This window comes from Hesperophylax consimilis, chromosome 17, assembly GCF_061612785.1.
Source record: "Hesperophylax consimilis isolate HC1 chromosome 17, BYU_Hcon_1.0, whole genome shotgun sequence".
Taxonomy (NCBI): Eukaryota; Metazoa; Arthropoda; class Insecta; order Trichoptera; family Limnephilidae; genus Hesperophylax; species Hesperophylax consimilis.
This window is the reverse complement of record NC_142852.1, coordinates 742,456-808,409: the sequence shown is the minus strand read 5'-3', so window position 1 is coordinate 808,409 and position 65,954 is coordinate 742,456. Positions and strand designations below refer to the sequence as shown.

The following is a 65,954-nucleotide window of genomic DNA, read 5'->3' as shown; positions in this document are numbered from 1 at the left end:
AATGTACTACGGAATTGTATATCATAAAAAGGCCTACAGAAACATATGTTATGGTGTATGTCTGTCTCTTAAGGTTAACCCCCAGCGACGCTAAACTATTTAATTCTGAGGAGTTGAAAAAACAAGTATGAAATAATAGGTTATTAGATTCCTAATTTGGGTTATTTAAATATTTTATTCGTATTTCCCAACCTTCAAACATCTCAGAACATACAAAACAACAAAAAATGGCCATCTGTCAAACCCGTGAAGTACTTTCTCTTTACTTTTCGAGGGAAATAATTATACCGAGTCAGTGGACATCTTTAATTTATCAACTAACAAATACAAAGGATTGTTACTGAGTTTTATTTAGTTATCAATATAAATAAAAATGTAAAAGTTCGTTTTTTCAAAATCTTTAATCTGCAAAAGTTCTTCACAGATTGCTTTCAAATTTTGACACAACGTTGCTTTCGAATACGCGTGTGTTTTTATATTCCTTTATTATATAGATGTTACCTGTGACAGGTAAAAATATGTTTTTTATTTAATTTAAAACAGCGCCATTGTTTCTCTACAAAACATGTGTTTTTAAAACTTCCACAAACTGCTTTTTTGAAAAATAGCGACTTCTGTTGGATGCTGAAGCAACACGCATTATTGTTTCTCTATCTGCACAGTTAGACTGAGCTACAGCAAAGCGTTGTGAGGTAGAGCTAGTACATTTATATTAATTACTGTATCTATTTATACTGGGTTTTTACAGACGATCTCACTTACGTGAGAACAATCCAGTTATAAAAACTCAGTTATTTAACAAATAGGTACAACAATTACAAAAATCTACTCAGAAATAAAAATAATAATATCTAAATTAGAATATAAAACAAATAAAAATACAAAATTCTAAATTATAAAATATATGAATGTCAAACAGTACAAAAAAGTAAGAGACCAAAGATACATAAATAGAGACACAAGTAAGATACAAAAGATACACAAACAGAGACGCAACTAAGAGACAAAAGATACACAAATAAAGACGCAAGTAAGAGACGAAAGATACAAAAGATCCACAAATAGAGACGCAAGTAATAGACAAAAGATCCACAAATAGAGACGCAAGTAAGAGACGAAAGATACACAAACAGAGACGCAACTAAGAGACAAAAGATACACAAATAAAGACGCAAGTAAGAGACGAAAGATACACAAATAGAGACGCAAGTAATACGTATTATAATCAGGGCAACATATTTTTAGCAGTAGCAGAACATTTTTTCTGAATCCATATAAATTATCGATGAAAATGTCTACTTCACCACACTTATATAGTCGAAAAATTTGGATCAGAGAGTATTTCAGAATATATTCAGGTGAAACATGCTATGGCGTCAAACAATGGAAATTGGGAACTTTTATATCAATATTGCCAAGACATAATGCAGTATCAAGATGGCCGTGAATTATTTTGTGTAAGCATATTAGATCAGTTGCCTTCTAATGTTCACTTCTTCCTCTCCTCAAAAACCCTTCACACAGCATTCCCAAAGACGACATAGGCCCTGAGGGAGTTTTAGCCTATTTATGTGGAGTCAATTAAAAAATAATAATAATACAAAGAATAGATCTTTAGTATTCCTCCGTTGGCCCCAATATACAAAATACATAAATTCAAAGTGATGTCATTTCTTTTTATATAGGAACTAGAATCTATAATTCCCAAAGTAGAAATGTGTCAGCACTTTTAAATAAGAGTTGCATCATTCAATAAGGCCTTGACATTATAGCTTAGGAAACTACAAACACGCATCATACATTTGATAGTTGACAATAAAAGTCTGCCGGAATAAATGAGAACTAACCAAGTTTTAGTATGAAATAGCACGATTAATTTGTTACTCTAAATAATTAAGATTGTAGTTTACATTCTTGCAGAAAGGTTCGCTAGTTTCGGGGCGACAAATACTCGAAAGAAATGATGTCATCCACTTTTAATGCGAGTTACGTAAATTTATATGGCCTTGACATTACAGACACGGAAACTATAAAATATGTTCATTTATTTAATAATGACATTAAAGCCTGCCGGAGAAATAGTGAACTAATTAACTTTAATATGAAATGATATGGAAATAACGCTCTTTGTTAGTTTCTTTGGTAACATTTTTGTAGTTTACATTCTTGTCGACGGTGCGCAAGATTCGTAATAGAAAAATACACGCTAAGGTTGTCACATTTAATTTTGCAGTAGGAGGAATTATTATTGTGCAATATATTGTAGATTTCGTGAGTTTCGCAAATAAGTATTTCGTTTTTCTTTCATCATTTATTGCCTGCGTAGATGTACATGTCAATTTATATTGAATTAGAATTTCCTCGAGTTGATGTTAGAGACATCTATTGTTAATTTTAGAAATTAAAAACTAATGTTTTGATCATTTGCCGCAAGATGTCAGGAATTTTTCATTGATTTATAAAGTAGACATCTTGACATTCATTGTGGAAATGGCCGCCTCAGATGTGCCGAGGCACATAAGGCCGTTCCCGAAACACACAAGGCCGCCCGCAAGAAACACAAGGCCGCACTCGATACATTTTAATGAATTTTTAGGTTGCATTGAAAAAATAACTTACCAACTGATTGTATTACTATGAAAAGAGAAAGTTCCGTGGTTTTTTCTTTATCTTGCCACCACTCCTTCGTCATTGCATCTGCAGTTGTTGATATAAATTTTCAGTTGGCTTTGAATGCGTAGAATTAAAACAATTATGTGAACAATTTTTTCCCTACAAATAAACAATTACAATGAACTTAATACTATATTATTATCGATTCAATCCTTCAAAAATGTTTCTGACAATACTATAGATACTGTATTACAAACTGTACTTCATTTACTATGTGAAATTGATCACTTATTAGCAGATGATGCCAAATAAGTTTTATTTATTTATTTTTTTATTGGACAATTTGTAACAATTTGAAACCTCGGGGGCGCTTTACAGTTTATTTATTTATATATAAAAATTACAAACAATACATAACAAAATGAACCTTTGTCTGTCCAACTGGGAAGGATTCCCGTTTCAGGACAGCCAAATTGTGTATTTATTACATAATATTCTTACAATGGAATGGAGATGCTGTCAAAACAAATTTTGGGAACATTGTTGATTGCATTCGAAGTGAGAAGATGGTTTCTTTATCCTTGAAAGAATCGCAAAGATGTAATTTATTACCAGGGTCAATTTGGATAACATTAGTAATTGCATTCAGAATAGATGATTGTTTTGTTTCGGGACATCACAGATATGATTATTTTCTTTCGGGACATAAGGTATTACAAAAAATATAAATATTACAAAAATAAATTGATTTTAAGTTAAAGTAAATGAAGTACAGGTACAAGTACATCATTCATCTCCATGTAATCTTGTTCCTGGTGATTGCGTTAGTGGTGCAATGTGCCCGCAATAAAGGCGACGCGACGGTCGGGATAATTAATTACCCCGGGCACTTGTTAGGGCCTTCAGAGTTTCCAAGAATTCCAATGAAAACATCTGGCGTACCTACAGTTACCGATTCTCGTCCCAAGTTCAACGTCAGCGAATTTCGAATATTTTTTAGCACAATTTTCGATTATTCATTTTTAACACACTGCACTCTAATCACATTACTATAAAGTTCTGATTACTAATTGGTAAGTTAATTTAAAATGTTGATTGACTGATTTTAAAAATAATTTCAAATGGATGTTGCCTCATTTCCCTTGAAAATACTAAAAAAAACACAAAGCGGTTGGAAAACGGCATGACGCGTCCAACTGCCGCGAAGGGCGCTACAATACCTTAATCTTTTAATAGAACAGTTACAATTATTAAATCGAATATCTGTTGCTTTAATATATTCAGCACGTTTTGTATTCTTCAGTAGCATTATGTACTCTATTTTACTTCAATCATACAAATTCCTACGAGGTTCAGATCATCTGACGTTTCCTCATCCTAGAACTAGAAGAGTTTGCTCCAGTATTCAAACAAACCCACTAACGAAAAGAGTGATAACCATATTTGTCCTATATTGAACATAAATTTAATTTGTAAACGGAGAGTAATTTTAATGAAACATTAATGAAATTCATATAAAGCCATATATAGATTACCGCGGAGGCAGCTTACAATAGCAGGAATAGCTTACAATAGCAGGAATAGCTTACAATATCAGGAATAGCTTACAATAGTGAAAACGCAGCTACTACTGCCCACGTCTTCATGATTCAAAGTTTACTCTCTCGTTATAAAGAAGTAGTCCATATACTCCATGTTAAAACTATGAATGTAGCACAATTGTTTACTATTATGCAAAATATTATAATATGTCTTCAACAGATACGATTTAAGGTTTTGTGTGTAGTTAGCAGAGATGTGCAAAATGGGTACCCAAAACCATTTGAAATGCAAAATGGAAATGGGTCAAAACTTTTCCATTTGAAAATGCAAATTGCAAAATGGTTTTGAGAAAAGCATTTCAAATGCAAAATGCAAAATACCTATTTTAAAAATGCATTAAATGCAAAATGGTATCTCAGGTTGAACAATCAAAATAATTATAGAATTTTTAAACAATTTTGTCATTTAACAATGGACATCAATGTAGAACAAACATATTACATGATGGTAAATCCAAAAACACCACGACTACAGATTATGAAACCACAAAAAATTTGCGCGGGACTAATGTTGCCAACGTAAAAACATAGAAACTGCTATCTAACATTTAATATTACAGCGTCGTGGCCCAATGTTCAGTTTTTGAATCAGTATTTTTTGTAGTGGTATCACTCAATTGCCAGGGCTCCTACCAGGGAGCAACTTGACAAATGTAAATTATCTCTCAAATTGAGGTTGAGGACCGACTGATATTTGGGGGTTATGAAAAAAAGATGAGTGGAGATAGTAGGATGAATGTTGCAAAAAAGCATTTAAAATGGAAAATGCATTGAGAAAAGCATTTAAAATGCAAAATGGAAAATACCCATTTTGCATTTCCATTTGAAATGGATTTATTTGAAATAAAGCACATCTCTGGTAGTTAGTGATAATAATTCCATTAATATAAAAGCTTTGATGTCTTTCAGCTCTCCCCTGCAACTGTTTACTGCCATTCATCCAATGAAAGTTTACCACACAAGTTGACCACATTTTCAAATGTATAAATCAATCAGAAAGATACTCATCAAGTATTATTGCTTCCAGACTTCCACGATCATACTTCTGAATCATTAGCTGCGTTTTCTTCCATAAAAAGACTTCATGAAAAAGAATTCTTACGATTTATAACTAAAAATGTACAACTATTAAATGGTTAGATTCAAAGAAAGCTTCAAATAATAATTTCAATTCACTAACAAGAGAAACTCACTTAGCTATCACGAGTTCATCAAGTTAATAATAATAAAAAAATCACAAAAACCCTATGTGAAGCCCGAGCAACGCCGGGAGTTCATCTAGTTATTAATACAGTAGAGCTCCTCCACAAAAACCCTATGTGAAGCCCGAGCAACGCCGGGAGTTGATCTAGATATTAATTCAATAGAGCTCCTCCACAAATACCCTATGTGAATGCAGAGCAACGCCGGGAGTTCTTTTAGTTATTAATACAATGGAGCTCCTCCACAAAAACCCTGTGTGACGTTCGAGCAAAGCCGGGAGTTCATCTAGTTATTAATACAATAGAGCTCCTCCAAAAAAAACCCTATTTGAAGTCAGAGCTAGGCCGGGAATTCATCTAGTTATTTATACAAAGTAGCTCCTCCATGTTCTATCGGTATTACAATGGAAGATGCTCTGAGGAACTAGCGTCATTGATACCTTCGGCACCGGTGCGTAGTTGGGATACACGCCAAACGCGCGCCCAACATTTGTACACAGTTGACATTTGTCACATGAGAACGGGTCGCTTTTACGATTCGTTCTTAAGTTCAACAGCTCGGCTGTGGAACGAACTGCCGGCCTCTGTGTTTCCTCCCTCCTACAACATGGGACTCTTCAAGACCCATGTTCACTCCTTCCTCTCCACAAAAAGAACCTCCACACAGCATCCCCAAAGATGACATAGGCCCTGAGGGAAATTATTTTCTTCAGGGCCTCCTGTGTGGAGTTAATATAAAAATAAAAAAAACCATATGTGAAGCCCGAGCAACGCCGGGAGTTCATCTAGTTATTAATACAATTTTTATTTTATTTATTAGCGTTATAAACAGTCTTTATACATGCATATATGACAGTGATCAGAGTAGTTATGTCATTGACCAATAAAATAACGACGAAACAAACCATAACAGAAAAATACATAACAACATACCTAATACAAACAATTCCGATAAAGTACATCAATTATCAAAAATCAAAAATCAAAAATGGAGCTCCTCCACAAAAACCCTATGTGACATACGAGCAAAGCCAGGAGTTCATCTAGTTATTAATGCAATGGAGCTCCACCACAAACACCTTGCAATATATTTATAATTATTTCAGAAAAAACACTATATAATATATTTATAATTACTTTATATTATTCATACTAAAATATTTTAATAATATGTAAATGAAATCCTCAGCACGGGAGATCCCAGTAAGGATATCATTATATATATTTGCCACAAACAAAGATAATAAAACACTTATTATTATTCATAATGCAAGTTTTACGCTAGTCGAAATTTGTGTACATATTTTATAACATAACTTGGGGGGTGGTTATGGGTAGCAACGCCTCTCCACATAGGTCACCCTGAGTGGTTCGCTACGTTTGGTTACTTAGCAGAGGTGCCCGGGTTCATCGGGAGACGTTTGTTCAGGTCTTAGTGGCAGATGCGTCTGCCCACCAGCTGCACGGCAGGTGAGATCGGAAGAGGCCTGTTTGAGAAGACCCTTTGAACTCTCCAGCTGGTGTCTCTCGACCCATCGTCGTGCATCGCGAAAAGGCGGGACGGGTCCATCACTTTATGGATACACTGACCTTTACCTTTTTCCTTCCTAGAATTCCCTCCTTCCTTTCCTTAAAAACACCCTCCGCGCAGAATCTCCAATTTTATAATGGCTTTGAAGGCCGAAAAATCGGAAATATTCAACAATTCATCAAATTTCAACGTTCATTTTCGGTTTCTGTGAAAGTCCTATTCAAGTTCTGTTATTATATCAGTATATGATAGTTGCTTCACAGAACTGAAATAAAAACAGAACTTGAAAAAATCTTTCACAGAACTTGAAAATGAACGTTTAAATTTGATGAATTGTTCCAATTCTCCGAAAAAACCCGTCCTTAGTGTTTGCATGTCAAGGATTGATCTGAGAGTGTAGAAAACGTAACATAATTTGCAATTTTGTAGATTTTTTTACGATTACTTGCTAGTAGCTAGTCTCAGGGTTTGAAACTGAAAACGGCCCCCCATAAATCGGAATCAAAACGCGGTTTTACAAAATATACTAGAATACAAATGAAAAGATACAATAGGAACAAGCGAAAGGTTTTACCATTCTGTGAGGAAACTAAAAACTTAATCAAAATAATGAAATTGTTGCAGTAGGAACATTACGCTGGTTTTAGTTTAACGTGCGTTAGCATGTGCCTCCGTAAATTTGATCTTTGTGAAAAGGAAGATGTGCAGTCGGGACACAAAAAAGGTTTAACTCCACCGTGCATCAGCTTGTGCGTTCGTAAAACGGATTTTCGTGAAAATGAAGATTTGCATTCGGAGCAAGAGAAAGGTTTGATTCCACTGTGAGTCAGAATGTGGATCCGTAAATCCGTTTTCTGTGTAAATGAAAGGTTACAGTCAGAACACGCGAATGGCTTAACTCCACTGTGCGTCATTTTGTGCCTCTGTAAAGATGACTTCCGTGAAAACAAGGAGTTACAGTCAGAACATGAGAATGGTTTAACTTTACTATGAGTAAGCATGTGCCTCTTTAACACTGACATCTGTTTAAATGAGGATTTGCAGTCAGAACATGAGAATGGTTTAACTTCACTATGCGTAAGCATGTGCCTCCGTAAATGTGAGTTTTGTGAAAATGAATAGTTACATTCGGAACATGAAAATGGTTTTACTCCACTGTGAGTAAGATAGTGTTTCTTTAAATATGACTTTTGAGAAAATGAAGACTTGCAAGTGGAACATGAGAATGGTTTTACTCCACTGTGAGTCAGATTGTGCTCCTGTAAATCAGATTTTCGAGAAAATGAAGTTTTGCAAACCGAGCACGAAAAAAGTTTTATTTCACTATGAGTCAGCATGTGCCTGTTGAAAGTTGACTTTAGTGTAAATGACGAGGCGCAGTCCAAACACGAAAAAGGTTTGATTCCACTGTGAGTCATAATGTGGTCACGTAAATACGACTTTCGTGAATATGAAGAGTTGCAGATGGAACACGAGAAAGATTTTTCTTCACTCTTAGTCAGCCGGCGTTCATTGACAGCAGGATTTTGCGAACTGGAATGATTGTAGGAGGTACAAGTAGGAGATGTTGGTTGAACCAGATCACGCCCACTAATGTGCCTGGGTGAATTGATTTCAGATTCTTCATATTTGTTGTATTCATCCAAATAATGACTTCCTGAAAAAAATAAGAAAGTGTTAATCAATGTCTACTGAGAGCAACTTATCAATAAAGATGTCTTATTTTATAAGTGAACACCGCACTTATAATGTTGTGAGGTTGACGGTAGAGGGGAAGGGAAGGAGATGATTAAGAGAAAGGTACAATTAACTTAAGGAATACTTGGAGCAGGTGGATGAGTTTGTGTATTTGAGAAGTATGTTCTAGAGAGATGGGAAGGCTGACAGAGATATTGAAACAAGGGGAAATGCAGGTAACTCCATTCATGGAGGACTGAACGCAGTTGGCGCTAACTAAACATTGTCCAAAGAAGCGAAGTTAGCAGTCCACAATGGAGTACTGGCACCTACCCTGATGTATAGAAGTGAGGCATGGAAATGGCATAGAAATAATGAAAGATTGAATGCTGTTGAAATGAGATTCCTGAGGCTTATGTGTGGTAAAACTATGTATGATCGTGTGAGAAATGTGAAGATCCGCAAAGAGTGCAAGGCTGATGTAAGCGTAATGAGTAAGATTAAGATAAGCGAAGAAAGAATCAGATACTCGAGTCGGGCCATGTCAAGAATCGGAATAATATTAGAGTATGTATGAGACGATGTATGAATGTGAATGAGGCAAGAAGTGTTTGGTGTGACCGAGTTGTTTGGCGGTCTTTCCTCTCTGCCTACCCCTGCGGCGAAACGGCGTGATGGTTAGTTAGTTACAGTTAGCTAGACCTGGTCACTAAACACAGCTAAAGATATTCGATTCCACTGGTGGTCTCACAACAGGGAGATATTGTGAGTATGATAACAATAATATTTCAATTAAATTTTTTATACGTTACGAACCAACAAAAATTAATGCAGATAAGAAATCACACATAATATGACAAATGCCTGAAGATTGTTCTTACCAGTCGCTTGATCGATCTTCTCGGAGTGTTTTGAATATTCCACCCCAACAGCCGGGACTTCAATGTATATCTCTGGGTATTCCATTTCACATTTGCCCCCCTCAGCACTCCATGGTTCCACCTTCACGGTGACAGTATCTGTGTTAGGAATATACAAAAGTCAAACATTTGAACAGGTGTATGCATCAGGTATTTGTCCTAAACACATCATTTCTGAGTACTGCCATCACCAGAAGTATTCCGAAATTTGTGTGCATAATACACACAAGTTCTCCGAGTTTTTTATAGCATCTTTGAGAAATAGAAGGGTCAATTTGGCAGAGGCCCGAAGGCTTGAACGTTGTGCTTACCTGCAGTGTGTCCAATCGTCTCAGCTTTTTGCTTCTTGACATCTGGAAGATCTGTATATATATCGGTAAATGCCTTTCCATCTCTGTCTTCTTCTGTAATCCCTGGTTCCAACTTGACGGTCGTGGTATCTGGGTTAGGAAGATACGAAAGTAAATGATTTAAACAGGTGTATGCCAAAAGAACTCACACCAATTTAAGTCAATTTGGGAGGCTGGCACGGGTACCGCCACCCCAGAAACCATGTATTAGATAACGAAAACCTCTGCAATGTCACCCCAAGTGAAAAGCTATGTTGACTACATATGTGCCCAGGTTCATGGGGTGAGGTTTGTCTAGGTCAGAGGTTCCCAAACTTTTTTGCTCCATAGACCACTTGTCAAATATATTTTTTTCCGTAGACCCCTAATTGAATTATTGAATTTTCATAAAAGTATTAACGTCCCATGTGATAATCATTTATTTTTTTCGTAAAAAGATTCCCTTCCCTTGCCTGCCCTACAACCGGGTGGCGATATAGTTCCCCTGTTTTTGTATTGTGCAGACAGGGGCGCCCTTGTGAGGTATAACACCAAATGAAAATGGAGCAGGATAAGCAATGGGAATTTCTTTCTCTAGCTAGCCCTACAGAACTTCCCCTTAAGTTCTTTGTTAGCGCTTATTCCGTTCTATATATCAGTTCTTCTTGTCATATGATATCCGATTCTTCAACATTTCATTTCCACAGTCAAAATGTCCTCAAACTTAGTTTTGAAGTCTGTGTGAAGTACATCTAAATGTTGAACGTCATTATTACCCTGGACGTTTTTCAAAAACAAGTTGGGGAATTAGGAAAATTCGCGGCTTCCAATGTGCAATGTTTTAGTTCAATATATTAATTCTGACGAGAAAGGGAACGTAGACTCTATTTAAATACTTCAATAAACAACTTTACCATATTTAAACATACATATATCAAATAAGTTATTTCTCAGTCTATTATATTTGTGTTAGGTGTATTGTGTCATTTAAGGAAATCCTAAATGTTGACTTGAGGTAAATGGGGGTCCGCTCGTATGTACCCCCATTTGAATCTCGTGGACCCCCAAATTTTTTTCTCGCTGACACAGACCCCCAGCAAGCCGATACCGACCCCTAGGGGTCTATATAGACCACTTTGGGAACCTCTGGTTTAGGTCTTGCCAGCGAATGCGTCTACCCACCTAGTGTAGGGCGTGCCAGATCTGGAGACACTGGTTGAGGGAGACCCTTTGAAATCTCCAACAGGACTTTATCGACCCATCGCCAAGAAGAAAAAATGGATTCATACGCCCGTCACTCCTGGACACAGTGATCCCTAGATTCCAACCCACCCCTCATACCTGTTTCCTTCCCATAACTTCCTTTCTTATATTTTCTTAACTATAGCATCCCCAAAGATGACAAAGACCCTAAGGAAATTGTTTTTCCACAGGGCCTTCCGTGTGGAGCTATTTTAAACATTTTTTCTGCTATTGACAGCACTGCATTCTTGCAAATGATTTCATTTCATGTTTCTTATAATCACACAAAAACCAAAACTAGCTTTTACTGCAACGATAGTGTAAATACCAATTCGGTTATAAACTCCTTTATGCTACGTATACATACGCGAGTCGAACTGAAGAGCTTAACCTCAACCTATGTGAAAGGAACGAAGCAATCGCAAATGGCGCGAAACGCCGCTATGCATTTGCCTCGTTCATTTCGCGTAATTCGTAGCTTGGTTCGCGTTTCAGTTCGCAGATGTATACGTACCATTATATTACGCATGCACTTGGGTAATCTATATGCAGAAGTAGAAGATATTTTTAATAGCACCAAAAAACTTCTTAAAAAGCATTTCACATATTTTTTAAAAATAGATATTATAATTTCTAAATAGTATAAAACAAATTCACTGTCAGCGTCTATCTGTTTGTGCGCTTGGTTCTTCTAAGCTATGGAAAAGAGTTTGATGGGTTATATATATATATAACCCATACTGTAAAATATACACGTCAACTAGTAATTAGAATAAAATAACTTTGTTTTTAATACCACTTTATTGTAAATATGTTTCGGTTCACCTTGAACCTTCGACAGGGTTATATAAAAACATATTAAATCAGTAACAGAGTAATTGTATATTTATAGGTAAGGTAGAAAAGGGAGAGAGAACATCAACTTTGTAGGGGGGGGGGGGGCAAGGAGGAGGTAGGGGTGAAAATAAGTGGAGGGGAAAGGAATATGCATCTTTCATCCCTACCTCCCCCCCCAAATTAATATTTTCTCTCCCTCTTCTATCTTACCTATACATACACTGTAACACTGTAATTGATTTAATAATTTTTTATATAACCCTGATGAAGGTTCAGGGTGAACCGAAACTGGTTGGTTTTATATATTGAAAATATATACAATAAAGTGGTATTAAAAAAAGTAATTTAATTCTAATCTGTGTTTGCGATATGTGAAAAAATTAATAAATGGATATTAGTTAACATATTGTTTCCTTTAGTCTGCTTGTAAATTTGAGTGAGTATACAGGGTCCGTCACGGGAATCGCATTATGCATCATTGTAGTCATGAAAACTTTGAGTAGCGCCAATTAACACCTGACGCGGATATTCCCATAAAATAATTCACATAAGCTTAGATCAGGGGAGCGAGGGTATCAGTGAATATCGCTATATCTACAAATAAAGCTGCCTACAACAGCTTGTAATAAAAATCATTTTATTACAAGCTGTTGTGCATTGGGTAGTATTTAAAAAAATCACAAATTCGTAGATTTTCTAAGAAATCGATAGATTTAAAGAAATTTCGGTAGGTATGGCAGGTACTCTAACAGACAAATCAAGGCCACCCCCAACTCTCTGAGGCCAACCACTCGGTCCTATTAGCCAATAAACATGCGGTTTCCGTAATGGACTCGCATTAGTATATTTGCACTTTATGTTTGTAATTCTTTTTTGTAGTAGTGTATTATTTTGTTTTAAATATACTCGCACCGTAAATGAATAAAGGTAAAGACAAATTAGTCCCACGTACGCAAATAATGCAACTGATTCTGGACAACGTACAGTGCATTTAAAAACATTCACAATTACATACATATAGTAACGCCGATCTGCGCTGACCAGATCTGTGTGGGATGTTGAAAGGAATTTCCATATGCCTTCCAATGCGTAAGACCAGTGTCTTCTAGAACTTACGTTCGAAGCATAACATGGTTTTAAAATTTAAAATAAGTACCTAGGACGATTCGTGCATTTACTGTTAATATGGGAGATAATACCACGTAATGTACAAGTGGGTCTTCTATGAAGAGAACGAGTGTCTGATTCTGAAATAACGTTGCATTCGTGGGACAAGTATTCACATCGTCGTGGGAATGTTAAATCGCGTAAGTTTCGCACAAAGCTCCAATACGTTTTACTTTGACTTACCAGCTGAGTGATCATTTTTGTCGGTGTTTTCAACACATTCCATCTTAACAGTCGACAGGTCAGGGTATATCTCCGTGTATGCCATATCATCTCCATCTCCTTGTCTAATCACTTTCTCCATCTTCACAGGGATACTACCAGCGTTAGGAAGATCCATTACTCTATTACAAGTAATGCTGGATATTGGTCTCAAATAACAATTAATAGAGCCTGGAACAGAACATTTAACTGAGTAGGAGTGTTAGAGCTTGCGGTTATATTCAAATAACGGTTATATTCGAGGAATTCCAATGTTATTAATTGATAATCAATGTAAAATAAAATAAATAATCTGGCAAGGTATTTTAAGAGGGATTTTTCAACACCAAGACAGTTTGTTTTCAGCGGTTTGTTCATTGTAATTTCATAAGTAGTGCACTGACTACAGCAAAAACATATACTGTTTAAAATAAGTATCCTAGCAGTATACACTTAAAACGTAAATTTAGTTTCCGAAATGTAAATTCATAGATATAAATTTGTAGAATTCCGCTGAACGCTTAATATGCAAAAAAATAAAATAAATGGCACTTAGTTTAAACATAAATATACAAAAACATAATTATTTATGTCGTGGGAGATGGTAAAAAATAAATTAAAGTTAATTTCTTCTCAAATTTAAGTTTTAAGGTTGGAAGATATACATAAATTATTAAAATAACCCAATTTAAAAAACGAAAAAACTATTTTGTGTAGGTTAACTCAAACCCCTGACTAAGTTGAAATCAAATGTTGTTTTTTTAAGAGACTTTGCATGAAGTGGAATTCGATAACTTGACCGAAGCAATGGACAAAGCGGCCACAAACTAACCGAGTAGAAAGACTTCTACTCATTTTATTAAACTGTCAATGTGAGTGGTGATGTCTAACGATATAACATGGAAAATGAACAAATAACCTTGCGAAAAACAACCGAATAAATTGACTGGTAAATATAAGCGGAAAACAGCAAATTCACTACAGTAAATGAATGTAAAAGATACAAGAAGCGCACAAGTCTTGAGATTTGGATTTCTCGTCATAAACGTCAGTTTTGATCGTTAACCATAGATTAAAGAAATTATAGAAACGGAATCAAATCGTAACTTAAATAGTTACCTGAAATTGAAAACGGTATCTGGGTAGGTACTTCTCGCGATCGAAATTCATTTTCTCTTAAGACACAATATTTTATATTATTGCCTTTCCGACATTAGTTTTTTTCCTGAATTTTGTCGTTTTTTTTAACGCTGCTTTCAATTCATTTCGACAAACGGCACATCTATCGATCTGTATTTACTGCACTACGCATTATTTTGTATTATCCAACTAAGTTTCAAGACAAACATGCTTCTAATTATTACTTCTCAATTGATCAAGATTAATTTGCGGCTATCCGCAGATTCCAGACAATGTATTGGTTGTGTCGTGACATGTAAGGTTAGTTTTGTTCTTCTAAAACCTGTATGCTTTCACCCAAGACGTCACCACTCACAATGCCAGTTTAATAAAATTAGAAGACATCTAATTTATTTTAAATTATTATAATTTTTTATTAGAGAATATACATTAATATACAGTAAAATAACATTACTTTTAGAATTCGCCTGCATGCTGGATATTGGTCTCAAATAACAATTAATAGGGCCTGGAACAGAACATTCAACTGAGTAGGAGTGATAGAGCTTGCGGTTATATTCAACGAGCGACGAGGAATGCCAATGTATTAAATTGATAATTAATGTTGATAATTAATCTTTACCATGTTTACGCTAAGATTCCTGGCAACGGAGAATTCTTTTTCAAGTATGGTTTATCTGCCCAGAGTTCCAAAAAATACCATTTCATTGTTTAGAAAAGAAGTGATTTTTGCAATAGTTGATATCCTAAAATTTCTTATGAAGATAAAAAATAATATTATTAATTGCATTGTTAGGGGCATTCTATTTTTTGTAAACTTCCTGATTCTGATCCTAAAGATAAGGATGGCTTTGAGATCCATAAATCAAAACATCATCCGACCATTTTTTTTCATAGAAGTAGATGCCATGATGGTAGGAACTAGGTACGCATAAATAAAGAACTCAGTAGGAACGTCTTACGTCTACTTTCGACCGCAGGGAACTAAAAATCCCAAGCGACTTGAAACATAATAATATATATTCACACGTTTCGATTCGGCGGGAAAATCGAACGATGACTCATACTTGAACAACAAAAGTAGACGGGTTTTGAACTTTCGTCGTACAACTAAAAACTAGATCAACTCTGTTGAAAGGGTGTTCGCACTTGTCGATTAGCTTTCAAGGGTCATTCAACTCCGACTTGATTAACTCTTAAACCCTACCACTCTGGGAATGTAATTATTCCTACCACGGGGTACTGAAGTACCCCGGGCAGAAAAAAATTAATAAAATAAAAGTATTTGATATTTTTGAAAATATTTTTTGTATTATGGCAAAGTAATAAGAAAAGACAATCAAATTTATTAATAAAAACTAATAGACATTTTTGTCTTCACATGAAGGACAGATTTCGTATTGATGGTCAACACAAATATGGCGGCGACAAGTGTTACAGACAGATCGAGATTTTCTGGCTTTTGTGCGCGGACAAAAACAGCAGTGACCAGGTTTGAGATTATCAGGGACCGGTCTATGATCTTCACTATGAATATTCAAGACTACACGTATAGTTTCTCTGATATCCCGGGCTAAACTTGGCCATTGAAATTTTGCTCTCATATGAGACTTTATGAGTGCCATTGACAAACTCTTAAGAAATTCAAGCCGCTTAGTTATTTTCTCTTTATCAATGTTAGTTGACAGCTTGAATAAGACCCAAGAGTTGACACCAACCACATTTAGCAACCCGTAGAAGAGACACATGGGCCACCTTTTGGTCTTCCTGGACGTTGAGTACTTCTTACAAAGTTGGTCGAACACATCCACCAGGCATTTGGTTTTACTATAGAAATGTATTATTTCTGGAAGGTACACTTCATTATCCTTGTCAGGGCTGTCATGCATGGTGGACAGCATGATTACAGTTTTATTCTTAGCTGACTTCAGAGGACAATACGACGAAAGTGTGAGAGGTTCGTCGTAGGCAAACATTGAGGTGCATCTTTCTCAATTTTTAGTGTCCAAGTAAACAGGAGGAATTTCTCGTTTATTCTCTTTTACAGTTCCAACTAATGTTATTCCTTTTTCCAGTACCTTCTTGGCGGTAGGTATAGACGTGAACCAATTGTTACATGTCAGGTTTCTGTTAAGATCTTGTACGGGAGCAGTCAGTTCCATAACATTATTATGACATTTTCTGTACAGAACTAATGGAGCATCTAGCACACGAACCAAGCGCCTATCTTCTTCATTTATACCAGCCCCATCATTGTCTGGCACTAAATACTCTTCATCTCCTTCCACTTGATCACCGTCTTCATGAGATGCGACTTCAGAATGGTCCCAGAAATCCTCGATAACACCGTCGGGCTCATCTTCTGAATCTTCTCCTAGGTTTAGCTTTTCGTCATCAGAATCCAACAAAGCAGCTGCAATTTTACCCCCCCCCCCCAAGATTTCGAGTCTGGTATGCCATACCTGAAAACAATTCAGACACCTCATTACACTGCATACACTGTCATTGCATTCATAACACATTATTAGTCTATGAATGGCGCGTTACTGGGCGCAGGCCCTCTCTATCAACACTGTACTCTAGCCATTATCACAAAGTAAAGTAAATCATAAATAATGTGTAAACTTACCAGAGAGATGTCGAAAAACAACTTCAGTAATTCAAGTATAACTGGAAGGAAGAACTAACACTATTCCTACCACGGGGTACTGGGGTACCCCGGAACACCTGTGGACGCGACTGCACTTGCCGGGAGGTCACGGCTTACCGACGTATTTACGCGCCAATTATCGAGAGTAGATTAGCTAGAGCGATTTTTGCAACAGTGCAATATTTTCAAAATTGTGGATATTTTAAACAGCAGAGGGGTACTCCAGTACCCCAGGTAGGGTTTAAGAGTTAACTAAAATCACCCTGTGAGAACGGGGTATATGATTTCTGACCTTTTACGGAACGAACTTTACCAACTCGATCAACTCTGTTGAAAGGCTGTTCACACTTGTCGATTAGCTTTCAAGTGTCATTTAACTCTGACTTGATCAACTAAAATCACCCTGTGAGAACGGGGTATATGATTTCGGACCTTTTACGGAACGAACTTTACCAACTCGATTAACTCTGTTAAAAGGCTATTCACACTTGTCGATTGGCTTTCAAGTGTCATTTAACTCTGACTTGATCAACTAAAATCACTCTGTGAGAACGGGGTATATGATTTCTGACCTTTTACGGAACGAACTTTACCAACTCGATAAACTCTGTTAAAAGGCTATTCACACTTGTCGATTAGCTTTCAAGTTTCATTTAACTCCGACTTGATCAACTAAAATCGCTTTGTTGTATTTATTAATAAGAAAAATGTTGTAATGTATGGCCAAGATCACTCTTAATGGGTGAAAGCCAAAATAAAGAATAATAAAATAAAATAAAATAAAAAAACTAAAATCGCTTTGTGTGATTTCGGTATAATCTATATTGTTTATGTTCTTTTCTAAATTATCGTCTATGCATCATAACCTTCTCCTGTCACTCGTTAAATTACTGCTCACCGCAACAATTTAATATTTAAATATATTTTTAATAAGAGTAGGTGTTTCTCGATTATATTATGCGATACAAATATCACAAACCATAGTTTTAAGATGACCGCATGCTATAATACTTCTGCTCAGATTAATGTTCTGTTCCAAGACTAATTAAATGTTATTTGAGACCAATATCCATCATTCCTTGTAGTAGTGTCATGGAACTTCCTTTCCCTGGTAGTACCTCTGTCAAGATGGAGAAAGGGACTCGACAAGGAGATGGAGGTGATATTGTATACTCGGAGATATACCCTGACCTGGCCACTGTTAAGATGGAATGTTTGGAAAATTCCGAGAATGTCGGTTACACAGCTGGTAAGCACGACGTTTAACAGTAATTGAAATTGTACACCTTTTAATTTTGTAATAAGTTTGGTAGAAATATACAATGCCCTCGAATATTTCGCATGCCCAATTGCCAACGTGTGTGATTAGAAAATGTTTTCATTACTCGGCAAACACTAGTAAATGCGAAGATATAAGTTTTTATTTATAAATACACAAAATTTATTTTATTATTATAAAAAAATACAATTATTTTGATGGCTTCCCGAAGGTTTTTCAACTTCATTAGGGAATGTGAGAACGTAAAACATTATAATAGTATAATGACAACCTAATAGCGGTATATCGTCTGATACAATATTCCGTGTTCGTCTTACTTTGTAAGCGTGTACGATAATTTTATTACCTCAGTCTCATCCGTGATGAAGAATTAAGTATACGACTCAAATACGAACAGCCGCTCGCCATAATATTAACAACGTGTGAATTAAGATTTTACTACAAACATAAGAGTCTCTTACTTGGCACATTTTATCTTAAGTTTGTGGGACAATAACTTGTATAGATGTATAATAATGCCATTGCATACACTTGTTTAAATAATTTTCTCTTGGATCTTTCTAACCTAGATACTATCAGTGTCAAGATGGAACCAGGGGATGCAGAAGGAGACGGTGGTGAAATGGCACACACGGAGATATACGCAGATCTCCAAGATGTGAAGAAGGAATGTTTGGAACACGCAGAGAAGAACTGTCGTACAGCTGGTGAGTTCAATCTTTAAAGCAACAGTAGTGTGTTTGTAATCTTACATCTTTAAAAGCCCTGGATGGAGCAATTCGAAAAAAAATTGAAGCCGCGGGGTGAAGGAGAATGTGTCGGAAAATGCCAAAACCTACTTACATTTATTATTGACATATTCCATTCCTTGTCTCATCAAATACCCCACAAAATCGCAGGCTGTTATATATAATACAAAATTGCATTAACAACACAAAAACAAAATGATGAAAGTTAATTAAATTTGGCTTCATTGCCACTGATACAAAATCGCACAAATGGTCTGTCCAGGGCTTTTAAGTCCATAGTTTTGAATATGGCGGATACTTGTTCAGATCATCTTATTACCGATCTTCCTTACCCAGATACAGTCACCGTTAAGATGGAGCCAGCGCTTGCAGAAGAAGACGGGGATGATATGGCATACTCGGAGATACATGTAGATCTCCAGGATGTTAAGATTGAATTTATTAAACACTCCGAGAAGATTGGCCACGCGGCCGGTAAGCGCAATATATAAACACAATTTATTAGCTTATGAATTTCTTATAAGTTTCGGAATGATTTAGCGTTTTTACTTTAAGTGTAGTAAATTGATTCGCGTAGCTCTCAATAGGCTTTGATTAACGTTTACTTATTTTTTTCAGGAACCCATTATTCGGGTGAATTCAACAAATATCATGAATCTGAAACCAATTCATCCAAGAATATCGGTGAGCGTGATCTGGTTAATTCAAATCCTCGTACCTATACCTCGTGCAACTTCAGTTCGCAAGATTCTCATGTTTATAAACACGGGCTCACTAAGAGTGAAGAAAAACCTTTCTCATGTTCCGTTTGTAACTCTTCATTTTCACAAAAGCCATATTTAAAGAAACACCAGCTGACTCACAGTGGAATTAAACCATTCACATGTTCACGCTGTAGCTTATCTTTTGTACGGAAATCTGATTTACAGAGACACATGCTGACACACAGTGGAGTTAAACAATTCGTATGTGTCGTCTGTAAATCTTCATTTTTTCGAAAAACACATTTACATAGGCACATGCTGACTCACAGCGGAGTTAAACCATTCTCGTGTTCCGAATGCAAATCTTCATTTTCACAAAAGTCTCATTTACAGAGGCATATGCTTAAGCACAGTGTAGTAAAACCATTTTCATGTGTCGACTGCAATTACTCATTTACACAGAAGTCAGATTTAAAGAAACACGTGCTGACTCATAATGTATTCAAACCTTTCTCGTGCTTCGACTGCAAATCTTCATTTACACAGGAGTCAGTTTTACGGACGCACGAGCTGACTCACAGTGAAGCGAAACCATTTTCTTGTTCTGACTGCTCGTTTTCATTTTCTCAAATGTCACATTTACGGAGCCACATTCTTATTCACAATAAAGTTGAATGTTTCTCATGTTCCGAATGCTCATCTTCCTTTTCACAAAAGTCGAATTTACGGAGACACATGGTTGCGCACATTAGACTAAAACCAGTGTAGTGTTCTAACTGCAACTCTAACTCTAACGAAATTGCAATAATTTTTTTACGTATACTTTATTTAGCTATAAAATTTTGCATTTCATATTTGGTATGTATGTATTCTAAAAGTACTTTAATAATATTATATTTTACCTAAGTTATAATTTTTGGACTTCACAACATTGCGACATAACCCACGAAAAACTGCCCTTTTCCTTCAAGGTAGTTAATAATTGAACATTTAAAAACCTTTATTATAAATAATGTTTTGTGTTGCCGATAAACTTTTCTAAGAAAGCCTTAAACCGTTGCAGCTTCCTGTAGGACTATTGATACTAATACTTTTTAACATATAATTTATTTTTAAATACTAGGGTATTATAGACTAAACTTTGCCAAACTCTTAAAATATTGATTGGCATCACATTACAGAATAATTCATACCTTATGCCACTATTTACCTTGAAACCTCATTATGTCTTAGCAATATGGAAATAAATGTCCTCAATTCCCATTGTTTAAGACACCATAGCATTTTTCACCTGAATACATTAAAAAAATTACATCGCCTATTTTAGCCATCTGGCCCAAATGTGTCGACTGTATAATAAGATTGAGTGTGTTGATAATATGTTTAGATAATTATATAATGTACTACTGTAACTCTCGTGTCTCTTGTCTCTCCTAGTATTATTTGTAATTTTACTGAGCTTGTGTATAATTATGTTTGGTTTTTCAATTGTATATAACCTGTATTTAATTGCTTTTTTACCTGTATGTTACAGTATTTAATATTTATGCAATTGTAGATTTTTGTCTGTAAATTAATTGTGTTTTTGTAACTGGATAGTTCTCACTTAAGTGTTGACATCTGTAAAAACCCAGTATAAACGAATAAATAAATTTCTTCTTCAAATTTTGCAAATTCACTTTGTGGCACCATTTTATTAATAAAATAATTAAAACACTTTGTTTTTACCACGATTTACCCACACCTGTCTCTATATACTTGACAATTTAGTTTGTAGTACATTAATTGTCCTGATGAAGAGAACATCGTTCTCGAAACATGTTGACTTTATATAAAAAAATAAAGATAATCGTGGTAAAAACAAAGTGTTTTAATTATTTTATGAATAAATAAATATTTTGAAGTATTTCCACTTTTTAACTTGTGTTTTATTGCTCAGAAAAATTACATTTGTGCAATAATTTAGGTGCGATTTGGTTTTGTAGACCAATTTTCTTAGGTTGATGTCTAATTTTCCCGTTATCCTACTTAATAAGTTAACATTTTCTGCTTTTTTTAGGTAAAATTTCAAATTTAGTATTAACTTTTGACTGTCTATGTTTAGGGTTGGTTTAGCTTTTTTATTTAATACCATGAATTTGCTTTTGCATACATTTATTTTCAGTTTTTCTTAATATTCAAACATTTACATAATTCATAAAGTTCACTTTGTATTTTTGAAATTGCATCTTCAATATTATTAGCTATAATGTATACTTGTATGTCATCTGCAAAAAGTGAGATTGGACAGTACATTAGAAACTTCACTAAATCATTAATGTATATACTAAAAAAGAGCGGTCCCAAAACAGATCCTTGTTGAACTCCAGGATGTACTTGTTGTTCTTTAGGTATGTCAAATTTTGGTTTTTTGTTTTATATTTTTAGGTAATCAATTAACCACTGCAGTTCTTTCCCATAAAATGTTTTGTCTGTTCAACAAGAAGAAAATCCCTTTTTAGGAAAGGCAACATTTAAATAAACTGACGTACATATTTTGTTCAATTAACACTTCAGGTTTTCAAAGAGTTTTACCAACAAGTCCCAACAACACGGTGTATTTTCTTTGAATTTCGGAATGCTACCGAGGTATCTCAAATGTGCCACATATGACTTATTTTTGAAGTTGTCGTTAAAAGAAATACTATTTTAGAAATTTGATAAAATTATCTTTGAAATATTTGTATTTTAAAAAACATTGATCTTTCTAAAATATATATTTTTGTTAATATCAAACATGAAAATGTTGCCAGGACATTTTGACTCGGAACGTCCTTAATTTTGAAATAATTCGATGTTTATAAAACATATTCCTTTTTTGTGGGTAATAAGTAATAAAATTGTCCTTCCACTTTTTATACCGTTTATGCAATATATTTTTATTTATTTTAAACTTTGTCAATGAAAAAATGCCGAAATTCATAATCATACACATAAGAATTTAAAAAAAAATTACTCATTTAATAATGTATAAATATTTGATACAAACTGTGCAGAATAATTACTTATCTTTCCAATGACGAACATATCACTATTTTTTCTCATACACGCTTTTGTCTTTTTGCGGACGACAATAAGATTCTAAAAATAATAAAAAATCACGATGATTGCCTTCTTTTCCAATCGAATATCGACTCTTTCAATGATTGGTGTAAAATTAATTGTTTGAAACTAAATGTCGATAAATGCAAAATTATGTCCTTCTATAGATCAAAAAAACCGATTGTCTTCGAGTACAAACTTAATAATATTTGCTTAACAACTGTTACATATTAAAGACCTTGGTGTCTCTTTCTTTTCGGGATCACATAACTGCAATCGTTAATAAATCCCTCAAACTACTTGGTTTCATCACTAGAATCACTTCGGACTTCAAAAACGTAAATACCCTTAGAACTCTTTACTGCTCCTTGGTTCGCCCCCATCTTGAATATGCTTGTGTTATTTGGTCTCCTTTTTATGCTGTCCACATTCGACGCATCGAATCTGTTCAACATCGGTTCTTAAGAGGGATTGCTAGGAGGCTAGGTTTAGAAAAAGCAAATACTCATGTGATGAAATTGAACTAACTCTAAACCTCTCTCCTTTGGAAGTCCGTCGGGAAAGAAATGACCTCATTTGCTTCTTCAAAATTATAAATGGTATTATTGATTCACCTACTCTACTGCAACTCATTCCCTTCAATATCCCCTCGCACAGACTCAGAAATAATGAACTGCTCTTCCTCAACCATTATTCGACAAATTATGGATATTATTCACCATTGTCCAGAATGTGTAGACTGGTCAACTCAAGTCAAAACCTTAACTTGTTTGGGATAAGTCTGAATGATTTTTGCCAGTCGCTAAACAAGTGACGGAATATTATAAGTGTCCTGTAGTCCTGACCCACGGCGAAGTCTTGACTTGATTCGACTTGTCACTTTATTTTCTTATATTATATCTACCATATGTCTTTGCTTTCATGTACCTTTGTCTACTCCTGTATTTTTCATTTTACTTTATTCGTGTTATTATTTTGTAATTTGGATGATGTCCGTTAATAAATAAATATCACATATACCTTCAGAGGCTATAATGGAATAAGTTGTTATGTCAAAGGTCTGAAAGGTGAAAGATCACCAAAGGGGATCCGAAGATGACAAACACTCAAATGAAATAGAAAAGGTGCAAAAAAGTCGTTACACCAATATGAATTTTTCGCTGGAATGCTAGGACTAGATCGTCTAGTCTAGTCTTTTCTCCTAACGTCTAGAGTCTAGAGTCTAGACGTTAGAAGAAAAAACACATTGGTCTATTATTGGTGGTAGTAGCACATAAGCTTATCAACCGACACATTTGCAATAGGCACTGATGTTCTCGAGCGTATTACGTGTTATGTCCACGATAACTTCACCAGAGCTAGGCAGCATAGGCTTTTTTTATTTTTTCCAAGAGGCAGGAACAACCAATGCCTCTGGGGAGACTTCGCTTTTAAACCAACTTCCTTCCTTCACAGATAGACATGTTTCAGTCAAACCTCAATGAATTCAAGATTAGAATAAGTATTTTCTTTAACACGATGATGCATCGCCACTGATTTAATAAATGTGTATATAATAGATTAATGTAGGTACTAGTAGGTAAATGATTTATTGTAATTGTAAATTTTGTGAAATGTTGTTGGAGTCATTGTTTTTCACAAATAAACAATAAAAAAAATATAATACATTGAAACCTAAAAAGCTGATGTGTGATTACCAAACTCATTAAAATTTCAGAATAGAGTCAACGAAACAAGCTTCATTTCAATGTCATGAAATGCGTAGTTCTGACTTTCACCAGAGCATTTAGTCTCACATACCACAGGTACACTATGCTCGGTCATAATCTCAAACGAGTTTCAAACATAAAGGATGTTGGGATTATGTATGAGAATAAGTTAACATTTCGTCCTCATATCGAAGGGGTGTACCAGTCGGCCTTACAAATGTTAGGGTTTGTTCTCCGAACCGTCAGAGTTTTTCGGGATACCCGTGCTCTGAAGATTTTATACTTCTCCCTGGTCCGCAGTAGGCTGGAGAGTGGTTCGCTTATCTGGAATCCTCATGAGGTGGGGTGCTCCCTCATGTTGGAGAGGGTTCAAAAAAGTTTCTAAGATTTCTCTACATGAGGGAGTACGGCCACTATCCATGGCTCTACCCGACGAACTTTCTCCTGGGCATGCTGGGACTTCACTCCCTGCAGCTCAGTAGGGAGGGGTATGCCGCTACCCACTTATTCAGACTGCTGCGAGGCTATATTGAGAACTCATCCATTTTGGAGCGCGTGAGTCTCTATGTTCCAGATGACTATCTTAGACAACGTCATCATAAATTATTCTATCTTCCTGCCTGCAGAACTAACCTGCCAATGGTTCTCCCGGTAGGGAGGAGTATATTGCTCCTGAACCAAATCTCCTCCGAGATTGATATATTTGGCGTCAGTGAGGAGAGATTCAGAAGGGAAATTCTTCTGATTCTTGAAAGAGTCTCTCCACATTGACGAGATCTTTCACCGCTGCCAGAATTTTTTTTGGAAATTCCACATTTCTTGAAATTTATTTTTTATGTATAAATACTTGAAAACAATCTTTTGTAAAAAAATTATATAACCTAATTTCTTATATGCATTAAACCCTAATGGTGCTGCCACACGCAAAGCTCACATCAACAGATAATATAAAGCACAATAGCGCTCGCCATACAATCCCATACAGACCCGACACACGTAAAAAGATAACGCGCTATAAGTGTGGTTCTGAACTTCGCTAACCGAATTTATTTTACGTAACCGCTCCCGACGCGATATTTGAAAAGTTATGCGTCCCCCTCTCCGCCGTAAAAAGGAGAGGGGGTCATTTTAATTACGGAGCTACCAACTAAGTTCCGTGTTCCCTTTGACAGCCATGACATAAGCAGCCTAATAATGCATTTCTTATTTATTATGTTAGCTCATATCGTCATGTGTGCTAGTAAATTTAGAAACATTAAAAAAAAACTTTATTTGGCAAACATACTTAACATATATTTAAAATATAAATATAATCAATATTTGAATTTGAAGTAAACAAATTTTCGCCCTTTCAAAATTAATCATATTTTTAATCTCAGTATGTTTATATGTATAATATCATTCGGTTTTTTGATAAAGTTGGACGGCCTGATACCTACATAGAGAAGCTTCTAGTTTGTTCGTTTGTTGATTGATGGTTGATTGTTTTCATGGGTAATCTGGTTGGCTCTCGTCAGCTCTCGTGCTCTCTTCTCGTTCCCTGCCCTGGTGTTAGTCCTTGCCGCCTTTGCCTTCGACATTTTTAGAAATCGACGTGAGCTTATTTTACAATAATTTATTATATGTCGCTTTCGTCGATCGGCGTGCGAACTGCGAATTTCCTGATTCGACGGAGAGGTTATGTCAGGTTATGTGAAAATGCGCTATTTACGCGCAGATTGTTTAAAATCTAAAAAGTTTATAAATAGCATTTATAATTATATAGTTGGCGGCATCATCATCTGAGGATGAGCTGTCCAACAGATCCAGCAATAGGCGACAAGTATCATCCATTTCGAAAACGTGCTCAAGCTGTCAGTAAGTAAAGTTGTCACTTTGACAGATGAAATTATGTTCCTCGGCCGCTCTCGAATTCAACTGACCCCCTCTCCTACCATAGGAAGAAATATTTGATAGCGTCGTGTGTCGGTAGAAAAGATGATGCGCTGTACATTAACTTTTGATGTGAGCTTTGCGTCTGGCAGCAGCTTAATTTGTAATTGTGTAAGAAATTAATAAATAAATATTATTATTATTATAATTATATTAACCAATTGGCCTCCGAATTGTTTAGCTAAAAAAGTGTCCTTCACATCCGAATTAATTTTGTACAAAAAGTTTTAAATCTGCAGTGGTGTACTAAATCTAATATAACTTTTAAACTAAAAATGTAAACGTAACAATTTTTTTAAATGTATTTGTGCATTGAATTAAGGTACGTAAAAAAAGTGTTTTTAAAAAAAACAACATGATTAAACGAGGATATGAAAATATATTTTCACTGATACATTTGGGAGGCGGGTATGGGTACCGCCGCCCCGGGAACCATTTATTGGGTAATCAACACCTCTGCCATAGGTCACCCCAAGTGGTTCGCTAAATTTGGTTATTTAGCAGGGGTGCCCGGGTTCATCGGGTAAGGTGTGCTCAAGATGCGCCTCCCGACCAGCTGGGTGGCGTGCTGGACCCTTTGACCTCTCCAACTGGTGTCTCGACCCATCGTTTTGGACCGCAGTGGGAGGGATATATTCATTCGATCCCTAGACTCCTACCCACCCCTCATACCTTTTTTTTCTCAGAACTTCCAGTCTTACTTCCCTGAGAGAAATTATTTTCCTTAGGTCCTCCTGGGTAGGGTGAGTTAAAAAAAAAACATTTTCGGATATCTATTTACAAATGGTTATAATAACACTTTACCTATATAAAAATGTAATCTCAAGTGTTGAAATACATTCCAATCAACAATAAAAAGAAAAATTAACATGTCAACTGTAATGTGTGAATGAAAGAGTATGTGTGCAAGCGAGATGGAATGCTTGCATAGTTAATAAATACGTATGAAAGGTAGTTCTCGTCCTCTTTTGCCTGTGACAATTCCCCGATTAAATACCACAAGATACCAACCAAAGTGTTTTCCCTTCATACCCACATTGGCATACACTCATAGATATCACATTGGCGCAGCCGGTATAACGTCGAATTACACAAGATTTGATGTAAAATTATTTATCCCGTATCCTTTTACAGCAATTTAAACAATAACTATAAACTATTAGTTGACATAACAAAAGCATTAATATTTTTATTTTTTAAATAACTTGATGAGTAAAAAATCAAATTGTGAAATTTAATTATTGAAGAAAATATTTTCAAACGAATATTTGAAAAAGAAAAATCAGAAAAAATACTGGCGCATCAGGGACTTGAACCCAGGACTTTATTCTTGCAGGGGTGCTACTTTACTGCGATATTGGGTTCAAATCCCAGTTGCGCTATCAAAGAATATCGTTTTTTTATTTTTTATAGTGAATACCTCACAAGAGTCCCAACTGCTCCCGTCTGGAGCCAGTGAGACTATGGCATCCCCAATTGGGGGATGTTGTGAGGCTGAAGGTAAGTGGGGAAGGGAAAGAGGAAGGTGGGGAAGTACCTGGCTATTCAGATCTAGTCAGTAAATACGGCTAAAGCCATTTGGAGCAACGTTTCAATTCTGAATGGTGGTCTTACACCAGGGCGATACTGGTAGTATCTTCCACTCTGGAACGTGTCGCAAATATACTATATATTATTTTAATTAATTAATTGTGAAATAACACAAATTAATCAAATAAAATTTATTTGCGCACGCCGGGTTCGAACCCGCGACCTTCGGAATGGCAGTCCAATGCGTTACCACTGGACTATGCCGGTTTGAAAATCACTAATATTATCTTTGATAATTCATATTAAAATTATTGCAGTAACACATTTAAATAAATACAATAAATGACCGCCACGAAATAACAGAGCCAATAAAGCACATTCACCAATGCATAATAAAATATATTTATTGTTTACGTATTACGATTAACATTAAAAATATTAAAACTGGCGTTAATCGTAAAAAGGTAGTAAATTAAACAGTTTACAAACTAACTAACTAACCATCACGCCGTTTCTCCGCAGGGGTAGGCAGAGAGGACGGACCACCAAACAACTCGGTCTTGGCACACACTACTTGCCTCATTCACATTCATACATACTCTTATATTATTCTGACTCTTGACATGGCCCGACTCGAGTATCTGATTCACTTGATCGTGCCATGTCTTCCTCGGGCGTCCCCGACTTCTGCTACCATTCGCATTTGCATCATATATCCTCCTTACACTCCTATCTTCGCTCATTCGCTCTACTTGCCCAAACCATCTAAGCGTCCCTTTCTTAATCTCACTCATTACGCTCACATCAGCCTTGCACTCTTTGCGGATCTCCATATTCCTCACACGATCAAACATGGTTTTACCACACATACGCCTCAGGGATCTCATTTCAACAGCATTTAATCTACTTTCATCCTTTCTCTGCCAGTTCCATACATCAGGGTAGGTGCCAGCACTCCATTGTGGCCTGCTAGCTTCGCTTCTTTGGACAGTGTTTAGTTAGCGCCAACTGCGTTCAGTCCTCCAAGAATGGAGTTACCTGCATTTCCCCTTGTTTCAATATCTCTGTCAGCCTTCCCATCTCTCTAGAACATACTTCCTAAATACACAAACTCATCCACCTGCTCCAAGTATTCCTCAGCAACAACTATATTGCACACTGTTTTCGTACTCTCTCTTTCAAACACCGTGACTTTAGTCTTACTTACATTGCATCATTAACTCATTCTTCATACATACTTGGTTCATCCTAGATACGAGAGACTGTAGTTCATCTTAGTTAACAATGTCATAATAAAAGGAGTATTTATAAAATTAGGTCTTTTGCGAACTAATTTAAAAAAAAACTATGATATTAATATAAATATTTATTACTTCTGAACTAATTTACAAGCTTGTTTTATGAGCGGCCGTCGTAGGTCGCAGGAATGTTAAAACTTTGGGTCGCTGTTACTAAACTAACACGTGCAAAGTGCAGGGGACCAGATACTTCTCTGACTTGGTCGTCAATTTGAAGGAAACCTATTTATCTAGAGCCTTTTGACATGTTTTTTTAACGGTTTTTGCAGTAAACTCAATGGACATTTGAATGACATTTCTGATGTTAGAAAGATAAAAATAATATATTGGAATGAGAAGAATATCCACGTCTTATGTTTGGATAAGAATTAAAGTTCAACGTTTTATGTAACATCTAATGACTAAAATGAGATGACATTTTGAACGTAGGTTGATATGACATCATCAAAGAAAGAATTAAGTTTCATCTGACATCGAAATGTGTCAATATTTATTTTAATACTTTTTTTATTATTTTGTACAGAATAGTTGCAATTTAAAATTATTTAATAATTTTATTTTTTGGAATAACTTACTGAGTAAAATCTCAACTTGTAATATTTAATTTGGGAGAGCGATGCCCCGGCAAGGCAAGGGTCCTAGGTTCGAGTCCTAGATGTGACCGTATCATTTTTCTGTTTCAGATTTGCGTTTAAGAATCGCTAATATTGTCTTCAATAAATACAAATTACACTTTGAGGTTTTAATCACTAAGTTACACAAAAAATATTCATCCTAGAGTTGCAGAAAAGTCAATAGATCTCGCACGTTAAAATAAAAATAAGAAATGTTTATTTAAAGACGCTATCTAGATTGCATTTAGTTCAGGTTGAATCTAGCGATCATACATAAAGATAGTTGCCAATAAAAATGTGCGGTGAGAAAAATGAAGGCAATGTCGGTAGTTCTTATTCGAAGTAGATAGGGTCCCATTAGCTCAGTTGGTAGAGCGGTGCCCTGGCAAGGCGAGAGTCCTGGGTTCGAGTCCTACTGTGACCGTATCTTTTTCTGTTTCAGATTTTCTTTTAAGAATCGCTAATATTATCTTCAATAGTTAAATACTATATTTTTAATTGCTTGAAAAATATGTGTTTTAAGAATACCTACATTACTGATTTCACATTGAATATATTTAAGTGTATATTGCAGTTTTAAAGAGCGTGATAGACTGTTGTTCCACTGTGGATACGGCCGGGTTAAAACAGTACTTCGATAGACTAAGTGAATTATAATATCAAAAAATGTTTTTATTTGTTGGTGTGTAATTTATTAAAAGTCAATTGGTGTGTCGTGTTAATTCCCTAGTCTAGAGAGTTAGTTACATTGTGAATTGTAATGTTGTATTGTGATCTCATTGACAAATTTCTTTCAAGTTTTTAAATACAGATTTTGAAAATTGAGTTTATTGTGTAAATATCGTCTGCTTTTGGAACCTTGAATGGTGTGGAATTATTTTTTTGAAATCTTGTCAGAACATGAGAATGGTTGATCTCCATTATAAGTCAGCTTGTGTCTCCGTAAAGATGACATGTGTGAAAATAAAGAGTTGCAGTCGGAACATGTGAATCGTTTAACTCCACTGTGAGTCAGCATATGCACCCGTAAATTCGACTTTTGTGAAAATGAAGAGTCGCAGTCGGAACATGGGAATGGTTTAACTCCACTGTGTGTCAGCATGTGCCTTCGTAAATGCGACATTCGTGAAAATGATAAGTCGCAGTCGGAACATGAGAATGGGTTAACACTACTGTGAATCAGCATGTGCTCCCGTAATTGCGACTCTCGTGAAAATGAGGATTTGCAATCGAAACATGGGAAAGGTTTAACTTCACTGTGTGTCAGCTGGTGTCTCTGTAAATCTGACTTCCGTGTAAATGAGGAGTTGCAGTCGGAGCACGAGAATGGTTTAACTCCACTGTGAGACAGCGTGTGATCCAGTAAATGCGACTTCCGTGTAAATGAAGAGCGACAAACGGAACATGCGAAAGGTTTGTCTTTACTTTTAACCACGACACGATTGGACGAGTTACAGGAAGGAGTTGAATTAACCAGATCACGCTCCACAATATTCTTGAATGAATTGTTTTCAGTTTCGTCATGTTTGTTGTGTTCATCCAAATAATGGGATCCTGAAATAAATAAGAAAACGTTAATTAATGCCTTTTGAGAGCTGCATAAATTAATTCGCAACGGTTAAAGTGGCGGCAGCCCGATATCAACATACGTCGATGCCATTTGACTGCCAAATTGAGTAAAGCAAACTTGTAAAAACGTCGAATCTTTCCGGAATAAGCTGATATAGCGAAAAATGTGTATAAATATTGTGCTTGCCAGCAGCCGTGTGACTGATGTTTTCGGTTTTTTCAAAACAATCCTTTTTGACATCCTGAAGATCTATGTGTATATCCGTGTGTGCAATTTCAACTCTGTATCCCTCTGCATTCGCAGGTTCCATCTTGACGCTGATAGTATCTGGGTTAGGAAGATCCAAAAATAAATAATTTGAACCAAAGGACGCCTATGGGGAGGTTTGCCATATTTCTACAGAACTTTCTAGATAATGAAACGGCGTAAGATTCCAAAAACTACTACTCACCGTCTGTGATTTTCTCTGTGGATTCCAAACATTCCTCCTTAACATCCTGGAGGTGGATGTCTATTTCCGTATTTGCAATATCATCTTTGTTTTCTCCGAGAGTTCCTGGTTTCATCTTGACAGCAATGCTATCTAGGTAAGTAAGAGCTTAGCTTGAAAAATCAGTTAGTTTTATTGACGGCATATGAATAATTTGTTTAGATTTAGTAGTCATATTTTCTGCTTCAAGGATATATTACATTGGTGGATATATACTACAAAAGTTATTAAAAAAAGAACAGGTATTCCAATAAAAGTGAAACATGTGTTTAAAGATTGTGCTTACCAACCGCCTGACCGATCTTCTCGGGGTGTTTCAAATATTCCATCCCAACAGCCGGCACTTCAATGTATATCTCCGTGTATTCCATTTCACATTTGCCCCCTTCTGCACTCCCTGGTTCCAACTTCACGGTGACAGTATCTGTGTTAGGAATATACAAAAGTTAAACATTTGAACAGGTGTATGTATAAGGTAGTTACTGCGGCGGTTCCTACTGTAAGCCTAAATCATGTCTGCCAAATTATATAAACAAACACGTAACTCCTCAGCTATCAACTGCAAACGCTCTCGTTTTTTTTAATTTCTTTTCTACGAGCGCTGAAAAACCAAATTCGCAGTGCACGCCTATAAACACTAGGAATGTTGCTTTAAATATTGTGCTCACCAACTGCGATATTTTCTGTGTGTTCCAAACATTCCCCATCAGCATCCTGATGGTCGAATTTTATTTCAGTATATGCCATATCTTCTTCGCGAGTCCCTGGTTCCATCTTGACAGTGGCACTATATGGATTAGGAAGAGCCATAACTAACTTAGTTTGAATATTTTAGTTAGTTTTATTTTAGTTTGGAAGATAGTGCGATACGAGGATATCGGTCTCAGATAACAATCAATAAGGCCTGGAAAAGAACAATACAATGAGCGGGGAGTTACAGCGTGCGGTTTTTTTCATGTGGTGGATTGTGATTGTTGTATTGTTTAGTATAAATGAGACCGACCTTCACTAATTACAAAGTTATTTAAATATATCGTTTCAGTCGACAGAGATTTAACAAATGGCAGAAAGAGGTTATGATGCACAGACGATAAATAGACGAGAACATAAACAATACAAAGTAATCAAGCCCGTTATACCAACAAAGTAATATAGACAAGTAATTTAGTAATGAGTAATCATCATATCACATTAGGTATATTGTCCTTCCTTATTTGATAACATACACCCAACACCAACGGTGAAATTAACCAATTAAACTAATCACGTCGTCCAATGGGTTGGGGTAAGAATTGACACAAACCGTAACAAACTGCGCAGAAAATGCCCACAATGGCTGCGCTGCACACCGTGGGGAACTTTACTCTTCTATGCAGGGTTTATATTGATTCCTTACCGGACCTACAAATTGACCACAACTAAGTCCACACGTAAATTGGAACACATATATTGTAGAGTATTTATTTTAGTTTATCTTTGACACCAGTCGGTATCAATTGATACGGGAGCATTCCATCAGCCATATCATTTTAGGTGTCATAAATATTGTCATGTCGCTATGGGAAGAATGGGCACAGCGGCCAAAAATGTCTACTAATTTTATTGAACTGTCAATGTGTGTTGTGACGCATTTGCAGAAAACATAAATGTATCAGAAAAATAAAAAAATAACCACACTTATGAACATATAACACAAGCAAACAAGTTGTCTGGAATTTTACTACATTAAATTTAGAAGCAACAGACACTGGCCGTGAGACTTGGATTGCTTGACATCTTGACATAAACGTTAGTTTGGGCCATGGATAAACAACTCACTAGATTGATAACTCCGGGCTACAGCAGTATAAAGCAAGTTGGTCCATTATTCAACAATGCCCACATTTAGAATGCGAGTGAAAAGTCTACGTCACACATCGTGCTCGAGAATTTCAAAAAACGGCCTGACTATATTTATTTATTTATTATTTGATAATTTGTAAAGCGCCGCTTTTGTGAGATATCACATCTGGGGCGCTTTACAGTTGATGCAGGTATTTCAAAAAATATAAATATTACAAAAATACATTGAAAATAAGTTATATAAAATGAAATACAGGAACAGGTGATGAAGTAAATAACTTAATGCTATTCCAAATTGGAATCAAACGAAAAGAAATTCGCACCCGTTTTGGTTTACAATTAGGAATATTATTTTATGTCGAGATGTCAAGAAGATTACGCGTTGCCAACGCGTAATCTTTTAGCGAGCCACTCGGCGTTTTGCTTCCGATTAAAAAATAAGAGTCACAAACTGACAGACATATCGGATAAACAAAATATTCAAACCTGACAAATTTCTACAACACAACGGCGTGCTTCAATTTTAAGATGTTGAACGAAACCACCAGAGAGATTCACTCAGCCAGTACTAAGCTGTCAAAAATTCAAAGTTTTTCATTGGATAGCCGAGTTGGTGACGTTTCAGATCACAGCGATTCCCGAGCCCATTTTTCAGTTCCAATTTTCGATCGCAGTTATACCCCCTGCTGGAATGGCTTGATAACTTGATTGGAATTTATGTGGATGGTATTTAGAAAAAGTACTTACTTAGATTATGTTTTATTTTTTTCCATACGACTCACAATGTCCAGTGTCTACTGTCTACCTTCTTCGTGTTTCTATGTAACATTAACTAGATGTCACTTCTATGGTCACTAGGTACTAGGTACATCTATATAATAACCAATACAACTGTCAGTGAGAACACGCACGACATTTTTGTTGTGTATAATTGTTTCATCATGTCTGACAGTTGTTTGAACAGCAACCAAAAGAAGAAACTAATAGAATTAGTAAGCAAAGACCCTCAGCTTATTGGAGGGAAGTTTTCTCCGAGTTTTACGTTTAAAGAATCTGAAAGAAGATGGATGGCGATTGCAGACCAGTTAAATGCTATTGAAGGAGCTACAAAGGATTTCAAGCATTGGAGAAAGGTTAGCTTTGACTGTTAGTTTGTGTGGTTCCGGTGTATTTCGTGTATGCATTTTTCTGTCGAAAATCAAACAACGAAATCGACAACTTTGTATTTGTGTATAATTTTAACATCTTCATACATTTGTATTTTACTGTATATGTTAGAATTTAGGAACCATCGAACATTCTAGCATTCGTTCAAAATTGTTGTGTAAGAGTAACCTTAAAAGCGTGTATACACTTCCATTTTATATTTTTTATCAGTAAGCGCTCATTGCTATTTAAATAAATGCATTATTTTGAAGATGAATGTATAATCCCTAAATAGTATAAAATAAAGTCGGTATCCGCGTCTATCTCTTTGTGCTCTTAGTTCTTCTAAACTACGAAACGTAATTTGATAGGGTTTTCACTATCATTTAGAGAATTTCATTCTGAAGGTTTATATACGCAATACATGCATATTTTATTTATAGAAAGTAGATAAAAGTCGATGTATTGTGATCGAGTCGTAAAAAAATATTTTCGGGCGCTTACATTGCTAACGCTGGCTAAACTTTACGAGATACATCAAAATAATGTATTACGGAATTGTATATCTTAAAAAGGCCTACAGAAAAGTAAGCCACGGTATATCTCCATCTCTTTAGGATAACCCCCAGCAACGCTGGGTACACGTTAGCTAGTTATACATATAAATTATTACAAAAAAAATTGTTTTGTGAATCTTATATATTATATGTCCTAAAATATCTTATGAATACCTATGGGATTTTATAAACTATCAGAATTTTATTTCATTTTGGTAATTAAATCTATTCCTCGAAGGAATAGAATTTTACTCTGGGCTATATCTTTAGGAATGCTGTGTAGAGGGTCTCTTAAAGGTAAAGATAAATACAAATTGTAAGAGGGGTGAAATACAATGGCAAATCGTTCTAAAACTACCATTTATTGATTATACATATATTAATTCTCATAGCTCTAATTTAGTTAAGGTTAATCTTACATGAGAGAAGGGTTACAAAATGCTGTGTTACATTTTAACTCTTTGACCGCCAAAAAGTATAGAAAGATATTTTAAAAGTACCTATGTATTGTTTACAGACATGGCAAGATCTACGTTCAAAAGCAAAATTAAAAAATATCTCTTTGATCCGTGCATTCGAACCTGGAGACAAACTACGTACTCCAGAAGTCGCCTACCTCAACACACCTGATGAGAAGACCATCGAACTCACAGCACCCTCAACCACCAAGAAAAGTAACTTGGAACTCGACGACACACAGGTGGAATTTGACTTTGTAGACTTGGTTACTTTGCCTGCAACCGGTTACAGCGAATCAACAGGAGAATTATTATCCTTACAGGAAACAAGCTCAACAAATAATGCCGAGGTTACAACACTTCCATTGATGGAAGAATTACCTATTGGAAGTCAGCAGACTTCTATTTCAACACCTATGAAAAGGAGAACATTTCAACGTTGTAAAAATTACTCAAATGTTTCAGGTTTAATTGGAAATAGAAGCAAAAGTAATACTGTATCTTCGGATAATTCTCAGTTTTACAATGGGGTTATAGATTTATTAACAAAACACGTTGAATGTACTCAGAATTATCATGATAAAAATCTTACTTTGTTGATGAAACAAGTTGAGTTTAAGCAAAACTATCAAATGCAAAAACTTGCTATTTTAACGAGACTAACGGAAGCTAAAGAATTGACTAAATCAAAAACTGATCTATAATTTAAGTTTGTACTTACTGATAAATAAATGTGATAGTGTTAGTAGCGCGTGTTGAGTGTTGTTGACATTGTCGCGTTTCGTTTATTGATGAGTTTTCGATTGCTTTTTTAAGTCCATGGTATTAGATTCGAAACACACGTGTATGTAATGTATTTGTAAATATGTCTGTAAGTATGGGCATATATGTGTATGTAAAAATTAATTATTAGAAGTGTGTTAATATACATGTAAGTAATCTTATCCTTATGCATGTCTTTTTCTATTTTTAGTCCAATTTTCAGGCAGTTTATATATTCATTCCTAATTTTATATAAATATTTTTTTTATATTTTGATGAAATAAACCATTATCAGAATCTTTTGACTCAATTTTAAATAACTCCATACAAAACATAGTTCCAGAGTCAAATTCGCACCATCTAACTATCCTAAATTGTTTACAAGGAAATTAAAAAAGAAATTTATAAGAAAAATGTATAATAATAACAATACTATTAACTAAATATGGAGATAATATACAGTACAATACTTACCTGGTAGGTCACTTGAGATTAACAATTAATTAATATTACTAATTATTTATTAGCGAAATTTAGATACGGGATTTAGGACATTATTGGAGAATTGGATATAACTGGACTTTATCTCAGGAATGGTATATTTGACTTAAGAGTATGACAGCTTAAAAAGGTAAGTGTTTAGTTTAGACCTTAATTCTGTTGGACTTGTTATGGATCTTAGTTCTGGAGGGAGTTTATTCCAAGCCTTCGGCCCAGATACTCCGAAAGCGCGATCACCAAACTTAGTATTTGGCTTGCGATTAGGTTCTATCAGTCTGCCTACAGCTGATGATGTTGCTGATCTCGAAGAGTTGACTGCCTCAAACCAGTGTTTTCCGGGACGCATAGTTCAGAGATGTAGGGTGGGGCCATTTCATTGATGGATTTAAACACCATCCAGCACAATTTGTACTGGATTCTTTCAGGGCACCTGAGCCAGTGAAGGTTACGAAGGTGTTCTGAAATGTGCGACTATTTTGAAACCCCGGTTATGAGCCGTGCTGCTGCAATAAACACTGATTAAAGTTTGTCAATTTGATATTTAGGAAGGCTGGCATAAATGTCGTTGCAGTAATCGAGACGTGAGATTACGAAAGAGTTGATAAGTAGTTTTGTTGCTTCTGTAGGAAGGTTTCTTAGGACAGACTTGAGTTGTCTTGGGTGGAAAAACCGGTGCTTACAGTCCTATTTATTTGACTTTTAAACGAAAAGTCTGAATCTAAATTGACCTCAAGAAGTTTGACTGTTGTTTTTAAAACAAAGAAATTATTAAATATCCACAGAAAATAAAAACATACCTGAAATCCTAACGATTACACATTTTCTTACTAAATTTATGAAATAGTGCAAAGAATTAAACATAAAACGATTTAGAACTTATGTTAGCATAATAGATAAAGAGTTAACTACACTTCCAGGAAGAAATATATGGATTTGTAAAATCTCAGAGATAAAACGATTGTAAATTTCCTAATAGCATGTACTATTACTATTACTTCAACGGAAGCAATCTTCCAAACAGGCCTTCCATTGATATGCTTGGTATAACTATAAGTGACCAGCTCAGGTACGGGGGCTCCATCGAAGCCAGAGTAAAGTTGGCCTCTCAGAAGCTGAGCGTACTGTACAGGGCCCGCAGATACATTAATAGTACACAACTGCTGACCCTGTACAAATCGCAAGTGCGCCCAACTGTCGAATTTGGCAGCCATCTCTGGTCCGGAGCCCCTAAACACCTGAAAAAAACCCTTGACTCTGTGCAGAAACGGGCGGTCCGTTTGATAGATTCCCCAATCTTAACAAACGGACTGCAATCTTTAGAGCACAGGCGTCAGGTAGGTATGCTGTCCTTGTTCTATCGGTATTACAATGGAAGATGCTCTGAGGAACTAGCGTCATTGATCCCTTCCGCACCGGTGCGTAGTCGGGATACACGCCAAACGCGCGCCCAACTTTTGTACACGGTTGACATTTGTCACATGAGAACGGGTCGCTTCTACGATTCGTTCTTAAGTTCAACAGCTCGGCTGTGGAACGAACTGCCGGCCTCTGTGTTTCCTCCCTCCTACAACATGGGACTCTTCAAGACCCATGTTCACTCCTTCCTCTCCTCACAGCATCCCTAAAGATGAAATAGGCCCTGAGGGAAATTATTTTCTTCAGGGCCTCCTGTGTGGAGTAAAAATAAAATAAAAACTTAAGTGAAAATCATGCTGATGGAATTGAAGGCACATTTTGCATTAATCTCACAGGAGGACCCGGGGAAAATAATTTAACTCAGGGCTTTCGTAATCCCTGGAGATGCTGTGTGGAAGGTCATTTTAAGGAAAGCAAGGAGAGGAAGTACCGGAAAGTTATGAGGAACCTAAGGATCACTGTGCCAAGGAGTGACGAACGAATGCTCTATCCCTCCCGCATGGCACAAGGTGGCGGGTCGAGAAAGACTTGTTAGAGAGGTCAGAGGGTCTCCGCAAACCTACCTCTCCCGAGCTGGTGGGCAGGCGGAACAAACCTCACCCGATGAACCCGGACACCCCTGCTAAATCACCAAACGTACCGAACCACTTGGGGTGACTTATGGCAGAGGTGATGGTTATCTATAAATGGTTCCCGAGGCGGTGGTACCCAACCAACCTCCCAAATTAAAATGATTAATAAAAGGGTTATCCGCGAGATCTGATATTTCTACGTAATATTGTATTAACTATTTTGTAGATTTCTTCTAAATCGTTTAGAAAACACTGATTTACACATTTTATTTATTTATTTATTAATTAAACAAGTAAAAAGTTACTATATAACAAAGTGCATTCAAATTAACATAATCATATATTTTATATATATGGTGTCACTCTGCATCATTACTTCATATTTTTCAACTATTCCATAAATCAGAATGAGAAAAATGAAACCATTTTGTAATTTGACAATAATAATGTTTTTGTTCCGGAATGTGGGGAATTTTGTGTAATCTCACACATTCCATAAAGCATAAACAACAATATTAAAATACTTGTAAAATAATATACAATATTACCATCTCATAGAGCATATACAATATTATACATACACGTAAAAAGTAAGCATGTGCAAGTAAATATTTTTATATATTTATATATACATTGAACAACAAAAAAACGTTTAAATCATTAGATTCACGTTTAAATTTAGAGGTTTTCCGTTTTGACGAGCGTAAAAATTATCGGAAAGTACAAAAAAAATAATAAATTGAGTCGGCCAATCAAAAGTCAGAACAACAGCTGAGTATGCATGAATCAAGGATTGTGCGCCAAGACAAAGTTGTTTAGCGAATAATCCTCTCTGCGGGGAAACAGCGTGATAATTAGTATGTTAGTTACATGCAGTGCTTCAGCCGTTGTGGTGTAACGATGTCTTTAAACTTTATTTCCGAGTAAATGGCGAGTTATAGTGGGAAAATGACAATCGTCTCCATTGTTAGTCAGTTGTACCTTCATCAAGATGACTTATGTGAAAATGAAGAGTTGCAGTCGTATCATGAGAAAGTATTAACTCGCTTGTGAGTCAATATGTGTACCTGTAAAGAGTACTTTCGTGAAAATGAAGACTTGCAGTCAGAACACGAAAATGCTTTAATTCCACTGTGAATCAGCATGTAAACCCGTAAAGAGTACTTTCGTGCAAACGAAGAGTTGCAGTCGGAGCACGAAAATGCTTTAACTCCACTGTGAGTAAGCATGTGCTGCCGTAAAGACGACTTTTGTGAAAATGAAGATTTGCAATCGGAACATGAGAATGGTTTCACTCCGCTGTGAGTCAACTGGTGTCTCTGTAAATCTTTTTTCAATTTAAATGAGGATTTGCAGCTGTAACATGAGTACGCTTTAACTCCACTATGAGTCAGCATGTGCCTCTCTAAATGGAACTTTCGTAAAAATGAAGAGTTGCAGTTGTGACATGAGAACGGTTTGATTCCACTATGAGTAAGCTTGTGCACCCGTAAAGATGCCTTTCGTGAAAATGAAGAGTTGCAGTCGGAACATGAAAATGCTTTAACTCCACTGTGAGTCAGCATGTGCTGCCGTAAATGCGACTTTTGTGAAAATGAAGATTGGCAGTCGGAACATGAGAATGGTTTAACTCCGCTATGAGTCACCTGGTGTCTCTTTAAATCGGACTTCCTTATAAATGAGGAGTTGCAGTTCAAACACGAGAATGGTTTAACTTTATTAAGAGTCATCTTGTGTTTCTTTAAAGATGACTTTGATAAAGATTTGCCTTCACTTTTAACCAGCAGTTGTTCATCAACACGACGACCTTGAGAACTGAAACGATCGGACGAGGTATAGGTAGAAATGGAATGAACAAGATCACGTTCCCCAATATTCTTTGGTGAGTTGTTTTCAGGTTGGTCATATTTGTTGTGTTCATCCAAGTAATGAGTTTCTGAAAAAAATAGAATGTTAATGAACGCCTCCTGACAGCTGTACGAATTAATTAACAACAGTTAAAGTGGCAACAGTTTAATAACAAAATACATCGATGCTCTAAAAAATTGTCGAATTGAGCAATGCTAACTTGTAAGAACGTCGAATCTTTCTGAAATAAGCTGGTTTAGCAAAAATTATTTTTTAATATTTTGCTTACCAGCTGCCGTGTGACCGATGTTTTCGGTTTTACCAAGACATTTCTTTTTGACGTCCTTGAGATCTACGTGTATCTCCACGAAGGCCATTTCACCGCCTTCTCCCTCTGCATTCCCAGGTTCCATCTTGACGCTGATAGTATCTGGGTTGGGAAGATCTAAAAGTAATTGATTTGAACAAAAAGACGGCTATGGGTAAGTTAGCCATGTTTCTACAGAAGTTACTCCAAAATGAAAAGATAATGATTTTATCCAAATACTACGATTGTTTTATTTTTTATTGAATAAATAGTTAATACGTATCAACAAACAAGTCCTGCTAAGCCAATTGAATTGGCTTGTCAACAGGTGATTAAAGTTTAGTTACATATACATTTTTATAAGTTATAATTTACATCTTATATCTACAGAATCAAATTTTTTTCATACATATTAAAGTAAAAAAAAATTTCCGATGGCCAATTTTTCACCATATATTTAACCTTATTCATAGACTTACATTGCTTTATAGTGTCAGGTAATAAATTAAATATCTTCGGTATGTTGTATTCAAACGTTCTCTGTCCGTATTTATTATTAAACTTTGGATCTATTAACCCGTCATTGCGCGTGAATCTAGTACAGTATTTATGTTCTAATTTTTCTTTATGCTGCGGGGTAAATATATACTGAATTATGATTTTTTGCCTTAATAGGTAAAATTTTGGCACTCTGAAACAGCAACGGTGTATTATGTCTCTGTTTAAAAATATTAGGGACGACTAGTAATTTTACAATTGCGTTTTGTACAACTTGGACTTGTTTCAGATTGGTTATAGTAGTATTTCCCCGTATAGTTAATCCATATCTTATAATAGATTCTGCCATTGACATATAAATTATTTTAAGTGTTTCAATTGATAAAAACAAATTTAATGTGTACATTCTGCCAGCAATTGATCTGAGCCTTTTACAGGTTTTTTTAATATGTTTGTCCCATTTGAAAAAGCAATCTGCTGTAACACCAAGATAGACATATTCCGTAACTAATTCTAAGTTACTTTGATTATTATTTGAATTTAGAGCTTACCAGTTATGTGACCAATCTTCTCTGTGTGTTCCAAAAATTCTTCTTTAACATACTTCTGGTCGATCTCAATCTCCATACATGCCTTTTCATATTCGTCTTCCCCGTGAGTACCTGGTTCCATCTTGACAGAAAGGCTAGCTGGGTTAGGAAAAGCCATAACTAACCAACTTAGTTATTTAACTAAATTAGGAAGATTTTTGATACGTGGATATTTGTCTCAAACAACGATTAATCAGATCTGGAACAGAACAGTAAAGTGAGCAGAGGTGCTAAGGCGCGAGATTTTCATGAAGCGAAGGTTTGTGATTTTTGTATTGTTAATTAAAATGAACAGAGGCCTTTAGTTATTTAAATAAATCGTTACGGTCGACAGTAATTTAACAAATGGCCGAAAGAGGTTAAGACCCTGCCTATAAAATTCCCACAATGGCTGCGATAAAAAAACACTAGGCAACTTTACCTTTCTGCGCAGGGTCTCAATGCACTCTGTTAATGTCGATTCCTTATCGGGCCGTGGGACAGCGGCCTTAGTGACAATTGAGCTACAATTAACCACAACAAGTCCACACGCTCAACTTCGCAGTCTTACTGAACTTACGCCAAATGGAAAACATTTCTTGGAGAATGTATTTGCTAAAGAGGCTTACTGACAACGGCGTAGGAATCAAACGTTTCTCAAAATACACAGTGCGGTAATCGCTTCAAGTTGAATATCTAATCACAAGCAGTCATCAGTTATCCAAACGTCTAATATATCCTTAAATACCTATGTCATTTCCTTTTGCCGCTAGGGGAAGAATGGAGTCAGCGGCCACAAACTAACTAAATAGTTGGTAAGACGTCTACTAAATTGATTGAACCATCAATGTGGATTGTGAAGCCTTGGGAGAAAACATAAATGTTACAGAAAACAAACAACTAATCTTACTTATGTACATATAACACAACCAACAAGTTGTCTGGAATCAGCCGAAATAGCAAATTTACTTCAATACATGTAGAAGAAACAGACACTGGCCCTGAGATTATGATGGATAGAATGGGAGCATAAATAAACCACTCACAATGCGCGTGTGGGACAGTGTTGCCAACTCAAATTTTAAAGTAGAGCTAGGCGAAACCCAAAAAAGAGCCAAAAAGGAGCTAAAATTTTGAAAGTGACATAAAGCATGGGGGGGGGGGGTTGTTAGAGAATTTCAGAGAAGAAAAATTCGGGGGCGGACTGCAGAATTTTTGACAAAAAAAAACTTACCCTTTGTCCTTCTTTTTGGCTGCTTTTGAACAACTCATAACAAACACTCAACAATACACTTGTTTGTTTTTATAATTTTCAAAACACAATTATTTTTGATAATATCGATGTCTTCAGGATATTTTTATTGTTTTTTTTATATTTTTTTTTTGTTAGGCAGCGACTAGTCCTCTAAAAAATCTAAGCAGTCATCCGGTTCCAGTTCCTGTACCATCGCACTGCTAGGACCGGCTTCATCAGGATTTTTTTCATATACAGCCATTTCATAATCCTCGCAACATTTGTTGTGTCGCCTGAGCCCCGATCGAATTGTTAAAATCGAATTAACCATGTCATTGCCAAGTCTATTTGTAGTTTTATTTTTGACTATATTTAACTGGCTAAAAACTCGTTCCACTTCTCCGTTTGACCACGGCAGAGCAAGTACCGAAACTGCGAAAGAGCTGATTTCGTGGAAAGGATTTTCATCAGCGGCATCACGATACTTTAGAACCTCAGCCCAAAACTTGACTGTGCTTGATGTGCTTCTCCAGGGTATTAGAGAGATCTTGAACCATTGGACTTCGGCTTTTGCAATAATGTCTGCAGAAATGCCCATTCCGTTCATCAGAGGTGCGATGCTTTCTTTCAGCTGTTTTTAAGTGTTCGAAACTGACAACTGATCTATTTTCCGTAAAACTTCATAATTTTCCGGTAGTCTTTGCTTAAGTTGCTTAATCAGTGAAACAACGAGCTGAGTGCACCTGCTTTTGAATTCTCTCTCGTTTGACCTGAAGTGTCGCGGGACTCGGTCGCTCCGAAGTGTGCGTGTAAACGGCGCTATTTTTAGTAGCTGTTTACTTGTGCAGGAGTTCGGAGAATCTCCTTTTTTGGGAAGTCCTCGTTATTTTGGAATATTATTGCATATATAATTTTTTTTAATATTATTTCACGTGAATAAGAGCTGAAAAATCTGAAAAACGAGCTAAGAAGCTAAATTACTTTTTTTGGAGCTGACGACGTCGATTTAGAGCCAGATCTAGCTCTAAAGGAGCTGAATTGGCAACACTGCGTGTGGGCCGTTATGCACAGATAAATGAATTTATGGAGGTGGGATTTAAAAAAAAAGTACCCACCTAGATTTTATTTTACCACTCGAATCACAATGTCACTGTCTACCTTTTCCATGTTTCTATGCAGCGTTAGCTCGATACATTGTCCCATCATGGTCCTAAAATGCACCGGACGGAGCATTATGGTGAGATCTTCTGTGAGGGAAATTGTAATATAACGGCTTATGATTTTTTTCGGTATTCGATGAGACAATAAAATGGACATATCATTGAAAAATTTACTCTCCACTATGAGTCAGCATGTGCCTCTCTAAATGGAACTTTCGTAAAAATGAAGAGTTGCAGTTGTGACATGAGAACGGTTTGATTCCACTATGAGTAAGCTTGTGCACCCGTAAAGATGCCTTTCGTGAAAATGAAGAGTTGCAGTCGGAACATGAAAATGCTTTAACTCCACTGTGAGTCAGCATGTGCTGCCGTAAATGCGACTTTTGTGAAAATGAAGATTGGCAGTCGGAACATGAGAATGGTTTAACTCCGCTATGAGTCACCTGGTGTCTCTTTAAATCGGACTTCCTTATAAATGAGGAGTTGCAGTTCAAACACGAGAATGGTTTAACTTTATTAAGAGTCATCTTGTGTTTCTTTAAAGATGACTTTGATAAAGATTTGCCTTCACTTTTAACCAGCAGTTGTTCATCAACACGACGACCTTGAGAACTGAAACGATCGGACGAGGTATAGGTAGAAATGGAATGAACAAGATCACGTTCCCCAATATTCTTTGGTGAGTTGTTTTCAGGTTGGTCATATTTGTTGTGTTCATCCAAGTAATGAGTTTCTGAAAAAAATAGAATGTTAATGAACGCCTCCTGACAGCTGTACGAATTAATTAACAACAGTTAAAGTGGCAACAGTTTAATAACAAAATACATCGATGCTCTAAAAAATTGTCGAATTGAGCAATGCTAACTTGTAAGAACGTCGAATCTTTCTGAAATAAGCTGGTTTAGCAAAAATTATTTTTTAATATTTTGCTTACCAGCTGCCGTGTGACCGATGTTTTCGGTTTTACCAAGACATTTCTTTTTGACGTCCTTGAGATCTACGTGTATCTCCACGAAGGCCATTTCACCGCCTTCTCCCTCTGCATTCCCAGGTTCCATCTTGACGCTGATAGTATCTGGGTTGGGAAGATCTAAAAGTAATTGATTTGAACAAAAAGACGGCTATGGGTAAGTTAGCCATGTTTCTACAGAAGTTACTCCAAAATGAAAAGATAATGATTTTATCCAAATACTACGATTGTTTTATTTTTTATTGAATAAATAGTTAATACGTATCAACAAACAAGTCCTGCTAAGCCAATTGAATTGGCTTGTCAACAGGTGATTAAAGTTTAGTTACATATACATTTTTATAAGTTATAATTTACATCTTATATCTACAGAATCAAATTTTTTTCATACATATTAAAGTAAAAAAAAATTTCCGATGGCCAATTTTTCACCATATATTTAACCTTATTCATAGACTTACATTGCTTTATAGTGTCAGGTAATAAATTAAATATCTTCGGTATGTTGTATTCAAACGTTCTCTGTCCGTATTTATTATTAAACTTTGGATCTATTAACCCGTCATTGCGCGTGAATCTAGTACAGTATTTATGTTCTAATTTTTCTTTATGCTGCGGGGTAAATATATACTGAATTATGATTTTTTGCCTTAATAGGTAAAATTTTGGCACTCTGAAACAGCAACGGTGTATTATGTCTCTGTTTAAAAATATTAGGGACGACTAGTAATTTTACAATTGCGTTTTGTACAACTTGGACTTGTTTCAGATTGGTTATAGTAGTATTTCCCCGTATAGTTAATCCATATCTTATAATAGATTCTGCCATTGACATATAAATTATTTTAAGTGTTTCAATTGATAAAAACAAATTTAATGTGTACATTCTGCCAGCAATTGATCTGAGCCTTTTACAGGTTTTTTTAATATGTTTGTCCCATTTGAAAAAGCAATCTGCTGTAACACCAAGATAGACATATTCCGTAACTAATTCTAAGTTACTTTGATTATTATTTGAATTTAGAGCTTACCAGTTATGTGACCAATCTTCTCTGTGTGTTCCAAAAATTCTTCTTTAACATACTTCTGGTCGATCTCAATCTCCATACATGCCTTTTCATATTCGTCTTCCCCGTGAGTACCTGGTTCCATCTTGACAGAAAGGCTAGCTGGGTTAGGAAAAGCCATAACTAACCAACTTAGTTATTTAACTAAATTAGGAAGATTTTTGATACGTGGATATTTGTCTCAAACAACGATTAATCAGATCTGGAACAGAACAGTAAAGTGAGCAGAGGTGCTAAGGCGCGAGATTTTCATGAAGCGAAGGTTTGTGATTTTTGTATTGTTAATTAAAATGAACAGAGGCCTTTAGTTATTTAAATAAATCGTTACGGTCGACAGTAATTTAACAAATGGCCGAAAGAGGTTAAGACCCTGCCTATAAAATTCCCACAATGGCTGCGATAAAAAAACACTAGGCAACTTTACCTTTCTGCGCAGGGTCTCAATGCACTCTGTTAATGTCGATTCCTTATCGGGCCGTGGGACAGCGGCCTTAGTGACAATTGAGCTACAATTAACCACAACAAGTCCACACGCTCAACTTCGCAGTCTTACTGAACTTACGCCAAATGGAAAACATTTCTTGGAGAATGTATTTGCTAAAGAGGCTTACTGACAACGGCGTAGGAATCAAACGTTTCTCAAAATACACAGTGCGGTAATCGCTTCAAGTTGAATATCTAATCACAAGCAGTCATCAGTTATCCAAACGTCTAATATATCCTTAAATACCTATGTCATTTCCTTTTGCCGCTAGGGGAAGAATGGAGTCAGCGGCCACAAACTAACTAAATAGTTGGTAAGACGTCTACTAAATTGATTGAACCATCAATGTGGATTGTGAAGCCTTGGGAGAAAACATAAATGTTACAGAAAACAAACAACTAATCTTACTTATGTACATATAACACAACCAACAAGTTGTCTGGAATCAGCCGAAATAGCAAATTTACTTCAATACATGTAGAAGAAACAGACACTGGCCCTGAGATTATGATGGATAGAATGGGAGCATAAATAAACCACTCACAATGCGCGTGTGGGACAGTGTTGCCAACTCAAATTTTAAAGTAGAGCTAGGCGAAACCCAAAAAAGAGCCAAAAAGGAGCTAAAATTTTGAAAGTGACATAAAGCATGGGGGGGGGGGGGTTGTTAGAGAATTTCAGAGAAGAAAAATTCGGGGGCGGACTGCAGAATTTTTGACAAAAAAAAACTTACCCTTTGTCCTTCTTTTTGGCTGCTTTTGAACAACTCATAACAAACACTCAACAATACACTTGTTTGTTTTTATAATTTTCAAAACACAATTATTTTTGATAATATCGATGTCTTCAGGATATTTTTATTGTTTTTTTTATATTTTTTTTTTGTTAGGCAGCGACTAGTCCTCTAAAAAATCTAAGCAGTCATCCGGTTCCAGTTCCTGTACCATCGCACTGCTAGGACCGGCTTCATCAGGATTTTTTTCATATACAGCCATTTCATAATCCTCGCAACATTTGTTGTGTCGCCTGAGCCCCGATCGAATTGTTAAAATCGAATTAACCATGTCATTGCCAAGTCTATTTGTAGTTTTATTTTTGACTATATTTAACTGGCTAAAAACTCGTTCCACTTCTCCGTTTGACCACGGCAGAGCAAGTACCGAAACTGCGAAAGAGCTGATTTCGTGGAAAGGATTTTCATCAGCGGCATCACGATACTTTAGAACCTCAGCCCAAAACTTGACTGTGCTTGATGTGCTTCTCCAGGGTATTAGAGAGATCTTGAACCATTGGACTTCGGCTTTTGCAATAATGTCTGCAGAAATGCCCATTCCGTTCATCAGAGGTGCGATGCTTTCTTTCAGCTGTTTTTAAGTGTTCGAAACTGACAACTGATCTATTTTCCGTAAAACTTCATAATTTTCCGGTAGTCTTTGCTTAAGTTGCTTAATCAGTGAAACAACGAGCTGAGTGCACCTGCTTTTGAATTCTCTCTCGTTTGACCTGAAGTGTCGCGGGACTCGGTCGCTCCGAAGTGTGCGTGTAAACGGCGCTATTTTTAGTAGCTGTTTACTTGTGCAGGAGTTCGGAGAATCTCCTTTTTTGGGAAGTCCTCGTTATTTTGGAATATTATTGCATATATAATTTTTTTTAATATTATTTCACGTGAATAAGAGCTGAAAAATCTGAAAAACGAGCTAAGAAGCTAAATTACTTTTTTTGGAGCTGACGACGTCGATTTAGAGCCAGATCTAGCTCTAAAGGAGCTGAATTGGCAACACTGCGTGTGGGCCGTTATGCACAGATAAATGAATTTATGGAGGTGGGATTTAAAAAAAAAGTACCCACCTAGATTTTATTTTACCACTCGAATCACAATGTCACTGTCTACCTTTTCCATGTTTCTATGCAGCGTTAGCTCGATACATTGTCCCATCATGGTCCTAAAATGCACCGGACGGAGCATTATGGTGAGATCTTCTGTGAGGGAAATTGTAATATAACGGCTTATGATTTTTTTCGGTATTCGATGAGACAATAAAATGGACATATCATTGAAAAATTTAAGAACGTTCTGGCATTTATCAAAACATCATCCTTTTCACCCCGCGGCGTCAAATTGTACTCGAATAGTTCCGTTCAGGGCTTTTTAAGTCCATGACTCGATGTTACTTTTATGGTCACTTGGTACTAGATACATTGTAGTGGGAGTGAATAATAGTAATAAGGATAATATATGTTGTCAAAATAAAATAAAAAATGCTGCTTACGAAATAATTATATCAGCCAATACGTACCAATCTTGAAATTAATTTTAAACATATTTTTACCCTTAGCATACACAATACACAGCCTATCAAACGCCCTAATGGGCTTTTACATAATACATATTTTAAATGATATAATATTAAGAACAAGACAATGTCTTTTTATTTTGCCACAGTTTTCGAGGGTCCTTTTCTGACTCAATTTGCTCAAACCAAAATTTAGATTTTTTCTGCGTTTCGTCTTCCTTGCAAGCATTTTGCTTCACAATCCAAAGTTGCCGATTGCTGAAAGTCGGGTTTCGTCTGTAAAACCTCTCAAATTTTCGAATTTCCCTTTCCTTCTTGAGGCATTCAGCATCGAACCATTTGCAGCAATTTCGAATACGCTAGACCTTTTGTACAATCTTGCATATTAAGAATTCTTTATAAATTGTTAACTTCCAAACATAAAGAATAAAGATATATTTGGATATTCCGAAATTGCCATTTTTTAACTGGATTCTTATTAACTGGAACCTTATTTTTATATACCTACGCTACATGGTCACTAGAAGGGAGAACATATTGGATGCTGTACTATTTACTCATCCAATAATGCCATAAGTTGCCATCGATTCAAAAATAACAAAATAAACACTTTGTACAGTTTTCAAGTTCTTAAGTTTTTTTTTTTTGTTTTAAAGTTTTAAAGTTAAACACGTGAAGCTCTGAGGAAAATAATTTCCCTTAGGGAAAATAGAAAATAGGGCCTATTTCATCTTTGGGGATGCTGCGTGGAGGGTCTTTTTAAAGGAAAGTAGTTCAGAGAAGGAAAAAGGTATGAGGTTGGGTTTGAATCTTGGGGTCAGTGTGTCGGAGGTATGAAGTGATAAAACCACCTTGAGGCTGTGAGGATATGTCCCAGGAATTTAATATGTGATGCCACAATTAGTTCCTTTCCTTCTAAACAGATTAGTGGAATTAGTGGCTCCTTTTTGTGTTCGAAAACCACGATGATTGACTTTTTAGCATTGTACATAAAGTCTTCATGCCATCTGCTGTGCTAATATTATCACTGCCTTGTCCGCAGATGTGGCAACCAATGCGTGAACTCTTGTAGGAGGTTGTTAAAGTAAACATTAAATAAGTTGGGAGACATATTACTCCTTTGTCAGACTTCGCCTTCAAGGAATCGGGGTCTTGAAGAAGCTCCTGCCATTGAATGTAATTTTTCTGCCGTACATATGAAATATCCAGCATATTAACAACGGATGCTGGGACGTTTCGCTTTGTAATATCTTCCCATAACGTTTGGCGAGAGATAGATCAAACGCCTTGATAATAGATGCTAGGCCATGAATGGTATTTTTTGTAGTCTTAGGCTATTGTAAATTTGATTGCGTAAATGGTAATAACGGTTGATAAGGTGCTCTTGAAGCCATAGAGGTTTTGCATGGAAAAAACGAGCGAAGTCTCAAAACTTAATTTTTAAGTATGGCGGAGATTTTCATTATTTCAACCATAGGAATATCCTATTTTGTGAACCTCGTTATCACAGTTAAATATCTGGCATCTAGAGGTTTTATTATGGAAAATAATTTATTTGCCAAGAAGCTGAGCAATGCAACATTATGGTTATTTGTTTATGTGTGTAATTGCACAAGAGTACCAACTGCTGCCAACCGTCTGGAGCCAGTGAGACTTTGCGATCCCCAATTGGGATAAGTTGTGGGGCTGAAGGTAGTTAAGTTGAGAGGGGGAGAGGAGGGCGTGGAAGAATAAACATAACACAACAAAACTTTATCCTTTCAATGGTGACCATAACAAGCCTTATTGAACTGTTAAACTATATAAAATAAATATAATCACGACTTTAGGGGTGTTTTGTGTTTGGAAAATGTTTTTACTTCAGCATTTCGTGCTATAATATTACGCCAAAGAGGCAAATTGTCTTCAATACTAGTATTATAAACTTCGCTCCAAGTTCACTGGCAAAATTTCCATCTGATTTAAAAAAAATAGCAATATCTTGCATTATTGTGAATAGGATAAGATAAAACCTAATTAGGGGCAAATTTGGAAAAGTACTGAACAACACCTGGTGGTGAAAGTATTACGAATGGTAAGTATTGTACAGCACCTTCTAGTGAAACAATAATAAATGGTAAGTGCTGTACAGCACCTACTGGTGAAACCATTAGGAATGGTAAGCTTAAATTAGTAGAAATGGTATTCTTCTTCTTCTTTATGTGCCGTATCAGGTCCCCCCGACGTTGGCGATCACTCTAGAAAATGTCTCTTTGTCTTGGGTTGCCCGGAATAGCTCCTCCACACTTCTAATGCCGGTCCACTCTCGTATATTTCGCAGCCAAGACATTTGTCTCCTACCAGGCCCTCTGCGACCTTCTATCTTGCCTTTCGATATTAACTGGAGCAAGTGATACTTCTCCCCTCGAAGTACATGCCCAGATATGAAATTTTCCTGATTTTTATTAATCTAAGCAGTTATCTCTCTGCTCTAGCCCGCCTGAGAATTTCTGTATTGGTGATCATGTCGGTCCATGGGACTTTGAGTATTCTCCGGTGAAGCCACATTTCAAAGCCTCTAACCTGTTCATGGTATTTACTTTCAAGGTCCATGTTTCACATCCATACAACAAGACCGACCACACATAACATTTTAGCATTCTCTGCCTTAGTTTTAAGCTGATATTATCATTGCAGAAGAGGGATTTCATTTTAATTAACGCAGTTCTTGCTGCTTCAATTCTGCACCTAACCTGTACATCTGGGTCAAGAGTCTCCGTGAGAATACTGCCGAGGTATCTAAATCTTTCGACCTTTTCGACATTGCAACCATTTAACTGTATCACTGATTCAGAGTGATCTAGTCGTCCAAATGTCATCCATTTTGTTTTATTGACGTTGATTGTTAGGCCCAGTTGCTCACCAGCATTATTAACAAGATTTAATAGGTCTAGGAGGTCATCGATACAGTCAGCTAGTAATACAGTATCATCTGCGTATCTTATGTTATTAATGACAACTCCGTTGATCTTAAGACCCTTCTCAGTATTACTTAGGTAAAAATTAGAAAGTTAGAAATGGTATTAATATATTTTTATTATTTATTTACGGTACAAGTAAATAAAGATTTTTTTGTTTTACAAAATGGGATAAGTAGACAAAGTACAGAACATGTTTGATTGCAATAAGTTCCTTTACATGATATAATTAAATCTAAATTTCTGATTCAATTCATTGATAGTTAATGGATTTTTTTTTCAGTCTTCAGTTTTTTTCTTCAAAGAAGACAAGATTTCTATCTAATTATTTGCATGAATAAGGTTTTTGTTCAGTATGGAGAAGCAAGTGACGTTTTAAAGTTACCTTTTGAGAACATGAATATTTGCAGAAGGAACATGAAAAGCGTTTTTCCCCGGAATGGGTAAACATGTGAAGTTCTAAAGCATTTTTTTGAGAACATAAATAGCTGCATTTAGAACATGAATACGGTTTTTCTCCAGTATGGGTTAGCATGTGACGTTCTAATGTTCCCTTTCGAGAAGAAGAATAGCTGCATTCGGAACACGAGAAAGGTTTTTCTCCAGTATGTGTAAGCATGTGACGCGTTAAATGTACTTTTTGAGAAAATGAATAGCTGCAGCAGGAACACGAATGAAGTTTTTCTCCAGTATGGGTAAGCATGTGAAGTTTTAAAATTCCCTTTCGAGAAGATGTATAGCTGCATTCGGAACACGAGAAAGGTTTTTCTCCAGTATGTGTAAGCATGTGACGTTTTAAATGCCCCCTTTGAGAAAATGAAATGTTGCAGTCAAAACAAGAAAACGGTTTTTCTCCAGTATGGGAATGGACGTGAAGTTTTAAATTATACTTTCGAGAGCATGAAAAGTTGCAGTAGGAACATGAATAAGGTTTATCTCCAGAATGGATGCGTTGTAAGTGCAGCGCTAACGTTAACTTGCGTGAGCATGAGAAGAAACAGTGGGAACACGAGAAGGATTTTTCACCAGGACGCGTCTTCTTGTCCATTATTAAGTCTGAAAAACAAAGTGGATAAATCTCAATAAATCTGTAATGGTGGCTGAAAAAATATAAAAGGAATTCAGATAGACAAATAGAATTTACCTGCAGTTTGGGTAATTCTTTCAGAGTGCTCTAAGCATTCCTTTTTAATATCCGGCAGATCTATGTCAATTTCCGTATAAAGAGTTCCCTCTCCAGCTTTTCGATGTCCTAGTTCTGTCTTGATTGGAAAAATCTCCACATTGAGGCTATCTGGAATAACGACACAGTAATTGATAATTAGTAAAAATTTGCAGAATATTAATTTAAATATTACGGTCTTTGGTGGTAGTTTTATGTTTACTCGTGTTTATTGTTGGAAAATGTAACATTGTTCAACTAAGCTCCTGACATTCTTAGAGGTAACATTTTACTCGTGTAAAAAATCATTACAATAGTATACAATCAAATAATCATCATATTTTGTTGTTGTCAGTGGCGGTTCGAGGTCATTCCGAACGATGGACGAATGAGAGATTATTTCTTTGATTTTCACGCGCTACTAAACACTTTTTTTAAAGATAAAGAACATCTGATTGATGCCCCAATGAAATTTAAAATGAAATGTTTGTAAATGAAAAAATATATATTGTCAGTCGTGTTATTATCACAAGGAATAAGAGGAAAAAGGAAAGGAAACCTTTAAATGGCGATGATGTTGGTTTCTTGATTATTCCATACAATAACAGTTTATAGGTGTACACCTTATATAATTAACATTAATGTTATATTTTCACCGCACGACTCTGTTTAAAATTCACCACACTTTGAACTTGGGGACGAAATTAGCACTATTTAAATGGCCTTTCCCGAGATTAATGCCGAAATAACATGCACTCACAACAACAAATGACAAATGTGTATTTTTCTTGGGTAAGACTTCTAGGAAGGGAAACGAACAAAATAAAATGATAATTTGAATAGGACTTTGGGATGTGGGATGGTCGCGAAACTGTTTCAATATTAAACAACATATACATTTGCACAACATATTAACTAAATTTACAACGCAAGATGGACAAATGGTAGAAAAGAAATAAAAACCTTAATTTTATACTATTCAAGAATTTGGAACACCATTGTAAATACTCGTAATATGCCGATAGAAATGTTTTGCTGGATTGCTTGAAGTAAGGTCCAATCCGCCTAGATCACAGGTATAGTGTTGTCACGACAGTGTGTGTACATATTATAGATTATATATATTCATATTTAGTGGATGATGCGAAATAAATATCAACATTACCCAAATTCTGTACGCGACGAACGGGGTCTACAATTATTGTAATTCCGTGTTGAAGTTTATTAAGAGGAAAAATAAATCAATTAAATATTTGCAAATGCATCAAATATGCATATAAATGTAAAAAAAAGTGATACACCAACAGTATTTTTTCAATAAGTGCCAATGCACACAAATTTAGGTATTATCTGTCCATAGGTGCGTTCTGTATTTTGCTCCTATGGACGGATTTTAAAGAGTAAATAGATTATGTGGAGCACTGATCAAAATGCGCGTAATTCATGTTATCTTCTTCGTCATTGTTACTGTATATGAGTTCACTGCAAATTGATCCTTAAAGAAAACCGCCACTGGTTGTTGATGTTTATTTATATTTATTTAATTATCAACAGTTAGGCAACAACGGCGGGAAACGCTTTTTTTAGAAGCATTTAATAAGCAAATAGGAATTGTAAAAATTAAATATTTTTTCTTTTCTTTTATATATGCTGAACTGAACTTCCCCAACTACAATCTTTGTAGTCATTTAGTGCATAGTGTCCTCTACGCTAGGCAACAAGCAAGACTGTAATTAATAATATTGTAAACAAATTTTTAATAATATCAGTATAAATATTTGATTAAAAATATTACAGTTACTTAAGAAAGTTTCAAAAACAAATAAAAAAAAATATATAAAGTAATACAGAAAAAATATCAATATGATCATCAGGAGGAATGAGTATTGATTATTCTAGAGATACAAATCGCGGTGAGACACCCTTGTGAAATACGCAATGGAACTTACTAGTTGAACACCCTTGGCGTATTGCTAACATTCGTTCTTTACATCCTGGAGGTCCATTTGTGTATCCGTATACAGATAAGACATATTTTAAAATACAAACGTATTGTAAACATTAAAGTAACCTCACGTTTTTGTTGTTTTATATAAAAATAATAAATAAAAAATTTCATAAATTTTTCTCAAATTGCGAACGGAACTTTTTACCATATCAGACAGGGTGATTTTAGTAAATCAACACTGTGTTGAATGACACTTTAAAACTAATCGACAAGTGTGACCACACATTCAACAGAGTTGATCAAGTTTTTATGTGAGCAACGAACGTTTGAAGCCCGTTTACTTTTGTTGTTCAAATATGAGTCATCGTTCGATTTTGTTTATTATTTTATTTCGATTTTTAGTTCCCTGCGGTCGAAAGTAGACGTTAGACGTTCCTAGTGAGTTAATCAAATACTGTTTTTTTTAATCATTGCAATACGTATTTATCGGAGAACAAAGATTCATGTCACATGCATTATCTAAAAATCGAAAAGAGTTTTTGGAATAGAAATTATTTGTTTGAGTGATAAAACATGGAGGACTGCGTCCATCTGAAACACCTTTGTAAATTTGATATACCTATTACAACTTACTAGTAGGCTGAACACCCTCAGCATACTTCAAACATTCCTTCTTCACCTCCGGAAAGTCAATGTGTAAATCCGTATACGGCATTTCACCTGCGCCTTCTTCCTGGAACCCTGGCTTCGTCTTGATGGAAACACTCTCTGAGACGGGAAGATCCATGGCACTGTCGTGATAGCTTCCTGTTACGTGAAGGTAATTATTGATCTCAGCTCAAAATAATGTATACCTGTACACATTTATTAATTTAATTGGTTATAAAAAAGCCTCAATTTCACTGTTAGAAAAAACTTAAAGGCGATGCCATGCGTAGTAATGCAAAATCATGTGTTTTTGGTTTGAAAATTTTGTCGCCTAGAAATGTTTCAGATGCTTAAATTACATACTGCGAGTATAATACATCTTGGCCTTTGAAATAATCGAGTATTTTTTAGATAAGTCTTTTTATAAGCCCAGAATAAAATAATGTATAAGGCCTATGAAAACTGCTTTAAAGTTCAAAATCTCCTACTTACGAACCCATTTTCGGTTATGATTTTATTGTATAATGTGGAAAATTAAGTCATCTATAAAATGATCGAAAAAAAAAAATTTATGCCTGAACATCCACAAAATAAAATAAAAGGCACTTTTTGGCCATGTTTTTTTCTTGCATAAATGAAAACAGACGGATGGTGTTAAGCAGGAATTTAAACCTTATCGCCATCTAAATAGTGGTTGTTATTGATAGCGGCTCAATTTAACATATTACACGACGGAGTGCATCGCCTTAACCCTTGGTCGTAAAACGCCGAAGATGTGATATTTCCACAGAAGTGAAATTTTCAATATCATTTAAATATTAACTGTACGCATAGGCAATGAACGGCCGTTTTTAACAAAATGACAGAAGAGGCTTCGCTCAGTTAAAGAATTGACAGAAACAATCGCAATGTTTGCTTCACAGATATAACAAACAAAAATATTATCGTTCAAGGTTATACTTTCAGTTAAAGTGAATCAATCTTGTTTAGTTTTACGTGAGTGGAATCAGTTGTCTCATATATGAAGCACATTTTAACATGTTAAATGTAAATATATTATACATATTTTAAATAAGAAACACACTTCTTTATGAATATTGTTGACAAACAACTTTACTAAAGAACGTGTTAAAAAATTATTTAATTGATTAACGACCGTTTTAGAGAAATTCTTACTAATTGAAAAGTAAAATAGAAACTAACATAAAATTGTTAATGGAAAGATACATAAAATATACATTGCTTATCCAGTCAAAGAGGGTTGCTTTTCTGTTGTTTATCTGTTGCATAAACTAGAAATTATAAAAAATTCTCATCGAATTTCGGAATTTTTCTAAGGTATATAAATTTTTTATACATTTCTTAATTTTAAAAGTGTGGTAAAAACAAATACCATTTTATAAATCAATAAAAATAACCTTTAAGATATTTATATTAGAAATATACCTAATTTCATCGAAGAAAAAGTTGAAAAATAATGGTTTTCATAAACATATTGACATGATTGTTACATCAGTTTTTTATCTCGTTCATAATGTTAAAAAAAATTGTAATAATTCCCAGAAAATAACTAAAAAAATGTAGAAACCATGTACACCATGTTTTTTTAAACTTTTTATTTACCTACACATACATAAGGCATTTATGGTATTAAAAAAGATCACTTTCAACGAAACATTATTAAATTCAGATGGTAAAACATAATAAGTCCGACCAGAAACTATATTCATAATATGACATTACTAATTGATTAAAACTAACGAGAAAAAACACAAAAACAATTACATATATTGAATTATACTAATATAATAGTGAATTGATCATTAGAATAGAAATTATTATAAAAACAGAAATGATTTTAATCACAAATGACAAATCAACACAATCAAGTCATTCACGGGGAAACTGACGTGCATGGATTATTAGTAAGAGCGATTGATTGTAAATGCATGACAAAATAACATAGTCTTGTTAATGAAATAACCGCTCAGGGTCAAGATTAATTGAACTAACTTTTCACTTGGTTTAAATTTGTGATAGCGGCCGTAAATCAAATGAGAACAAACGCATGTACTCTCGTCTGTAACAAGTTAAACTGGTTGGTGTTGGAAGCTGTCTATATATAGCGTCAATCAAGTATCAAGAGATATATTGTTACAATACAGAAGCATTAATTGAGGAGTTTTAATGTTTCTTTGTAAATATAGCATGAACCTACATACGTACAAGGTGTTGAAAAACGTCACTAGAAAAGTAGAAACTCTGGAATTTTGAAAACTCTTCTATAAAAATGCCGAATAATAAGACAATGGTCATTGAAACGATCTCAAATAGTCAACAAATTAACCCAATAATTAGATATAATGAACACAATTATTGCAGTGCATGTTTCTGCGCGACAAAGAAGAAAATAAAAATTCCATAGATATACCAAATACTCGATTGACATCTTAGACTTCAAGTTAGTGATGGCAATGATCGAAACATTTACACGATCGAAATATTTCAATCGAAACATATTATGTTTATTTGTTTACTTGCAGCTAGCAACGGTAAATATTTACTTGACGTATTTTAATAGGCACTTTTATGGAAACTACACTTCGTTTTGTTTTAACACAACAAGAAACGTTTATTTACGTCGGGAGAGATGCGAAAAAAGATGAGAGAAATTTTTATTGAAATATAAAAATTTCCCTTATAAAATGATTCCTTTGCAACCATTTTGGATTTTGTAATTGATAAATTACGTAAATAATCCAAACTAAAAACCTTATAAACTATTTTGTGCGCTAGGCCCAATCTTACTCAAGACATCGCCTTTTATAGTTGTTCTTAATTGCTAATTTATTTTATTTATTTCCGGATTTTCCTGAATCTTGTAAAGTTCATTGTATTCACGCAATTATTGTGTATCTCTTGTATGTCTTAAGAATTTGCTTTATCCACAAAATTATTGTTTTATTTTATGTTTTTTTCTGACTTTATTGTACAAAAAAAAATCTTTATATTCACAGATCTATTGTACAATCAATGTGTTTATCTATATAAAACGTGTGGGATTGCCCGAGCCTCCCCACATCTAGGAATAATAATAATCATTGTAGTTATGTGTAAATATAAACAAATGCAAGGCGCCGCTGCACATAATGAGATTTATAGCAACACGGGTGATAAATGACGCGTGGTACCGCCGCTCCGAAGCGTTCGTGTGGCAGAGCCAAATGCCCGCTCCAAAGCAATAGCAATGTTAGTCATCACAACCTTGTATCATAATAAATTAGTTGATGCCTTCTCAGCTGTGGGGTAAGCTGGGGTCTTGACTACAGGAGAGACGTATTTATTGTACTGTAGGGAATAAGAACTAAACATATTTTATGCGGAATATTCCTGTTTGTCGCGAGCAATATTTAGCGGATATTATTCTGGATCTATACGCCTTCGTTGACAGTTCGTCCTAATTCCCTAATCATCCTCAAGTTTAAAATTGATTCGTGTGTAAATTTAAATGAAAATTAACGTTCAATTTATTTCAAACGAAGTTCTCATTTATAATTTGGAGTCGGATAAACTATCGGCACCGATCGCTAAAGGTAAGCCAGCGATCCATCCTACCAGGCATAGTACCCAGTAAAAGAACCGGGTATTTTCATGCGATACTTTGAACTTGTAAGAAATCTCTTAAATACCTGGTTCCAAAATCACACTGGGACTGAGTATTTCTTACTTTCTGTCCCCAGTCACCAGATAGGTATAAAATTCTTTTGAGTATTTTGTAACCGGTTTTTTAAAAGCGCTGAAAAATAAACTAAACATTTGATCGCGATACTGAAGTATTTTCAACTCTGCAACGTTACGCAAATACCTATAACTGTTCGAAGAACGAACAAGGGTTGGGATAGCTCTATTCTTAAGGGATATTCCCACAGACAAAGCATGGATAAAGCCTATGGCTCATGACAGGCTAATTCGATAACACAATTTGTAAGGTTAATTCACAGTCAGCTTACCGGGTGGCGAACGAAATCTGCATCTCGAGAATAATGTGTCTAATCTGGAACGGTGATCGTTGTACGGTAGCACTCGTTATGTTGAATTGGATTGCGATAGTTGCGATAAAATACGTTTAAGGGATTATTAAGATATATAACCGGCGAGAGTACACATTGGTTTTGACAAGACGAACGTTTCGATGCGATTGTACGTCTCACGGCACTCCGTGATTATAGTTGACGTTTGTGAATTCAAACTGTACAGTTCAAATTCTGTCCATACTATTTGTCAGCACACGGCCTGTCAAAAGCAAATCGGCGTGACGGAACATATAACCTTATATTATTTTACTTATAATTAAGTTGTGAAATAAAAGCAATACTTATTTTTCGTTGTGTTGAAAGATAATAATATAATATAGAACTCTAAAAGGATTTTAAGGGATAGAAAGTACCTACCCAGATACTTTTCTAAACGTTAAATTCCTCTCTATAAAGAATTTTATCTATGGATAATGATTTAAACTGACATTTACAATGACGTGCGTTTCTCGGCCAGTGCGCTCCTTATTTCTTTTACATAATGATAATATTATGATGAACTGGGTGTTGAATTCATTTGGTTGTTTTATGTAAGGTAAGTTGCAATGACGTTTCAATATGTATGCGCTGTAGAAATCAAGTTGGCAAACCAAAAACAAGACAACTAATTGTATAGCTTTCGATTTCGTAGCTTGAGTAATAAACTAAACTAAGCACAGACATAGGAATTAATAGACGAGAAGATAATGGCGAGGGGTAAAATCAACTTTTGAAGAACGAAGGGGGTTAAGCTGACTGTGATTCGTCAATAAATCAATCTGACAGTAAATAGGCATCTCGCATTATAATATCACCATTTACTTCTTAAAAGTAAAATCTGCTTTTGAATGAATAGACATTTTTACATGGGAGCGCAAATTACTTGCCACGTTATGAACTAATTTGCGAAGTCCAAATTCGCCAAAGTAAATATCTTCTATTTTCAGAGTCGTAGTTAGTTTCAGAGTATTTAGTTAAGACACTTTTACAAATGTTTCATAATTTACCTACCCCAGTAAACAACGATGAGCACACTTGAGAATCGCTACATTGTGATGTGATAGTATATGTTTCTAAAACTGATCCATATAATACGGTGTGAATAATCTTAAAATAAAGTAAAATAATGCTTACTTATGGAATGTAATACGACAATTGGGTTTATTCTCTTTTTCACATCTATTTTTACAAGTTTTCATATCACAAGTCAACATTTTGCCGTGTTATTTCGTAAAATTAACCGATGATGCCTCGACCATAGCTCGCACAAGAATGATGACCTCGCGTTTTCAAATTTCACTTGAGGCCATACGCGAGCCCAGCCGGCTCCAATGGAACCGGTATGGGGAGTGGGGATAATACGCTTTTAATCACTTAGGGCAGGTCTACTAATATTCATATGTCTATGAAACTAAGTAATTCCATTGAAATGTGTTAAAATGTTCTCGTGTGTGATGAGAAAATGATTTTATTACTCGGCAAACTCTAGTTTAAGCGCAGAAATAAGATTTCACTAGTAAATACAAAAAAATTGTATTATTATTAATTAAAAATACATCATAGGTTAGTTGTTAATTTTTCCATAACCTTTATGTTTTCAGTAAATATCCAGAATTATTGGAGATATTAATACTAATTGTTTTAAAATACTTCTTTTCAGTTTGTTTAACAATTTAAATGAGGTTTTTCAGTCACCGGAAATTAAAAATAATGCATTTTAATAGTTATCTCGTTAATATTCGAATAACTGATTGTTTACTTATCGGCAATTATTTTTGATATTATAAAATAAAACACAAACACTTTGTATTTAACCACGAATTTATTATTTCATATATCGACCGGTTTCACTTCGACCAAGCTTCTTCAGGATATAATAATAACTATAATAATAACAGTTATAGAGTTTTTTTTGGTAATGTTAGTTTTAATATTAGATTAAACCTTATTTTATTTAATCCAAACTTTTTCCATCAATGATCTATTTGAAGTTCCTTTATAACCAATATACTTTATATATAAAAATTCAACCTTGAAAACTTGAAAAGTGGTTGACCGACATGGCTGAAAAATTCAAAGGTTGTTATTATTAGTGTCTGTTTGCGTGTTTTTGCGAGTGGTTTGAATGGCAGGAGAAGTCGGGGACGCCCGAGGAATATCAAAGCAATATCTCTGCGTCGGAATGATATACAGAGTTGAATTAAACTCGATGTAATGTAGTTTAAAAAAAATATCATTGTGGTATACAGTAGTGAATGGTGGAAGAAGTCGGAGATGCCCGAGGAAGACATAAGCAATATGGAAGCCTTGCGGGGTCCACTAGTATTGGAATAATTACATTTGTTTTGTTGTAGACTTTATTTTGAACCAAGACCAAATATCTAACATGTAAAAAATTATCTAACAGGACGATATTACGACAGTGCCATGGATCTCCCCAACTTAGAGAGTGTTTCCATCAAGACGGAGCCAGGGTCCCAGGAAGAAGGCGCAGGTAAAATTACAATTGAATATATTAATTATGTCAGTTTGATGAATCGATTACATCTTATAACACTGTTACACAGGGTCATTAAAAACTTAGTTGACAGTTCTGCCATCGAACACAACACAAAATGTAACATTCTTGTGTAATACATACACAACCAACGCACTGAGCATGATGCATGATCTGGGCAACAAGTTTTGGCGTACTATTGATATATTTGTTGACTCCATTTATGGAATCAAGCATAATCTATACGAGTAATTTGTTGAATACTACAAATTCTAGTATCGTTGGTAATGTAGTTTTAGTGATTTGTCTTATATGTAGACCTTTAGACCGGTCGGTGGTCGAGTTGCCATCGCGTTTGGGTCCCAGGCGTAGTGTGTTCAATTCCTCGGCTGGCTAAGTCCTCCATCACAACACAAACAAATATTTTCAGCTTACTGTGGTGGTAGTGGGAGATTTTCAAATATTATCAGGTTATTCGTAACCCGGGAATGTTTGTTTTTTTTATAAAAAAAATGTAGTATTGTTCTAGTTTCTGTATAATTTTATGTTACTGTTACATGTTTTCCTAATATTGTTTTATATTCAGTTTACCAGTATACTGCTATATCATACTTTAAGAACAGAATATACCTAGCTCACTAAAGTCACTCTTAAAGTCCGTCTTATAAGTCTGGGTGGGCGTAAAACTAAATAAAAGCAAACCCCTCATACCTATTTCTTTCCTTCCATAAAAAAACCCTCCACGGAGAATTCTCAAAGACTGAAAGAAATTATTTTCCTCGGCGACTCCTGTGCGGTGTTGGGTTAAAAAAAATTATATGGAAGTGTTTCTGAAAGGGACAAGTATAAAAATCTTTTAATTTGGCATTGCGTTATGTTTTTTTTTTATATAATTGAAATATTACACCCTTTGGCTTAGTTATGGTAAGTAGCAGGAGGTTAGTTTAACAATTATATAAAAATTCATCAGACGTTCAAACGAAATTTATATTTTTTCGTCCTGAATTTGCGTCCATCAGAAACTTGGAAACTAAATAATAAAATAGATTTTTAAGGCAATTTGTTAAATATTTTTTAAATTAGACCAAACTCAGGACCTACACACATGTTTCGGGAAATAAGTTTTTTGGTTCATAGTTCACAAACTAACGCTAACATTAAAAATTGGCACCGATGAGCCTTTTTTTAATGTTTTACTCAAAACTTATTTATATTTTAATGTATTGTTGATTTGTTATTCAGGTAACATTAATGTAGAGACTGTTCCCATCAAGACAGAAGCAGGACCCCGAGAAGAAGATAAATGGGGAATTCCTTATATGGAAACAGACATAGATCTGCCGGATATTAAAAAGGAATGCTTAGAGCGCTCTGAAAGCATTACCCAAACTGCAGGTAAAATCGTTTTTGGTTTTTCTAAATTACTTTATTTTATTTATTTGTGTTTCTACTTTAGATATCTACTTACTAAGCTTTTTCCGTCATCTTTTTCAGACTTAATAAATGACCTGAAGACGCATCTTGGGAAAAAACCATTCTCATGTTCCTATTGCAATTACTCCTGCTCACGCAAGTCAGCGTTGGCACCGCACATGCGCACACATACTGGAGAAAAGCCTTTCTCGTGTCCGCACTGCAACTATTCATGTTCTAAAACAGGAAATTTATACAGGCACATGCGTATGCATTCTGGAAAAAAACCTTTTTCATGTTCCTACTGCAACTATTCATGTTATGAAAAGGGATCTTTAAAAACTCACTCGCTTAAGCATACTGGAGATAAACCTTATTTATGTTCCTACTGCAACTTTTCATGTTCTCGAAAGTATAATTTAAAAATTCACATCCATTCCCATACTGGTATAAAACCTTTTTCATGTTCCGATTGTAGAATTTCTTTTTCTCAAAGGGGACATTTAAAAAGTCACATGCTTACACTTATCCATACGGAGGAAAGACCTTTTTCATGTTCGTACTGCAGTTTTTCATGTTCTCGAAAAGGAGGTTTAAAACTTCACTTGCTTACCCATACTGGAGAAAAACCATTTTCATGTTCCTACTGCAACTATTCATGTTCTCGTAAAGGATATTTAAAACTTCACATCCCTACCCACACTGGAGAAAAACCTCTTTCATGTTCGATCTGCAAGTATTCGTGTTTTCGAAAGGTAGCTTTAAAACTTCACATGTTAACTCATACTACATGAAAACTTTTTTCGTGTTCGTACTGCAACTATTAAGGTTCTCTAAGTAATTAAAAAAAAATCACATGATTACTCGTACTCGCTAAAATCGTTTTCATGTTCCAACTGCAACTATAACGTTTACAGGCTTACTCATACTGGAGATAAATATTTTTTTTATTAAATTTGCAACTATTCACATTCTCTCAAGCAGGGGTTGGGATCCCGCCACCGCTGCTGCCCGTGAGCACTTAAGGTGCGGCCTACTGACCACGAAACATATAAAACATTACTTCCGAACAGAACGCTTTTCTTTCACGGTTTTTGAGATAATTTTTAAGTTATTACAAAACCCAGAGAAAGGTATAATATAGCTAATACTTACTTACTTAACTAGAAAGCAGTTGAGACATAAATAAATAGGTGATTTATTTACGTGATTTGGATGTATCTTTAATAAAAGTTCGGAATTTGAACCAGGATTATTAGGTTAAAAGAATTTTTGTTTTAAGACTAACGATAAAGTTAAAGTTTCCGATCCATCTGCAGACCCATTTCGAAGGAAACCGTTATCGTGTTAGAAGTGAAGTTACAACTTTCAAGTTGGAGACTATGTGTTGCAAACAAGTTGAGTTTAAGTTAACACCTGTATTGTGTTCAAAAAATAATGATAAAATATCAGTTGTTGATTCTTCTGCTGACGCTTTTGGAAGGAAAACATAATTTTTTTTCAAG

General features: G+C 35.4%; 4 protein-coding genes across 7 annotated transcripts; 1 reads left to right on the top strand and 3 right to left on the bottom strand.

Moving 5' to 3' along the window:
* Positions 1–7,436: 7,436 nt before the first annotated feature.
* LOC149415721 (uncharacterized) lies at positions 7,437–14,345 on the bottom strand. Its single transcript, XM_089642178.1, has 5 exons — positions 14,240–14,345; positions 13,303–13,512; positions 9,856–9,984; positions 9,506–9,643; positions 7,437–8,604 (listed from the first exon to the last, which is right to left on the bottom strand). The coding sequence occupies exons 2-5, from the start codon at positions 13,457–13,459 to the stop codon at positions 7,580–7,582; spliced, it is 1,449 nt and encodes a 482-aa protein (XP_089498304.1). The 5' UTR covers positions 13,460–13,512; positions 14,240–14,345; the 3' UTR covers positions 7,437–7,579.
* Positions 14,346–18,238: 3,893 nt separating this feature from the next.
* LOC149415720 (uncharacterized) lies at positions 18,239–21,957 on the top strand. Its single transcript, XM_089641655.1, has 5 exons — positions 18,239–18,359; positions 18,959–19,096; positions 19,475–19,612; positions 19,757–20,116; positions 21,947–21,957. The coding sequence occupies exons 1-5, from the start codon at positions 18,239–18,241 to the stop codon at positions 21,955–21,957; spliced, it is 768 nt and encodes a 255-aa protein (XP_089497781.1).
* A 7,584-nt stretch (positions 21,958–29,541) lies between these two features.
* Positions 29,542–34,435, bottom strand: LOC149415719 (uncharacterized). 4 transcript variants are annotated; one of them, XM_089642179.1, is made up of 7 exons: positions 33,742–33,777; positions 33,370–33,467; positions 32,735–32,970; positions 32,353–32,490; positions 32,028–32,159; positions 31,763–31,903; positions 29,542–31,560 (listed from the first exon to the last, which is right to left on the bottom strand). In XM_089642179.1, exons 3-7 carry the CDS (start codon positions 32,874–32,876, stop codon positions 30,881–30,883), a joined length of 1,233 nt encoding a protein of 410 aa, XP_089498305.1. In that variant the 5' UTR covers positions 32,877–32,970; positions 33,370–33,467; positions 33,742–33,777; the 3' UTR covers positions 29,542–30,880. The 4 variants fall into 4 exon arrangements, with proteins under 4 accessions (XP_089498305.1, XP_089498308.1, XP_089498307.1 ...); XM_089642182.1 differs by lacking the exons at positions 33,370–33,467; positions 33,742–33,777 and adding an exon at positions 34,395–34,435; XM_089642181.1 differs by lacking the exons at positions 33,370–33,467; positions 33,742–33,777 and adding an exon at positions 33,791–33,871.
* Positions 34,436–40,135: 5,700 nt separating this feature from the next.
* LOC149415718 (uncharacterized) lies at positions 40,136–47,058 on the bottom strand. The gene is made up of 7 exons (XM_089641654.1): positions 46,938–47,058; positions 45,871–46,026; positions 45,502–45,669; positions 42,525–42,662; positions 41,458–41,613; positions 41,089–41,256; positions 40,136–40,152 (listed from the first exon to the last, which is right to left on the bottom strand). The coding sequence occupies exons 1-7, from the start codon at positions 47,056–47,058 to the stop codon at positions 40,136–40,138; spliced, it is 924 nt and encodes a 307-aa protein (XP_089497780.1).
* Between the last annotated feature and the right edge of the window lie 18,896 nt (positions 47,059–65,954).

Excerpts from the sequence above, each read along its gene's own strand:
- LOC149415719 (XM_089642182.1), bottom strand. The coding sequence starts at position 32,876 with ATGGCTCTTCCTAATCCATATAGTGCCACTGTCAAGATGGAACCAGGG. Across the intron at positions 31,904-32,027 it reads CACAGAGAAAATCACAGACG|ATACTATCAGCGTCAAGATG; the intron begins GTGAGTAGTAGT and ends TTCCTAACCCAG. Across the intron at positions 31,561-31,762 it reads CATCAGTCACACGGCTGCTG|GATCCCATTATTTGGATGAA; the intron begins GCAAGCACAATA and ends TATTTATTTCAG.
- LOC149415721 (XM_089642178.1), bottom strand. The coding sequence starts at position 13,459 with ATGGATCTTCCTAACGCTGGTAGTATCCCTGTGAAGATGGAGAAAGTG. Across the intron at positions 9,985-13,302 it reads CAAAAATGATCACTCAGCTG|ATACCACGACCGTCAAGTTG; the intron begins GTAAGTCAAAGT and ends TTCCTAACCCAG. Across the intron at positions 8,605-9,505 it reads GAAGATCGATCAAGCGACTG|GAAGTCATTATTTGGATGAA; the intron begins GTAAGAACAATC and ends TATTTTTTTCAG.
- LOC149415720 (XM_089641655.1), top strand. The coding sequence starts at position 18,239 with ATGGAGAAAGGGACTCGACAAGGAGATGGAGGTGATATTGTATACTCG. Across the intron at positions 18,360-18,958 it reads GAATGTCGGTTACACAGCTG|ATACTATCAGTGTCAAGATG; the intron begins GTAAGCACGACG and ends TTTCTAACCTAG. Across the intron at positions 19,613-19,756 it reads GAAGATTGGCCACGCGGCCG|GAACCCATTATTCGGGTGAA; the intron begins GTAAGCGCAATA and ends TATTTTTTTCAG.
- LOC149415718 (XM_089641654.1), bottom strand. The coding sequence starts at position 47,058 with ATGGAACCAGGTACTCACGGGGAAGACGAATATGAAAAGGCATGTATG. Across the intron at positions 41,614-42,524 it reads GAAGATTGGTCACATAACTG|ATCTTCCCAACCCAGATACT; the intron begins GTAAGCTCTAAA and ends AATTACTTTTAG. Across the intron at positions 41,257-41,457 it reads CATCGGTCACACGGCAGCTG|AAACTCATTACTTGGATGAA; the intron begins GTAAGCAAAATA and ends TATTTTTTTCAG.